This window comes from Loxodonta africana, chromosome 1 (genome assembly GCF_030014295.1).
Source record: "Loxodonta africana isolate mLoxAfr1 chromosome 1, mLoxAfr1.hap2, whole genome shotgun sequence".
Taxonomy (NCBI): Eukaryota; Metazoa; Chordata; class Mammalia; order Proboscidea; family Elephantidae; genus Loxodonta; species Loxodonta africana.
In genome coordinates, this window is record NC_087342.1 from 219,316,752 (window position 1) to 219,388,533 (window position 71,782).

Here is a 71,782-nt window from a genome sequence, read left to right on the forward strand (position 1 = left end):
CCCACCCAGGTGACTGGTGGTGCAGTGGTTAAGATTTCGGCTGCTAGCCAAAAGGTCGGCAGTTCAAATCCAACAGCCGCTTCTTGGAAACACTATGGGGCAGTTGTTCTCTGTCCTATAGAGTCTCTTATGAATTGGAATGAACTCGACAGTGATTTTTTTTTTACTTTTTTTATTTGTATCCCACCAAATGAATTGGTGGGTTATGCCCTCTTACTGGGCTTAAAATTAGCCAGCCGAGAGGCAGAAAATAGAGGATTCTACCACCACCACTAAGGAAGAACGGTCAGGAGTGTACAGTGCATCCTTTGGACCCAGGATCCCTGCACTGAGAAACTCCTGGAACCTGGAGGCTGAGAGAGAGCACAAGTCAGCTGTAACCTTGAAGAGGGTGAGAAGTAGTAGCAGGAGAGACCAGCAGGAACTGCGCAGTCAGCTTCCCAGCCCACAGGGTGTGAAAGCTGAGTGCCCAGGGTGCCTCTGGGGACTTAGGGAGGGGCTAAAGGAGCTTTGTAACACTTGCCTGAGTAGGGCAGAGCCCTAGGGCCAGAGAGGTGTGCTTGTGAGCATGTCTAGGGAGAGGCTGTCCTGATGGAAGAACTGTATCCTGAGTGTTCCTGAGCCTGAATTGTAACCTGTTACTTTCCTAATAGGAGCCCTGGTAGCGCAGTGATTAAAAGCCCAGCTGCTAACAAAAAGGTAGGCAGTTCGAATCCACCAGCCGCTCTGTGGAAATTTTATGGTGTAGTTCTACTCTGTCCTATAGGGTCGTTATCAGTTGGAATCAACTCCATGGCAATGGGTTAACAGGTTACGTCCGTAATAAACCCCATAACTGTGAGTATTGTCTGTGAGTTCTGTGTGGCCACTGCAATGAATTATCAAACCCAGCAGAGAAGTAGAGAGTGCTGTGGGAAGGATGGTTGGTGTTACAATTGGTAAAGGTGCAGAAGAAAGGAGGCATGTCTGACCTCCATCTCATAGGCATCAGCCTTGGGCTGTTGATCTTGATTCTCCTTCCCCCTGTAAAGTTAGAAGAGGTAAGACACCATCCCCATGTCATTGTTACACTTCTATTTTACTAGACATTGATAAATTGTATTTCAGAATGTTGACTCAATTTACACTCTTATCAACAATATAAGAGAGTTCCTGTTATTCCATTTCTATCCAGTGCTTATTGTTAATATGTTTTAATGTATTTTCAAATTTGACGGGTGCGTAAGGGTATCTTATTGTTCCGTTAATGTGTATTCCCTCCATAATTTGTGAGATTTTGAGTCTTTTCATTGGCTTCTTGGCCATCTATGAGACGACCATAGCCTTCGCCCAGTACCTTTGGAGAATTAGGCTTGTTCTTTTTTATTTGTAGGATTTCTTTATATATTTTGGATACTGATCCTTTGGCAGTGTGGGGAATAAAACAACTTTTAAAAATAAAGATTTTTCTGCTGTAAAGATGTACTTCTGACTGAAGTAGCTGAGGACTGATAAGAAAAGTCACAGCGGGGGACTGAGGGTGGGCTGTGCTGGGGGAAAACCAGAAAAATTCTCCTTCATTCAGGCCAAGAATATTTGCTTGCATCCAGGGTACCAAGATAATGTTCAACACTGAGAGGCAGATGGCTTGATTGTTCATTTAAGTAAGATCTTTATGTAATCTGCTTTAATTAGAAATCTAGCAGAATCACTGTTTTTTTTTTTTTTTTTTTCCTTTGTAGCGTGGAGGAAGAAGAAAGTGCCAATAATTCTCCACTGGGTTTTTTAAAGACAATATTTGTGAGTCGTTAAGTTTTTGAGAAAATAGAGATGTTTATTTAAATACTGTTACAGGGTAATCAATTACTAAAGGAATCAATGATAAAAATAATTTCCGTATTTTTTAAGAAAAGGGGAGTTTCTTCCTGCGGACATAGCATTCTGCACACGATGTTTTACTATTGATGGCATCATTCCGAGGACATGAACATGATTCAGAGAACTACCTGGTTTTCCACAACCAAAGTGAAGATGGAAGATGTTCTCTTGGTTGGGATTTCTTATTCACAGAGTTAGAAGGTCCAGTGCAGGATTCTGTCAGTAGTACCAAGAGAAAAAGGCACAATAAGACCATGAAAAGGGCACAGTGGGATAGTCACCGATGGAATGTTACATTTTCAGAATCATCAGGACCTGCTGGAGGCACTGGATCTGCTCTAAGGTTTGACCCTTCTGGTGGTTGGGAGGAGCCCTGGTAGGGCGGGGGTTAAAGTGCTGAACTGCTAACCAAAAGGTCGGCAGTTTGAACCCACCAGCCGCTCCATGGGAGAAAGATGTGGCAGCCTGCTTCTGTAAAGATTTACAGCCTCGGAAACCCTATGGGGCAGTTTTACTCTGTCCTTTATAGGGTCCTTATGAGTCTGAATCAACTGGGTGGCAGTGGGTTTTGGTGGTTGAGAGATGAAGAGCAGGTGGTAGAGAAACTTGCAGACTTCTTGGTAGCATCTTCAGCCTTTGAAAGGAAACAAGCGTTTCTCCATGACAAATTCTTCGTTCAGTTCTCCTTGTCTACCCGTCCCCAATCACTCCCTGTCTCAGGACCTGCCCCCATAAAGGCTGTGTACTTCCCTATGTCCCTCCTTTACCCTATGTCTTTCCTCCTTTGCCCCATCAAGAGAGTCAGCCCAGGCTCTGTGACAGACTGTTCAGGTCAGGGATAGAGGAAGGAGTGAATCCATGTGCTTCCTTTTCTCAAGTCCTGCTCTTTCCACCTATGGCAGGGCCTAGAGGCAGGGAAAGCCCTGTACAGGTAGAGCGGCCTGGATCTTAGTTCCTCTATTCTGGGCAGGGTTTCAGGTAAACATCCTTCTTTCCCCTCCTCCCTCAGCCTCTCCTCACCCTGGATGCAGTGCCTATCTCTGAGTGACTGTCCCTGTCCCCATGTCATTGAACCTGGTCTAGATTGGTCCCTGTTCAGACAGGTGGGCACTCAGCTGGTCTAGAGATCTGGAATCTGGCATGAGCCTGTCCTCTGAGACCTGGCCTCTTCTGAACCTTGTCCCGTCTTAGTCTCTACTGTTAGCATTTTGCTTCACTCGCTGTAACTCAAGCCATTTTCCGTGAAAAAGCAGCCATGACACCCAAGTGTTTGCAAAACCCTTTTTAGCTTCATTTTCTAGGGATAAGATCCGCCCTTCTCAGGTTAGCCTGGTGGATGGAATCCCCTTCCTTTTGCTCGTATCATCTAGAGCTAACTAGTTGTTGCTGCGCACATCTGAGTTCCTCCAATGCCTCGTGTTCCTGCTGTCCCACACCATCAACCAGGTGGATCTCTCCTAGAAGGAAACCCTGGTCTGCATCTGGCCTGACTTTGCTAAACCCCTTTAGCAGCAAAAGCTCCAAGTCTTGGTATGGGCATCTTCCCTTTGTCACTGGCCCTTGACAGTGAGGATTTATCAGTACTGAAGGCTGAGGGAGACCTAGCTATTCCTATGAAATGATTGGATGAGAAGGTTCAGTGGCTGGGGCAAGGGTAGGACCCTGGGATCCTCCTCTCCCCAGTCCTCATAGCAGGCCACCCGCCCCATGCTGCCCTCTCGATTCTGCTCGCAGTACCTGTCACTCTAAAGCACATGGCCTTGGATGCCAAGTAGGATTAAGCAGGTGAGGAAGATCCAAGGGCTCAATGTGATGGCTGTGGCTATGGCCATGGGTGGTGGTGCTGAAAAGGAACCAGAAGAGTGAAAACCCTAGTCTATATCCCAAACCTGAGAAGACACCTTCCTCAGCTCATGTCAGCACAGGAAAACCAAACAATGTACATATTTGCTTGCCCTCTATCATGTGGCAGCCACTGTGAGAGGTCCTGTTAGGATATGGGATGGACCTGTCTTCAAGGAGCTCACACACTCAGTGAGAGAAGCAAAAGCTTACAATTCCCACTCACTCTTGCTGTGGCTGAAGAGGAGGTGATGAATGAGGACAAGAATGAGGGACTCATAGGAGCTGACATTTGAGGTGGATATGAAGGATTTCCAGAAATTGACCAAAGGAGATGAGAAAGAAAAGTGATTCTAAGAAGAAGGAAAAGCAAGAAGAAAATTTCTGGAAACATCACGGTGCCCAAATGTTTGGGGCCAACAAGAAAAGCAGGGTGAATGGATCACAGGTGTGTGCAATGAGGAGGTATCAACAGGTAAGAAGGGAAAGGGAGGATGGGGTGAAAATTCCTATGTCCATTATTTTCCCATGACGGATTCATTGAGGAATGGATCAACACGCACACATGTATGCATGCATGCACACGCAGACACTCAGAAAAGGAAACTACTGCTTCTTCCCTCTTCTCAGTTACCTGTTGGCTCCAGCATTTTCTTCCAGTGCTCCCAAAACTCCGTAAGCCATCTGTTGCAGTCTCCTTCTGAGGTTTTTCTGAAGAACTCACTCAAATCTCTGTCCTTCTCCCACTCCTCTTGCATCAGTCTGGCTCCAGGATGCACCTTTGTCCACGTCTTTTTTTCCGAGTCAAAGAGGAGGAACATCTGTCCGTTAAAGCGGAACCGCCAGGATGCTCCGGTGTGTCTGCCTGCTTCACGCTGACAGCACATCTCTGCCTGCAGGGTGGGAGGAGCTGCCCCCCAAGGAGAGAGATCACCTTCTAGTCCTGACCAATTTTCTGCCCCCACTTGGCATCCATCTCCTCTGCTCCTCTCTTACTTCCTGCCCTAAGCTGTCCTCCAAGTCTGGCCCTTGCTGAGGGGTCTCTTGGGTGGGATCAACTCACACTTTTTTAAAATATAAAGAAAATAACAGCACCCAGTTCTTCGACATCTGCTCTTCTCCTGTCCTCCCCCAGGTGACATCTGCAAGCATGGGGTCTTCTCACACTTACCACTGGTTGTGTCATTCTCTGGTTTAATGCGAGCCAGCAGGTATTTGAGCTCATCCCCCACGTCTTTCAGAGTTTCAGTCTGTTTTTCCCACTCCTTTGTGGCATTTATCTTCATCCCCAGGGGACCCAAGGTTATGACTTTTCTGCTGCCACAGTCGTAAAGAACAAAAATCTTTTTATCCACGTGGCCTCGAACCTCACACCATCGCTGTCCAGGTGGGGGCTTAAACATGACGGTGAAGTTGTAGCAAATGCAGTGAGTGTCTGTGAGAGAAAATCTCAGGTGAGGTGAGGGTTGTGGTGTGGAGAAGAGGACCCATTAGATACCTTGTACCCAGTCTCCGTGACAATAGCACCCTCAATGGGGCTGGGTTGGCAGGGAAAGGCATGCCCTTTACTTTCACTCCCCCAGTCAGAAAGACCTGTGTTTTTTCTTAGCCTAGTCTTTCCTGTGACTTATGGTCATAAATGACACATGGTGAACTTTGATGTAACCACAGACACCATGGTGCTGTGATGGATTTTGCTGTGACTGGAGATTTGTGAACAAACAGATAGATAGTGGCTGTCCTCCAGGAGCTGACACTCCAGCAGAACAGAATGGAAATAGACACTGTGTTATAAGAAAAATGACAACGACAGGGACCCCCAGGATGGGCTTCACGCAGAAGCACCTGTGCTTTGGCCAAAGCAGAGGGGCCCCTTTGTGTCTGCACCTGCAGGGCCCAGTGCCCAAAGAGTGGATGAAGCCAAGGTGGAGTGGAAGAGAGGACCCCATTAGACATGGGGGGATGGGAATTCCAGAAACAAGTTTTCCAAACTATCTCAGGGACTTAGGAGAAGGGCCAGCTGGAAAGGATTCACACAGGGATTGGTGAGACCCAGGACTAGAAAGTCCCAGAGAATCTTGGCCCTGTAACAAAACACACCCCACATGAGCACCCAAAACTGTCACCCACACATCTGAAACCCTGAGACTCAAACCAGTAATAAACAAGAAAAGCTTGGAGAACTTAGGTAGCAGGTACAAAACCACACAAGAGGCCACTTCCGCCTCCCTGAACCAAGGCACACCCTTCCCCTCAGGTGAGGAACCCTAACAGCACAGGTAGAGTGGATGCAGGGAGAGAAGAGAAGGCATCGCTCCTCCAGAAAAGAACAAGGAAAGAAAATGTGTAAAGCTGTTAGTGGTAATGACTTTGGGCAAGTCCCTCAGGTGTTGGAAAAGAGTAGGAGAGGGGAGTTGGGGTGGGGGTGGAGGGTTGTTTCTCCAAACTTCCTGCAAATCCCATGTCTCCCTCCTCCCCAGGCATAAACGCCCCCCCCCCGCCCCCCCGCCGCCGCATTGCTTTTCATCGTCGTCGCCTCTTTTCCGGTTTTGTACTCCTTACCAGAAGGCGAGAGACAGCCCCGCGGCCAACTGTGAGGGAGGAGTTGAGGCGCTGGAGGCTCGAGAAGAACCCCATCCTCCCTTCCCAGGACTTACCAGCTGGTGCAGCGAAGGACCAGCCTGGCAGATGCAGCAGAATCAGGAGGCCAGGTAGGAACTTGGTGTCCGGAGCCAGCGCCATGGGGTCGTGTAGCGCAGAGTGGAATCCCAGTGGCTACTTCAGTGCAGGAATTCTGCAGGTTCCCTCGGGTTGCTGGTGTCGCCTGCAGTCTCTAGGCTGTAACAGCGGAGCCCTGCCCTGGCACTGACCTCTCTTGCGGAGAGCCACGCCGCTACTTTCTGGGGCCGCCCCATCGGTCGTCTTCTGAGTGCAAGCGGTGACACATTTCCTCCCTGCCTGGCACCGCCGCAACTGCCCCGGAGCCAGCAGCACGAGCTGCAACCTTACTCATTGCCACCACCCGACTGCGTGCAGGAATGTGGCTGGAGCCCCGCCCCGTCCCGCGCTGCTGCCCTCCTCCCCGTTTATTTCCCTCGCGGAGCGCCCTGCTCCTAAGGCTGCTTCCCCAGTAAGAAAAATGTAGAAATTCTAACACACACACAAAGACCAGACTGTGGCCTGACAGACGGAAAAACCTCCAGAGTATGGGCCCCACGACACCCTTTTAGCTCAATAATGAAGTCACTCCTGAGGTTCACCCTTCAGCCAATGATTAGGCAGGCCCATAAAGGGCAATGAGACTGAAGGGACACACCAACCCAGGGGAAAGGACTAGAAGGCAGAAGGGGACAGGAAAGCTGGTAATAAGGAACCCATAGTTAAGAAGGGGACAGTGTTGACATGTTATGGGGTTGGTAACCAATGTCATAAAGCAATGTGTGTACTAATTGCTTAATGAGAAAGTAGTTTGTTCTGTAAACTTTTATCTAATGTATAATAATTAAAAAAAAAAAAAAGTGGTTACCTTGAGGTCAGTGTCTGGAAGCTCAGTTCTTGGAAGAGGGGCCTTGTGAAGCCAAGTTTTTAGAAGAGGCCTTGTGAAGCCAGTTCTTCAGGAAGGCCTTAGCTAAGGTTTTGCACATATAGCAGTGCCCTGGGTGCCGCTTGGGAGGCACCACTGAGCAGTTTCTATTAACATGGCAGTTTCCATGGCTGGCTGTGAGAGATCACTCAGCAAGTTAAAACGAATACTTTTGTTATTTGAGAGCCTCGGTGGGTCAAGGTAGGCTGTGTGATCCTGCTCTGCTGGGTGTAGAAAGAGAAGAAACTGAAAAAACTGACTTAGAGTATATCATAGACCAATTTTCATCAGTGAAAGCAAGGAAGGTCCAGTCGTAATTTTCATGTAGTGCCATGATGTGTAAAGTAAAGGATTAATGAGCTTGACTTGTATTTTTGAGCTGATGTTATGATAACGCTATGTGTCGGAATCCATTCAGCAATGGGTTTGGTTTTATTTATTACGATAACATTATCTAAAAGATAGGTGTCAGATGTTTGAACAAGGACAGCAGTGTAGTGAAGGGGTACAGAGAGGGGCACTTGCCCCTGGGGAACAAGTCTAAGATGAGGGGCGGAATGACTTCCTGGGAGCCACAAACATGGAAGACGCCTGACTGAGACAGCCATATGAGGAGGGGAAGGTGTTTCTGCTGCAGGTCGGGGCTATCAGTCTATTCGTCCTGAAGTTGGGGGGGGGGAGGGGGAGAGAGACTGCAGTTTAGACATTGCCCTGGGGTACTCTTACCCTCCCTAGGCCTCTAAACCCGTTGCCGGCAAATCAGTTCCGACTCATAGTGACTCTCGACTCTGTAGGGGTGCATTTCAGTGCTTGCCATAGGCGCTATTTTGTCCCATGTGCCACATCTTTCTCACATGAAGCTCCTAGTGAGTTCAAACCACCAACCTTTAGCTTGACAGCCCAGCCCCTTAAGCACCGTGGCACCAGGGCTCCTTCCGCGGGCCAAAGTCCTGTAAAATCAGCCATCTTTCCTACCCCTGTTGTTGGATGCCATGATTCATAGCCAGCGAGCCTTTTCTCCTGGAGCAGCTGGTGGGTTCGGAACCACCCACCTTTTGATTAGATCTTAACCACTGACCCATGAAGGCTATTTCTACTTTCTTACCATCTATACAGCCTCGTTTCTGTCTGGGCCTCGGAATTGCTCCTGTAGCTTCCAACGTGCTTTTGGTATAGTTCCTGAAATATTTACATGTATTTTTATGCTGTGCTCACCCTTTTCTTCTCTACCCCCTTCTCCCTGACCACCATATCTTTGCCTGTCTCCATTCCCCCGTCAGGTGCTTTTCTTCTTTTTTTGCAGGACTTAAGATCTGGGTCTATTGATTCTCCAGTCTTACATCAAAATGGCTGAGGACAGCAGTTAAGTGTCCTCTCATCAATGATGCTTTCTAATAGATTCTATCCTAATGGAGACCGCGACCATCAGAAAACCTAAGTAACTACTCATTGGGAAAAGTATGGAGGCCCTGAGGCAGGAATGTCTATTTCCAAGTTTTGTCTTGTGAAAACTTCTGAACTCTAAGCTATATAGCCCCCTTGAGGCTTCTAATACCTATCACATCCTACAGCTCCACCCCAACTGGTTGTTGTTGTTAGGTGCCGTCGAGTCGGCTCCGACTCATAGAGACCCTATGCACAACAGAACGAAACGCTGCCCGGCCCTGCGCCATCCTTATAATTGTTATTATGCTTCAGCCCATTGTTGCAGCCACTGTGTCAATCCACCTTGTTGAGGGTCTTCCTCTTTTCCACTGATCCTGTACTTTGCCAAGCATGATGTCCTTCACCAGAGACTGATCCCTCCTGACAACATGTCCAAAGTATGCAAGACGCAGTCTCGCCATCCTTGCTTCTAAGGAGCATTCTGGTTGTACTTCTTCCAAGACAGATTTGTTCGTTCTTCTGGTAGTCCATGGTATATTCAATATTCTTTGCCAGCACCACAACTCAAAGGCATCCCCCACGTGTGTGTCAGTTTGTCATACTGTGGGGGCTTGCGTGTTGCTGTGAAGTTGGAAGTTATGCCACCGGTATTCAGATACCAGCAGGGTCACCCATGGAGCACAGGTTTCAGCTGAGCTTCCGGACTAAGACAGATGAGGAAGGAGGACCTGGCAGTCTACTTCTGAAAGGTATTAGCCAGTGAAAACCTTATGAATAACTGGCTTTTGTCAATTAAATAATGTTTTTAGCCCTTTTGTTGTTCATCCGCTTTCACAGTGGTCTCATTCAATCAGTACTCATCCATCCAACTAACATTTAACTTAAACTCACATGGCAGGCCAAACTGGTGATGAATAAAATTATTACCTGTTGAGTGTGAATGAGACTCCTGGTTTTTGGGGTTCCCCATCTCTGACCTTCATTCACACCCACTCACAGAGATCCCCAGTGACAGAGGAGGTAGCCATGGGCTGCATTGCAGGGCTTGGTCTCTCATCCACGGTGTCCCTGGTCTTAGCCCACCGCAGGGAAGGCAGGACTAAGAATTAAATTAGGAAACATGGGGAGGGCTTGGCATGTGCAAGCACAGGGTTACTTACATGATTTCATTCATTCTCCTTGCATTCCATAAGTAACATTTGTTATTTTACAGATGTGCACATTGATACACAGGAATGTTAAGAAACTCCCACACGGCTGAACAGCCAGAATTTCATGTGGACACCTGGCTACTGTATCTGAATGTATGATCTATACAGCACACCCGTTCAAAGTACCTCTGGAGCACAGTGCATCCCCACCTGGGATCTGGCGTGAACCTGGTGCCAGGAGCTTGCACTAGGGCTGAGCTGGGATTCCAAGGTGTCCACAGAGGCCCATTCTTCTCCTCACCAGGCTGACATGGCCTGGTTCTAATGTTAGCCCCCTCCCTCCTTTCCTGCTTACCTATCACCTTCCCCAAGTAACTCAGCCTCATGGATTGGGGCTGCTTGGTCCTTTCCAGTTGCCTCCTCCCAGAGGTCAACCCAGGCTCCTGTTCTCCAGCCCTACGCACAGGAATCTGTTTTTAACAAACATATTCTGGACCCAGCAGTTTGGAAGCTGTTGTCCGCAATGCCCACAGGCCTCATAATGACTGAGGCCAAGAGGCAGTTAGAGTTTCCAGTTGGCGGTGACTGGCGAGAGCCAAGTGATGAACTGAATGGAGGTTGGGTTCTTCCATGGCTTCAGGTTGTGCTTAACATGCGCTCACTGCACCCTAAGGTAATTCTGTTTATCACATAATTATTGAATAAAAGCCACATTATTGTTATTTTGCTTGCAAACTTTTTTACAACAATCTTAATAAAAAGAGAGACAATCTGTTTTCAAAGACCACATGAAGTAAGTGGGGAGACAGACAATTGTACAATCAACCAACACAAAGTGAGATACTCTTACTGTAGACCCCGGTATTAGGAATGGAAAATTTATTTAGCCTGCAGAGTGTGCAAAATACTTGACAGGAGGTTATTTTTACCCAGCTTTGACAGACAACTGTCTCTTGGCCAGAGGAAAAGGGAATCCAGGTAGATGAATGTGCAAGAGTGTCATGGGATAAACACAGATCTTGAAGTCTGAAGACCTGAGATCACATCCTTTGGGGCATATGGCAGGTGTCTTAATGGACCAGGACAGGTGTCTTAAACTCACAGGGTCCTGGGAGGGAACCTAAGAAACACAACAGGCCCTACTTCCCGGATTTTTACTTTGTTTTTGAGAAGCTTAACTGAGAAAATTCTAGTGACAGTTCTTTGTAAAAGGCACATTTTAAAACAAACCTTTGACTTTAGTGGTCCATTTGGTTGAGAACCACCACTCATCTGTCAGTTTGTGGTAATGTGGTGGATTGCATATTGCCGTGATGCTGGAAGCTATGCCACCATTATTTCAGATACCAGCAGGATCATCCATAGTGGAAGATGATCAACAAGATGGATTGACACAGTGGCTGCAACGATGGGCTCAAGCATAGCAAACAAAACAGGCAGCGTTTTGTTGTGTTGTACATAGGGTCACTATGAGTGGGAACTGACTCAATGGCACCTAACAACAACAACATCCATAGTAGAGAGGTTTCAGGGGAGCTTCCAGACCAAGACAGTCTAGGAAGAAGGACCCGGTGATCTACTTCTGAAAAAACTGGCCAGCGAAATCCTTATGGGTAGCAGCAGTGCATTGTCTAATGTAGTGCACCCATATGAATATGGGAAAACCTGGTGGCATAGTGGTTAAGTGCTATGGCTGCTAACCAAAAGGTCGGCAGTTTGAATCCACCAAGTGCTCCTTGGAAACAGAGTAGTTCTACTCTGTCTTATAGGGTCACTGTGAGTCAGAATTGACTTGATGGTGTCATGGATTGAATTGTGCCCCCCCAAAATATCTGTCAGCTTGGCTAGGTCATGATTCCCTTGTATGATTGTCTACCATTTTATCATCTGATGCGATTTCCCTATGTGTTATAAATCCTATTACTATGATGTTATATTGAAGAGCTCTACAAGATTAGTGTCTTAAGCCAATCTCTTTTGAGATATAAAAGAGAGAAGTGAGCAGAGAGACACGGGAACCTCATACCACCAAGAAAGCACTGCCGGGAGCAGGGTATGTCCTTTGGACCCAGGGTCTCTGCGTGGAAAAGCTCCCAGACCAAGGGAAAACTGATGCATCACAAGGACCTTCCTTCAGAGCCAACACAGAGAGAAAGCCTTCCCTTGGAGTTGGCGCCCTTGATTTGGACTTCTAGCCTACTGGACTGTGAGAGAATAAACTTCTCTTTGTTGAAGCCATCCACTTGTGGTGTTACTTTCTAGCAGCTCTAGATAACCAACACAGACAGCAACGATTTATATGAATATAATTACCTCAGGTTTGGAGGGCTGTCAAAATATGCTGGGGAAGAGCTGCCTCCTCAAAGTAGAGTCAACCTTAATGACATGTACGGAGAAGGCATTCGGGACCTTCATTTGCAGATGTGGCACGACGCAAAATGAGAAGAAACAGCTGCAAACATCCATTAATAATCGGAATGTGGAATGTGTGAAGTATGGATCAAGGAAAATTGGAAGTTGTCAAAAATGAAATGGAACACTTAGAAATCATTATCCTAGGCATTAGTGAACTGAAATGGATTGGTATGGGCCATTCTGAATGGGACAATCATATGTTCTACCATGCTGGGAATGAAAAATTGAAGAGGAATGGCATCACATTCATCATCAAAAAACATTTGAAGATCTATCCTGAAATACTATGCTCTCAGTGATAGGAAAATATCCGTAAACCTACAAGGAAGACCAGTCAATACGACTATTTTTAAAATTTACACACCAACGACTAAGGCGAAGATGAAGAAATTGAAGATTTTTACCAACTTCTGCAGTCTGATATTGATCAAATGTGCAATCATGATGTATTGATAATTACTGGTGAAAAATGTGGAAGTTGGAAACAAAGAAAAGCGATCAGTAGTTAGAAAATATGGCCTTGGTGACAGAAAGGATGCCAGAGATCACATGATACAATTTTGCAAGACCAACAACTTATTCATTCGAAATACATTTTTTCAACAACATAAACGGTGACTATACACATGAACCTTGCTGGATGGGATACACAGGAATCCAGTCGAGTACATTTGTACAAAGAGATGGTGGAGAAACTCAATATCATCAGTTAGAACAAGGCCAGGGCTGACTGTGGAAGAGATATCAATTGCTCATACGCAAGTTCAAGCTGAAGCTGAAGAAAACTAAAATAAGACCACAAGAGCCCCAAAGTATTTCTGACCCGAATTTAGATATCATCTCAGGAATAGATTTGACACACTGACACTAATGACCAAAGACCAGATGACTTGTGGGATGACATCAAGGCCATCATACACGAAGAAAGCAAAAGGTCACTAAAAAGCCAGAAATGAAAGAAAAGACCAAAATAGATGTCAGAAGAGATTCCAAAATTTGCTCTGAAACATAGAGAAGCTAAACCAAAAGGAAGAAATGATGAAGTAAAAGAGCTGAACAGAAAATTTCAAAAGGTGGCTCAAGAAGACAAAGCAAAGTATTATGATGAAATGTGCAAAGACCTGGAGACAGACAACCAAAGGGGAAGAACATGCTCGGCATTTCTCAAACTAAAAGAATTGAAGAAAAAAATTCAAGCCTGGAGTTGCAATATTGAAGGATTCCATGGGGAGAATACTAAACGATGCAGGAAGCAACAACAACAAAAACAATGACAAAAAGGAAGGAATAGAGAGTCACTGTACCCAAAAGAATTGGTTGACATTCAACCATTTCAGAAGGTAGCATGTAATCAAGAACCTATGGTACCAAAGTAAGAGGTCTGTCTTGGTCATCTATTGGTGCTATAACAGAAATACCACAAGTGGATTTTAGCAAAGAGAAATTTATTCTCTCACAGTCTAGCAGGCTAAAAGTCTGAATTCAGAGTGCCAGCTCTAGGGGGAAGGCTTTTTCTCTCTTTAGGCTCTTGAGGAAAGTCCTTATTATCAATCTTCCCCCAGTTGAGGAGCTTCTCATTGCAGGGACCCTGGGTCCAAAGGGTGCACTATGCTTCTGGCTCCCAGAGCTTCCTTCTTGGTGGTATTCTATCTCAAAAGAGATTGTCCCAAGACACAATCCAATCTTTTAGATTGAGTCCTGCCTCATTAACATAACTGCCGCTAATCCCACCTCATCAACATCATAGAGATAGGATTTACAATACACTGGAAAATGACATCAGATGGCAAAATGATAGACAATCATACAACACTGAGAATCATGACCTAGCCAAGTTGACAGATATTTTTGAGGGACACAATTCAACCCACGACAAGGTCCAGGCTGCACTGAAGGCATTGGCGAAAAGCAATGCTCCAGGAATTGACGAAATACCAGTTGATATATTTCAACAAACAGATGCAGCACTGGAAGCGCTCACTAGTCTATGCCAAGAGATTTGGAAGACAGTTACCTGGCTTTCTGACTGGAAGAGATCCGTATTTGTACCCATTCCAGAGAAAGGTGATCCAACAGAATGCAGAAATTATCAAGCAATATCATTAATATCACACAAGTAAAGTTTTGCTAAAGGTCATTCATAAGCAATTACAGCGGTACATCAACAGGCAGGTACCAGAGGTTCAAGCCAGATTCAGAAGAGGATGTGGAACCGGGGATATCATTGTTGGTGTCAGATGGATCCCGGCTGAAAGCAGAGAATACCAGAAAGATGTTTACCTGTATTTTATTGACTATGCAAAGGCATTTGACTTTGTTGCTCATAAATTATGGATAACATTTCGAAGAATGGGAATTCCAGAGCACTTAATTGTGCTCATGAGGAACCTGTACTAAGACCAAGAGGCAGTCATTAGAACAGAACAAGAGGATAGTGCGTGGTTTAAAGTCATGAAGGATGTGTGTCAGGGTTGTATCCATTTACCATACTGAATCAATATGTATGCTGAACAAATAATCTGAGAGTCTTGACTATATGAAGAAGAACCAGGCATCAGGATTGGAGGAAGACTCATTAACAACCTGGGATATGCAGATGTCACAACCCTAGTTGCTGAATGTAAAGAGGACTTGAAGCACTTACTGAAAAAGATCAAAGACCACAGCCTTCAGTATGAATTACACCTCAACGTAAAGAAAACAAAAATTCTCACAACTGGACCAATAAGGAACATCATTATAAACAGAGAAAAGATTGAAGCTGTCAAGGATTTCATTTTGCTTGGATCCACATCAACACCCACAGAAGCAGCCATTCAAGAAATCAAAGGACACATTGCATTGATCAAATCTGCTGCAAAATATCTCTAAAAAGTGTTAAAAAGCAAAGATGTGACTTTAGGAACTAAGGTGCGCCTGACCCAAGGCATGGTATTTTCATTCACTTCATATGTACATGAAAGCTTGACAAGGAATAAGGAAGACTGAAGAAGAATTGATGCCTTTCAATTATGGTGTTGAAGAATACTGAATATACCATGGACTGCCAGAAGAACGAACAAATCTGTCTTGGAAGAAGTACAACCAGAATGCTCCTTAGAAGCAAGGATGGCGAGACTGCGATTTACATACTTTGGACATGTTATCAGGAGGGACCATGTCATAGACTGAATTGTGTCCCCCAAAATACCTATCAACTTAGCTGGGCCATGATTATCAGTGTTGTATGATTGTTCTATTTCTAGCTTTTTAAGGAAGCCCAAAATCGATTTCCAAAGTGGTTGTACCATTTTACATTCCCACCAACAGTGTATAAGTGTTCCAGTCTCTCCACAACCTCTCCAACATTTATTATTTTGTTTTTTGGATTAACGCCAGCCTTGTTGGAGTGAGATGTTATCTCATTGTAGTTTTGATTTGCATTTCTTTAATGGCTAAAGATCATGTGTATTTCCTCATTATCTGTTAGCCACCTCAATGTCTTATTTGGTGAAGTGCCTGTTCATATTGTTTAATTAGGTTATTTGTCTTTTTGTTGCTGAATTTTTGCAGTATCATGTAGATTTTAGAGATCAGACACTGATGGGATTTGTCATAGCTAAAAACTTTTTCCCAGTCTGTAGGTAGTCTTTTTATTCTTTTGGTGAAGTGTTTGGATGAGCACAAGTGTTTGATTTTTTAGGAGCTCCCAGTTATCTAGTTTCTCTTCTGGAGTTTGTACATTGTTAGTAATGTTTTGTATACTGTTTATGCCACGTATTAGGGGTCCTAGAATTTTCTCTGTTTTTTCTTCCATGATCTTTATCATTTTAGATTTTATATTTAGGTCTTTGATCCATTTTGAGTTTGTTTTTGTGCATGGTGTGAGGTATGGGTCTTGTTTCATTTTTTTTGCAGATGGTTATCTTTTTTATCCAGTTATGCCAGCACCATTTGTTAGAGTGTCTCTTCCGCATTTAACAGACTTTGGGCCTTTGTCAAATATCAACTGCTCATAGGTGGATGAATTTATGTCCGGATTCTCAATTGTGTTCCATCATTCTGGTATCGTTGTACCAGCATTGGGCTGTTTTGACTACTGTGGCAGTGTAACAGCTTGTAAAATGAGATAACGTGAGGCCTCCTATTTTCTTCTTCTTCAGTAATGCTTTACTTATCCAGGGCCTCTTCCATTTCCATATGAAGTTGGTGATTTGTTTCTCCATCTCATTAAAAAATGCCACTGGAATTTGAATCGGGATTGCATTGTATCCGTAGATTGGGCTGGGTAAAATAGACGTTTTTACAATATTGAGCCTTCCCATCCATGAACAGATGTAGTCAGTTTGATTTCTGTGTGTTCCATCTGGCAAGGTCCATGTGTACAGTCACCGTTGATGTTGGTGAAAGAAGGTGTTTGCAATGAAGAAGTCACTGGTCTTGCAAAATTCTATTATTCGACTCTGGCATTGTTTCTATCACCAAAACCATATTTTCCAACTACTGATCCTTCTTCTTTGTTTCCAACTTTTGCATGCCAATCGCCAGTAATTATCAATTCATCTTGATTGCATGTGCGATCAATTTCAGACTGCAGCAGCTGATAAAAATCTATTTCTTCATCTTTGGCCCTAGTGGTTGGTGAGTAAATTTGAATAATAGTCGTATTAATTGGTTTTCTTTGCAGGCGTATGGATACTATCCTATCACTGACAGCATTGTACTTCAGGATAGATCTCGAAATATTCTTTTTGACGATGAATGCAACACCATCCCTCTTCAAGCTGTCATTCCCAGCATAGTAGACTATATGATTGTCTAATTCAAAATGGCCAATACCAGTCCATTTCAGCTCACTAATGCCTAGGATATCAATGTTTATGCATTCCATTTCATTTTTGACAACTTCCAATTTTCCTAGATTCATACTTCGTACATTCCAGGTTTCAATTATTAATGAATATTTGCAGCTGTCTCTTCCTCACAACTGGACCAATGAGCAACATCATGATAAACGGAGAAAAGATTGAAGTTGTCAAGGATTTCATTTTACTTGGATCCACAATCAACAGCCATGGAAGCTTGTTGTTGTTGTTGTTAGGTGCCGTTGAGTCAGCTCCCACTCATAGCAACCCTATGCACAACAGAACAAAATGCCGCCTGGTCCTGCGCCATACTTACAATCATTGTTATGCTTGAGCCCATTGTTGCAGCCACTGTGTCAATCCACCTCGTTGAGGGTCTTCCTCTTTTCCGCTGACCCTGTACTTTGCCAAGCACGATGTCCTTCTCCAGATAATGATCCCTCCTGACAACATGTCCAAAGTATGTAAGACACAGCCTTGCCATCCTTGCTTCTAAGTAGCATTCTGGTTGTACTGCTGCCATGGAAGCAGCAGTCAAGGAATCTAAAGATGCATTGCATTGGGTAAATCTGCCGCAAAGGACCTCTTTAAAGTGTTGAAGAGCAAAGATGTCACCTTGAAGACTAAGGTGCTCCTGACCCAAGCCATGGCATTTTCAATAGCATCATATACATGTGAAAGCTGGACAGTGAATAAGGAAGACCGAAGAAGAATTGGCGCCTTTGAGTTGTGGTGTTGGCAAAGAGTATTGAATATACCATGGACTGCCAAAAGAACAAAGAAACCTGTCTTAGAAGAAGTACAACCAGAAAACTCCTTAGAAGCAAGGATGGCCAGACTGCGTCTTACATACTTTGGACTCGCTGTCAGGAGGGATCAGTCCCTGGAGAAGGACATCATGCTTGGGAGAGTACAGGGTCAGCGGAAAAGAGGAAAACCCTCGATGAGGTGGATTGACACAGTGGCTGCAACAATGAGCTCAAGCATAGCAGAGATTGTGAGGATGGCTCAGGACTGGGCAGTGTTTCGTTCTGTTGTGCATAGGGTTGCTGTGAGTCAGAACCGACTCGATGGCACCTAACAACAACAACAACATCTATGAGCAAGGTATAGTTTTCCACTTATGTAGATCTTTTTTGGTTTCTTTTAGTAGTGTATTGTAGTTTTCTTTGTATAGGTCTTTTACGTCTCTTGTTAGATTTATTCCTGAGTATTGTATGTTCTTTGGGGCTATTGTAAATGGTATTGATTTGGTGATTTCCTCTTTGAAGTTCTCTTTGTTGGTATAGAGGAATCCAACTGATTTTTGTGTGTTTATCTTGTATCCTGATACTTTGCTGAAATCTTCTATTAGTTCCAGTATTTTTCCTGTGCATTTTTTGGAGTTTTCTCTATATAAGATCATATCATGTGCACATAGAGATACTTTTACTTCTTCTTTACCAATTTGGGTGCACTTTATTTATTTTCTTGCTTTATTGCTCTGGCTAGGACCTTCAGCACAATGTTGAATAAGAGGGGTGATAAAGGGCAGCTTTGTCGAATTCCTGTTCTCATGGGGAATGCTTTCAGACTGTCTTCATTCAGGACGGTTTTGGCTATTGGCTTTGTATAAATGTCCTTTATCATGCTGAGGAGTTTCCCTTCTGTTCCTGTTTTGCTGAGAGTTTTTATCATGAATGGGTTTTGAACTTGGTCAAATGCCTTTTCGGCATCAATTGATAAGATCATGTGGTTCTTGTCTTTTGTTTTACTTATGTGATGGATTACAAAGATTGTTTTTTTAATGTCAAACCATCCCTGCATACCTGGTATGAATCCCACTTGGTCAAGGTGAATTTTTTTTGATATGTTATTGAATTCTATTAGCTAGAATTTTGTTAAGGATTTTTGCATCTAAGTTCATGAGGGATATACATCTGTAATTTTCCTTTTTTGTGATGTCTTTACCTGGTTTTAGGATTATGCTGGTTTCATAGAATGAGTTTGGGAGTATATTCCATCCTTTTCTATACTCTGAAATACCTTTGGTAGTAGCAGTGTTAACTCTTCTCTGAATATTTGGTGGAATTCTCCAGTGAAACAGTCAGGGAGAGGGCTTTATTTTTATTGGGAGTTTTTAAATTACCTTTTTCAATCTCTTCTTTTGTTATAGGTTGATTTAGTTGTTCTACCTCCGTTTGTGTTAGTTTAGGTAGGTAGTGTGTTTCTAGAAGTTTGTTCATTTCCTCTAGGTTTTCCAATTTGTTAGAGAACAATTTTTCTTAATATTCTGTTATGATTCTTTTAATGTCAGTTGTGTCTGTTGTGATATCGCCCATCTCATTTCTTATTTCAGTTATTTGTTTCCTCTCCTGTTTTTCTTTTGTCAGTTTGGCCAGTGGTTTATCGATTTTGTTGACCTTTTCAAAGAACTAGTTTTTGGTTTTGTTAACTGTTTCAATTGTTTTTCTATTTCATTTAATTCTGCTCTAATTTTTATTATTTCCTTTCTTCTGGTGACTGAGGGCTCCTTTTGCTGCTCTCTTCCTATTTGTTCGAATTGTAGTGTTAATATTTTGATTTTGGCCCTTTCTTCTTTTTGGATGTGTGCTTTTATTGCTATAAATTGACCTCTGAGCACTGCTTTTGCTGTGTCCCAAAGCTTCTGGTAGGATGTGTTTTCATCATTGTTTGTTGCTGTGAATTTCTTCATTTCATCCTTAGTTTGTTCTATATCCTGGTAGTTTTTGAGCAAGGTGTTGTTCAGTTTCCATGTGTTTGATTTTTTTTCCTTACTTTTTCTGTTATTGATTTCTACTTTTATGGATTTATGGTCAGAAAAGATGCTTTGTAAAATTTCAATGGTTTGGATTCTGTTAAGGCTTGCTTTACGGCCTAATATGTGGTCTATTCTGGAGAATGTTCTATGTGTATTGGAAAAGAAAGTATACTTGACTGCTGTTGGGTGGAGTGTTCTGTATATGTCTATGAGATCAAGTTAGTCGATTATGGCGTTTAGATCTTCTGTGTCTTTACTGAGCTTCTTTCTGGATGTTGTGTCCCTCACTGAAAGTGGCGTCTTGAAGTCTCCTACTGTTATTGTGGAGCTGTCTATCTGTCTTTTCAATGCTATTTGAGTTTGTTTTATGTATTTTGGAGTCCTGTCCTTGGGTGCCTAAATATTTATCATGGTTATGTCCTCCTCGTGTATTGATCCTTTAATCATTATATAGTGTCCTTCCTTATCCTTTGTGGTGGATTTTACTTTAAAGTCTATTTTGTCAGAGATTAATATGGCCACTTCTGCTCTTCTATGATTGTTTGCTTGATTTTTTTCCTGTCCTTTGAGTTTTGGTTTGTTTGTGTTTTCGAGTCTAAGGTGTGTCTCTTGTAGGCAGTATATAGACGGATAGTGTTTTTTTTTAATCCATTCTGCCACTTTCTGTCTCTTTATTGGTGCATTTAGTCTATTTACATTCAGTGTAATTTTTGATAGGTATAAGTTTTTTATAAGTTTAGTACTGTCATTTTGATGGTTTTTTGTGTGTGTGTTTGTGCATTGTTGACAATTTCTTTGTTCCACTTAATTTTCTGTGCTGAGTTGTTTTTCTTTATGTATTTTCTTTTCATCTTTTTCACTGTTGTTGATTTTGTATTTGCTAAGCCTTTATGTTTTTCTTGTTTTTTTATTTAGATGTGTAGGTTTGTTATTTTCCTTTGTAGTTACCTTAATATTTACCCCTATTTTTTAAGTTTAAACCAGTCTTTAATTTCGTTATATCACCTTGACTTCCTCTCCTTATGAAAGGTCTGTGACTACAGTTCTTAGTCCCTCTTTTTTTGTTTTAATGTTGCCTTCTTTTGCATACTGATGTCTCTGTTTCCCTATTTTCAGTGTTTTAGCTTTCATGTAATTTTTGTGACCACTCTATCTGAGTCTATATCTGGTTGTTCTGTCCTGTGTTCTAGTCTTGGGTTGTTGTCTGATGTTACTGATTTTCTAAACAGAGGACTCCCTTTCTTATTTCTTATAATTTTGGTTGGCTTTTGCAAGTTCCCTAAACTTCTATTTATCTGGAAATGCCCTAATATTGCCCTTATATTTGAGAGACATTTTTGCTGGATATATAATTCTTGGCTGGTGGCTTTCTTTCAAGGTTTCATACATGTCATCCCATTGCCTTCTTAGCTGCATGGTTTCTGCTGAGTAGTCCGAGTTTAGTCTTATTGATTCTCCCTCGTAGATGACTTTTCATTTATCCCCAGCCACTCGTAAAATTCTCTCTCTGTCTTTGGTTTTGGCAAGTTTAATTATAATACGTTTTGGTGAGTTTTTGGGGGATCTACTTTGTGTGGGGTTTGATGAGCATCTGGGATAGATATCTTCTGATCTGTCAAGATATCAGAGAAGTTTTCTGCCAACAAATCTTCAACAATTCTCTCAGTATTTTTTGTTATCCCCCCCTGCTCTGGCACTCCAATCAAGGTTATTCCTCTTGATAGAGTCCTGCATAATTGTTAGGATTTCTTCATTTCTTTTAATTCTTTTATCTGATTTTTCCTTAAATAAGTTGATGTCAAGTGCTTTATCTTCAGTGTCACTAATTCTGACTTCCATTGCCTCAACTCTGCTCCTATGACTTCCTATTGAGTTGTCTGAACTTTTACTGTTGATCTTCTGGGTTTCTGTTCGCTGTCGCTCTATGGATTCTTGAAACCTGTTTAATTTGTCATTATGTTCTTCTATAATCTTCTCAAGTTCCTCTATTGCTTTGTTCCTTGGCTTGTTCTGCACTTTGCCTGATCTCCTTTCTGATCTCTTGAAGAGTTACATATGTTAATGTTTTGTATTTTACCTCCAGTAATTCCAAGACATTAACTTCCTCTGGAGAGTTTCTTGATTCTTTGTTTTGGGAGCTTGCTGAAGTCATCATGATCTGTCTTTTTCTGTGATTTGATATTGACTGTCATCTCCAAGTCATCAATAAGTTACTGTATTTGTTTATTTTATGTTTCCTTACTGTGTCCCAGCTTCTTATTTTGTTTTGTTTTGATATGCCCAAATAGGCTGCTCCTGTGAGCTAGTTTGATTATTGGTGCCTCTGAAGCTCTAATGTCCTGTCACCAGTTGTTTAGATCTGTTACTAGGTACGTGAGCCCGGGAACCCTTTTACTATGCTTGTATGGATTCAGCTCAGATGTCCAGGTGGTTGGTTACCAAGTATGTGGTGCATGCTGTCACTTACAGTTCTAGAGGGGCTGGGGTGCTTGGAGTAGGCACAGGTACCTGGCTGCAGCGGGAGGTTACGCACTGAGCAAGGCAGGGGACTGATGGCTACCCCTGAGTGTCTGGGAGGAAAGCGTGTCCCTGTTCCCTAGAGGGTGTAGGTGGGTGGGTTTTGCAGCCAGACTATGGACACCCAATGCTGTTGGTTGTAAGGAGTGGGAGGTACCACTTATTCTTGGAACCCTGTCACAGGTGGCTGGGTTGCATGGGTGGAGCCACCAGTCCTCAGGCCCCTAATGTGGGTATGTGAGGACCCTGCTTGATGGGCAGAACAGTATCAAATGTCATGAACCTGCCACTGCACCATATAGCTGATACAGTTGAAGTTAGTCTTCAGGTATGTAGCCTGTTGTACTGTGCTAATGAGAGCTTACACTGTTGAAAGGGGACCCCACAGGTCTATGCATGGGTGAAAGGCATTCAATGTCTGTGGACCCCTTATGCCTGTGCCTAGGGAAAGAAGCTGTGCCTGCCCCAGCTTAGGGGGACTGGCAGATTACTTTTCCCTGCTTATTAATTTGTTTCCTCTCCAAGGCCAGGAGAATGGCTCAGGGCACATGATGGGTCCTAATTCCATCCCAGGGGACTCAGGCTTCCTGTCGGTGGTGACGCAAAGAAAGGATGAGTAGGGGCGGTTTGCCAGCCAAGGCAGCAGGTGTATCCTGAGCCCCACGGTAGCGGACAATCGCCCCATGTTAGGCGTACTTAATATAAAAAAATAAGTTTCTGCTGATATTGCACAAAAATTTTATAGACAGTTAATTGTTGTCACCCAGTCTGACAGCGTCACCCGGTGTGGTTCGATCCCCGTCGTGTACTACCCTAGTGAGGCCAGAAACAAGCACTTAACCACTGCCCCACCAGGTCTACTTGAGGACCTGCAGGATATGTTACAAAATCTGAAGGAAATGCCATGCCATCTGGTGGACAGAACAAGAAGTACTAGTTGAAGGTATTGTACTCCTGCAATGTCAGACTGAATGACTTGCATTTCTTTTGATGATGTCATATTTTTCTGAATCTGGGGTTTCAGCAGTTGCTGTGATAAATCGCAAGACCAAAGCAAAAATATATGAGGAACAAGAAATGATGCTGGCCTGTCCAATCTCATCCCAAGGTTTGAGAAGTTGTGTAGTGCCTAAAAACCACCCAGTGCCGTCGAGTCAGTTCCGACTCATAGTGACTCTATAGGACAGACAGGTACACATATCCCATTGGTAAGAAGGTGTGGTTATGTAAGAATGAAATAAATATATTATTTTTCTTTCACAACATCTTGACCTGCAAAGTGGAAGGACCTTGTTTTATTTTTTCAAATGTGTGTTTCTGGCTAGTGCATTGCTTGTATGCAAAAGCTGGACAATGAATAAGGAAGACTAAAGAAGAATAGATGCCTTGGAATTACAGTGCTTGAGAAAAATATTGAATATACCATGGACTGCCAGAAGAACAAACAAATCTGTGTTGGAAGAAGTACAGCCAGAATGCTCCTTAGAAGCAAGGATGTAAGACTTTGTCTCATATACTTTGGACATGTTATAAGGAGGAACAAGTTCCTGCAGAAGGGCATCATGCTTGGTGAAGTAGAGGGTCAGAGATAAAGAGGGAGACCCCTAAGGAGATGGATTGACACAGTAGCTGCAACAATGGACCCAAGCATAACAATTGTGAGGTTGGCACAGGACTGGGCAGTGTTTCATTCTCTTGTACACAGGGTCACTATGAGTGGGAACCAACCTGACCGCACCTAACAATAACAACAGTATGTTGCTAGGACATACGCACTTACCGTTTGGCCCTAAATACTTAAACAGAATTTTTAGGCATACCTTTTGGCTTGGGGTTACTGTGAAAAGTTACTGAGGCACTGAGGATGCCATGAAAATAGAAAGTATGGAAACTCTGTCCTAAGGACCATATAGGGCTCCAGGTTTGTTCTCAAAGTCCTGCCCTTGCTTCGGGTTGGACCATACCCTCAGTTGTTTTACACAAATGCAGCTAAACCTGGCCCTTCCCCATCTACTCTCCTCACCTCTGCCAATGAATGTCCTGCCCTGAACCTTCCCACACCTAACTAGGGTTTTCAGATTCTCAACATCATCCCGAGCTCAGATCCCATTTCTCCGTAGTATGGGTCTGCTCTGCCGATGCCTTGGTGTTATTACCTTCTCTCCCAGGGACTCAAGGACATGGCCTGTGTCTGTCACTTTCATAGTGAAGGACAGGCTTTCATCCAGCTACCCTTGGGCCTCTCTCCAGGGCATCCAGGTCTGGGCTGTGTCATGAGAGTAAAGTCACAGCATAAACAGTGAGCAAGAGTTCTGTGGGAACAGGAGCTCAAAGCCAGAAAGGACCAGGACACCATCAGTCCAGTGTTTCTCAGAAATCAGGCACGGGAAGGCCATGGGGCTTCCTGTCAGATATGAGACAGAGAATTCTGTTGTGGCCAGATGATGACCTTAAGACATCTAACACTAAAAAACAGCATGGGGGCAGGGCATACATTATTAAAGAAAAATATATGTCATTAAAGCCAGCTCTTCCATCGCTGCTGAAATTAAATGAGCTCCTTTCTAGAATTTCTGGTGCCGGGTGTGAACCCATTCTTATCTGAGCACTGGCCATCAAGGCAGGGCTGGAGTGAAAACAATTTTATGTAAATCACCTGGAACAGGAAAATCACAGTGATTTTCTGGTTAGATGTGGAATGTCCTAGAGTGGAAGAGGCAAAGGCACAGCTCCTTGGTCCACCATTGCTCTCTCCCTTGCACACCTCTGATGCCTTGTTCCTGCAGTGCACTGGGGAGCTTGTGAGGCTCACATTCTAGCTGGAGAATGACAAGACCAGGGCAAGGGTGGAGGCAGCCAGCAGGGGAGGGGAGAAGAGAGGGCAGATAAAAAAACAGTATTAGAAGGGTATTTTCTTGTGTTTATATCAAAGAGGCAAAAGGTCTAGTTCACTCCCTGGGGAGGGGCCATCAAGCTGAGAGACTATATCAAGTGAGAGAGAGAGAGAAAGAGAGAGATTCTCTGTGAACTCAGTGACTGCAGTAGGATTACTCATACACCCTTCCCACTCCATCTCACATCCTGACCTCACTTCCTCACTGTAGGAGTCCCTCCACTGACCTCCTGTTGGTCAGGGGTCCTGGACTCCTCAATGGTCTACAGAATTGTGCCTCCACCCAGATCCCTGTTCTTGGAGTTCCCTTTACTCCCTGGCCAACAGCCAGTTACCCTTCAAAGGTGAGCATATCATGTTCTAGCAATCCTTTACCACCTCTCTAGGCAGAATAAACCCTCCCCTTCTGGGTGTCCTCATCCCTGAGTCCACAGTTAGAGTATTACTCTTTGTGGTAGTCATTAGTGTATTTGTACGTCTCCCCTCATCCCAGAGCTGTGAGGTCTTTGAGGATGACTCCATCACTAATCACCTATATAAACTAAGGTCTTAACACAGTGGCTGGCATATAGCAGGTGATCAGTTAGTTGGTAAATAGAATTGACTGAGGAAGCAGTACCTGAAGGAGGGGTCACATGATTAAGAGTTCCCTTTCAGCACCACTCTCATTGGCCCAAACCACACCCTAGTCCGTGGGGCCACCCCTTTTCCGTCTGGCTTAGCATGTAAATCATTCCGGACATCCCCACTGGGCAGTCCTCATTGCATCCACCCCACAGTCCTTCAGTGGGCACAGGTAGTATGGAGAGAAGTAAGTGGGAAGTGAGGGGCACAATGGTCTCTGGCTGCTGGGCAGGTCTTAGCCTGGTATGAGGATTGCATCCTGCCCCCAGAGATGAGAAAACTTGAATAAGGCCTCCTGCTCCACACTTGAGTGTGATCAGCTCTGAGTTACATGAGTCTTGGGTTGGTGGAAGGTGGGAGGTCTGTATCAAGGCACACAGCCAATTTTGATTTAGTCCTGAGAAAGCCCAAGTTATTGCTCTCAAGCAATGAGAAGTCATATTCACCATGTCTCATTTCCAGGATGAGAAGTTTCAGTGGCTGGGGCAGGGGTGGGACTCTGGGGTCACCTCTCCCCAGTCTTCACACTGGGCTGTCTGCCCTGAGCTGTCCTGTCATTTCTGTCCATAGCACCTGTCACTCTAAAGGGTTTGGTCTTGGATGCTAAGTATGATTGAGCAGGTAAGGGTCACGGGGAAGATCCAGGGGGTCAGCGTGATGGCTGTGGCAGTGGGTTAGGCTGACATGGGGTCGTGGTAGGTAAGGCTGAAAAGAAACATGAAGAGTAAAAGCCCTTGTCCAGACCCCAAACCTGAGGAGATGCCTTCCTCAGCTCCTGCCTCCCCAGGTAATACAACAATGCACACATTTGCTAACCCTCTACTCTGTGGCACCTACTCTCACAGGTCCTGAGGCTTGAAGGAGGATATCGGATGGATCAGCTCTCAAGGAATCCATATACCTAGTAGGGAAACAGTACTCCAAATCACTCTTGCTGTGGCAGAGCAGTGACTAATAAATGAGGACGGTAGGGAAGGCTCCAAACCAAACCCAGTGCCAATGAGTCGATTCCGACTCATAGCAACCCTATAGGACAGAGTAGAACTACCCCATGGAGTTTCCAAGGAGTGCCTGGTGTATTCGAACTACCGACCCTTTGGTTAGCAGCTGTAGCTCTTAACCACTACACCACCAGGGTTTCCAGGGAAGGCTCAGGGACCTGAAATTTGACATGGTTTTAAATACACCAGCTGACTTGAATAACTGAAGTGATTTCAGGTAGAACACCCACAAAGAATAAAAGGTTTGGAGGCATAATGATGCCCACATGTTTGCGGCCAGTGAGAAATCCAGGGTGAATGGGCCACAGCTGTGTGCAGGGACCAAGTGACGTTGGGAGGTGAGAAGGGGAATGGAGGACAGGGAGAAAATCCCTATGGCCATTATTCTTGGAAGAACTCCCCATGGGATGGATCTCTTTGTCACAAGCACATGCACACACACATGCAGAGAAAAGGGTCCTTCTCACACTTACTCTGGCTGTTTAATTCTCCAGTTTAATGCCAGGCAGCAGCTGTTTCAGCTTAGCCCCTACGTCTCTCAGAGTTTGGGTCTGTTCGTTCCACTCCTCTATGGCATTTACCTTCATCCCCTGCAGACCTATGTTTGACCACGTTTCTGCCACAGTCATAGTGAAGAAAAGTCCTTCCGTCCATCTGGCCGTGACACCGACACCATTGTGGTCCAGGTGGGGACCAAAAAATGACGGTAAAGTTGTAGCAAAGACAGTGAGCATCTCTGAGAGAAAATCTCAGGTGAGGATTGGGGTGGGGAAAACAGAAGCCACTAGCCACCCTCTACCCACTCTCTGTGACACGAAGAGAATCCCTCTGCAGGGCTGAGCTGGCAGAGAAAGGAGGGCCCCTTCTTGCCACTGCCCCTAAACCACCTACACAACCAAGGGGAATTCCTCCTTACTCCTTTCTTCGTCCAACTCTGAGAAATGTCACAGGGTGAACTCTGATGCAACCCCGAAGCCTTACGGTGTTGGTGATGGGAGGTTTGTGAACGGTGTCTGTCCTCCAAGAGCTCACATTCCAGCTGAACAGAATGGACAGAGTCCCTCAAGTTTTTGAAAAAAGTGTCACTTTATAAGGAAAGTGACAACTACTAGGATCTTCAGGAATGTCTTCATGCAGAAGACATCGGGACTTTGCAGCAGCACAGGGAACATTATGTGTCTGCGACTTCCAGGCCAAGTGCCTGGGTTGTATCTCCTGGGGCTGAATCCAAAGTGGAAGGGAATGGTGGAGCCCATTGAAGGTGGGGAGGGGAGGTGAGCTGAGCAGCCAGCTATACAGGAGTCTTATAGCAAAATGATGAGACTCAGGATTAGAGTTTTCCAGAGTTTGTTTGCCCTGGAAAAACAAACATACACCTCCAAGTGACCACTAAAGAGTGCCACACACACCTGAAACCAAGAGCGACTCACACCAAACACAAGCAAGAAACACTTGAGAACCTAGTTAACAGGTACAAAACTACACCAAAGGACCCCCACTTCCTCTGTAACCAAGGAAAACACACCCCCTGCAGGAGAGGAACCAAACAGCACAGATGAACTGGACTCAGGGAGAGAAGACATCATTACTGCACAAACGAACAAGGCAAAGAAAATGTGCAAAGTTGTGAATATTAATGACGCTGACCACGCCCCTCCAGTTTTAGACAAGAGTGGGTAAACAATGCACACAAGTTCATTGACAATGACCACAAAAATGAACTGAACACATACTGTATGTGAGTATAGCGGACAGGGTGTGGTGGGATAACACAAGACTTCATGTCAGAAGCCCTGGTATCATGCTTGTCCTGTTGGACATGAGAAAGGTGTCTGAATCTTGTTTTAAGCTAGGAGCTAGGAAAACAATAATACCTACCTCACATGATTTTTATTTTGTTTTTAAGAGCCTTCACTGAGACACTGCTATGGAAACTTCCTTGAGTAAGGAACATTGTTAAAAACAAAAACAACCTTGGAGTTTACTAGTTTATAAGGTTCACAACAAAATTCAGGATGAGGGGAAGGGCATTTGAGGTGGGTTTTGGACATGAGCTGTCCATATCTAGGGTGGTCTGAGTAACAAGGGGACTCAAAGTATATAGACTTGGAAGGCTACCAAGTTTTGAGAGAATCCTATTGCCCAAGAAACCATAGTACAGCCTAAAGAGATTTCTAGTGGATATTGTGGGTATCATTGAGTTCTCCCATCACAAACAAGACTCCCATCCACGGCGGCTGGGAACATGGCAGCTGACGGCCCTCAGCTCTCTCTCTCACTGGTGACTTCCAGCCGCCCCCATGATTAGTTGCAGATTGGACTGTTGTGATCCATAGGGTTTTCACTGACTGATTTTTGGAAGTGGGTCACTAGCACTTTCCTTCTAATCCATCTTAGTTTGGAAGCCCCACTGAAACCTGTTCAGCGTCATAGCAACATTCAAGCCTCCACTGACAGACAGGTGGTGGCTGCACATGAGGTGCATTAATTGGGAGTCGAGCCCAGGTCTCGTGCATGGGAAGGGAAAATTCTATCACTGAATCACCACTGTCCTCAATAACCACAATACTGTACCAAATCAAAACCCAAACCCACTTCCAGTCTAGTCAATTCCAACTCATAGCGACCCTAGAGGACAGAATAGAACTGCCACACAGGGTTTCTAAGGCTGTAAGTCTTTACAGAAGCATACTGTCACATCTTTCTTCCGTGGAATGGCTGGTGGGTATGAACTGCAGTTGAGCGCTTTAACCACTTTGTCACCAGGACTTCTATAATCACAACGTTGTTGTTATTATGTGCTGTTGAATAGATTCCGACTCATAACGCCCCTGTATACAACAGAAGGAAACACTGCTGGGTCCTGCACCATCCTCACAATCATTGTTATGCTTGAGCCCATTGTTGCAGCCACAGTGTCAGTCCATCTCTTTGAGGGTCTTCCCGTTTTTCACTGATCCTCTACTTTACCAAGCATGATGTCCTTCTCCAGGGACTGCTGCCTTCTGATAACATGTCCAAAGTATGTGAGACAAAGTCTGGCCAGCCTTGCTTCTAAGGAGCACTCTGGCTGTACTTCTTCCAAGAGAGATTTGTTCCTTCTTCTGGCAGTCCACGGTGTATTCAGTATTCTTTGCCAACACCATAATTCAAAGGTATCAATTCTTCTTTGGTCTTCCGTATTCATTGTCCAGCTTTCACATGCATACGAGGTTTTGAAAGCACCTAGGCTTGGATCAGGTGCACCTTAGTCCTTAAAGTGACACCTTTGCTTTTTAACACTTTTAAGAGGCCTTTTGCAGCAGATTTATCCAATGCAATGAGTCATTTGATATCTCCACTGCTGCTTCCATGGGCATTGATTGTGAATTTAAAAAATGAAATCCTTGGCAAGGTCAATCTTTTCTCTGTTTATCATGATGTTATTTATTGGCCCACTTGGGAGGATTTTTGTTTTCTTGATGGTGAGATGTAATTCATACTGAAGGCTGTGGTCTTTGATCTTCATCAGTAAGTGCTTCAAGTCCTCTTTGCTCTCAGCTAGCAAGGTTGTCTTATCTGCATAATACAGGTTGTTAGTGAGTCTTCCTCCAGTCTGATGCTGTGTTCTTCGTATAGTCCAGTTTCTCAGATTATTTGCTCAGCATACAGATTGAATAAGTATCATGAAAGGATACAACCCGTACACACACCTTTCTTGACTTTAAACCACACAGTATCCACTTGTTCTGTTTGAATGACTGCCTCTTGGTCTAAGTACAGGTTCCTCATGGGCACAATTAAGTGTTCTGGCATTCCCGTTCTTCACAATGTTATTCATGATTTGTTATGATCCACACAATCGAATGCCTTTGTGTAGTCAATAAAACACAAGTAAACATGTTTCTGGTATTCTCTGCCTTCAGCTATGATCCATCTGACATCAGCAATGATATACCTTGTTCCACGCCCTCTTCTAAATCCAGCTTGAATTTCTGGCACTTCCCTACTGATGTACTACCCCAACCTCTTTTGAATGATCTTCAGCAAAATTTTATTTGTGTGTGATATTACTGATATTGTTCAATAATTTCTTCATTCTGTTAGATCACTCTCCTTTGGAATGGCTACAGATATGCATCTCTTCCATTCAGTTAGCCAGGTAGCTGTCTTCCAAGTTTCTTAGCATAGAAAGTGAGTGCTTCCAGCGCTGCATCCATTTCTTTAGACATCTCAGTTGGTATTCCATCAATTCCCGGAGCCTTGTTTTTCGCCAATATTTTCAGTGCAGCTTGGACTTCTTCCTTCAGTACCATTGTTTCTTGATCATATGCTACTTGGTTGATTGTTGACTATTTCTTTTTGGCATAGTGACTTTCTGTATTCCTTCCATCTTCTCTTAATGCTTCCTGCAGCATTTATTATTTTTCCTGTAGAAATCTTCAATATTCCTACTTACTGAATTTTTTCTTCATTTCTTTCAGTTGAGAAATGCTGAGCATATTCTCTTTTGGTTTTCTATCTCCAGGTCTTTGCCTATTTCATTACAATACTTTGCCTTCTCAAGCTGCCCTTTGAAATCTTCTGTTCAGCTCTTTTACGTCCTCATTTCTTCCTTTTGCTTTAGCTACTCAGCGTTCGAGAGCAACTTCCAGAGTCTCTTCTGACATCCATTTAGGTCTTTTCTTTCTCTCCTGTCTTTTTAATGACCTCTTGCTTTCTTCATGTATGCTGTCCCTGATGTCATTCCACAACTCATCTGGTCCTTGGCCATTAGTATTCAATGCATCAAAACTATTCTTGAGCTGGTCTCTAAATTCAGGTGGGATATACTCAAGGTCATCCTTTGGCTCTTGTGCACTTGTTCTAATTTTCTTCAATACAGCCTTCATAATAGATTTAATGTAGATACATTCCTACCATTGAATCCTCAGAACTCATTCAAGTTGCACCAGTGGTCCCAATAGCAAAAGGATCTGATGAATTTAGGTATTTTCAGTCTTCTTTTTTGCTGTATGTGTGATTTGTGGGTGTTTTATTTGCCTTCTTTGGTGATTTGTATCAATTTTAAAGAAGTGGAGAGATTTAGATTTCAGAGGACACTGAACTGGTGTGTGAAATGGAAGTCATTATTAATGTATTTGAAAGATTTTAAAAGTTTTCAACCAGCATTTTGGTGGTTTAATTTTTTTGACAATGGTTCAGATTATCTAGCTGGCCAAGTGGCCTGAAACAGAAATCTTTTTTTTTCTTTTTAAATTTTTATTGTGCTTTAAGTGAAAGTTTACAAATCAAGTCAGACTCTCATACAAAAAATTTTAAACATCTTGCTATATACTCCTAAATGCTCTCCCTTTAATGAGGCAGCACACTCCTTCCCTCCACTCTCTCTTTTCCTGCCCATTCAGCTAGCTTCTGACCCTCTGTTTCCTCTGATCTCCCCTTCAGACAGGAGATGCCAACATAGTCTCATGAGTCTATTTGATCCAAGAAGCTCATTCTTCACCAGTATCATTGTCTATCCCATAGTCCAGTCCAATCCCTGTCTGAAGAGTTGGCTTTGGGGATGATTCCTGTCTTAGGCTTACAGAAGGTCTGGGGGCCATGACCTCTGGAGTTCTTCTAGTCTCAGTCAGACCATTAAGCCGGGTCTGTTTTATGAGAATTTAGAGTCTGCATCCTGCTGCTCTCCTGCTCCCTCAGGGGTTCTCTGTTGTGTTCCCTGTTAGGGCAGTCATCAGTTGTAGCCGGACACTATCTAGTTCTTCTGGTCTCAGGCTAGTGTAGTCTCTGGTTTATGTGGCCCTTTCTGTCTCTTGGGCTCATAATTACCTTGTGTTCTTCATTCTCCTTTGATCCAGGTGGGTTGAGACCAATTCATGCATCTTAGATGGCCACTTGCTAGTGTTTAAGACCCCAGATGCCACTCTTCAAAGTGGGATGCAGAATGTTATCTTAATAGATTTTATTATGCCAATTGACTTAGATGTCCCCTGAAACCATGATCTCCAAACCTCCGCCCCTGCTATGCTGGCTTTCAAAGCATTCAGTTCATTCAGGAAACTTATTTGCTTTTGGTTTAGTCCAGTTGTGCTGACCTCTCCTGAATATTGTGTGTTGTCTTTCCCTTCACCTGAAATATTTCTTATCTACTATCTAATTAGTGAAAACCCCTCTCCCTCCCTCCCTCCTTCTTCCCCCTGATAACCATCAAAGAATATTTTCTTCTCTGTTTAAAGTATTTCTTGAGTTCTTATAATACTGGTCTAATACAATATTTGTCCTTTTACAACTGACTAATTTCACTCAGCATAATACCTTCCAGATTCCTCCATGTTATGAAATGTTTCATGGATCCATCATTGTTCTTTATTGATGTGTAGTATTCCATTGTGTGAATATACCATAATTTATTTATTCATTCATCTATTGATAGGCACTTTGGCTGCTTCCATCTTTTTGCTGTTGTAAACAGTGCTGCAATGAACATGGGTGTACATACGTCTGTTTGTGTAAAGGCTCTTATTTCTCTAGGATATATTCCAAGGAGTGGGATTGCTGGATCATATGGTAGATCTATTTCTAGCTTTTTAAGGAAGTACCAAATCGATTTTCAAAGTGGTTGTACCATTTTACATTCCCACCAGCAGTGTATAAGTGTTCCAGTCTCTCTACAACCTCTCCAACATTTATGATTTTGTGAAACGAAATCTTTTGACATCCTTTTCAACATATACTTCCTATTGACTAACGAGGATCCCTAGTGGCACAGTAGTTAAGCACATAGCTGCTAACCGAAAGGTGAGAGGTTTTAATCCACCACCTGCTCTGTGGGAGAAATATGTGGCAGTCTGCTTCTGTAAAGATTTACAGCCTTGGAAGCCCTGTGGGGCAGTTCTGCTCTGTCCTGTAGGGTCACTATGGGTTGAAATTGACTGGATGGCATGGTTTTTAAATTTTTTTTTCATTTTATTGATTAATATTTACATTGTTGCTAATTTTTTTTTTGGTATGACAGACAACATTACCATAATCAATCAAATATCTAAATGCTTTTGGTAAATATTTACAGAATTGTATCTAATGCGGAATTGCTATCAGTAGGATAATTTATATCTTCCTGTCGTGCGATGAATCACTTTTGTGTGACCTTTCTTGCCATAGTTTTGTAACTGCCACCCAGGTGATTGGTGGCACAGTGTTTTAAGAGCTCTGTTGCTGACCAAAAGGTCGGCAGTTTGAATCCACCAGCCGCTCCTTGGAAACAATATGGGGTGATTCTACTTTCCTATAGGGTCTCTATGAGTTGGGATCAACTTGACTGCAATGTTTTTTTTTTTTTCTTTTCATTTTTAGTGCATATAGGGTAATTTTAGTCCACCAAATGGACTGGTGGGTTTTGCCATCCTACTGGGCTTGAAATGTGCCACCCCAGAGGCAGGAAATAGAGGATCCTGCCCCCCCCAAGTAAGGAAGAATAGCCCAGGAGTGGACAATGTGTCCTCTGGCCCCGGGATCCCTGCACTGAGAAGCTCCTGCTACCAGGAGACCGATAGAGAGAGAGAGAGCTGTAACCCTCAAGAGGGTGAGAGACAAGTAGGACACCCTGCAGTAGGCTCCCTGGAAACTGAGTGCCCGGGGTGCCTCTGGGGACTTAAGGAGGGGCTAAAAGAACTTTGTAACACTTGCCTGAGCAGGACAGAGCCCAAGGCCCAGAGAGCGGTGTTCCTTCGAGCATGACTGGGAAGAGGTTGTCCTGAAGGAAGAACTGTATCCTGAGTGTTTCTGAGCCTGAATTGTAACCTGTTACTTCCCTAATAGGAGTCCTGGTGGTGCAGTGATTAAAAGCTCAACTACTAACCAAAAGGTTGGCAGTTTGAATCCACCAGCTGCTCCTTGGAAACCTCGTGGGGTAGTTCTACCCTGTAATCAACTTGACGGCAACCGGTTAATGGGTTACTTCCTTAATAAGCCCCACAATCATGAGTATTGTTGGTGAGTTCTGTGTGGCCATTGCCATGAGTTATCGAACCCAGCAGAGAAGTAGAGAGTGCCATGTGGGGGATGGTTGGTGTCAGAATTGGTAAAGATGGTACAGAGAGAAGGCATGTCTGACCTCCATCTCATAGGAATCAGCCCTGGGCTGTTCATACTGATTTTTCTTTTCCCTCATGACATTAGAGAAGGTCAGACACCACCCACATGCCATCGTTACACTTCCAGTTTACTAGACATGGATAAATTATATTTCAAATGGTGATTCAATTCACACTGTTAAAAACGATGTAAGAGAATTCCTGTTATTCCATTTCTATCCAGTGATTATCGTTGAAATATTTTTAAATGTTTGCAAATTTGATAGGTGTGTAAAGGTATGTCCGTGTTCCATTAAAGTGTATCCCCTCCATAATTTGTGAAATTTTGAGTCTTTTCATAGGCTTATTGACCATCTATGAGATGTCCAAGCCCTTGCCCAGTACCTTTGGAGAATTAGACTTGTTCTTTTTTATTGTAGGAATTATATATTTTGGATACTGATCCTTTGTCAGTGTGGGGAATAAAACACTTTTAAAAATAAAGATTTTTCGGCCTTGAAGACGTACTTCTCACTGAGGAAGATGAGGACTGAGGGGAAAAGTCACTACTTGGGATTGAGAGTGGGTTGTGCTTGGGAAAACCAGAAAAATTCTCTTCATTCATGCCAAGAATATTTGCTCATATCCAGGGTACCAAGATAATGTTCAACACTGAGAACCAGGTGGCTTGATTGCTCATTTAAGTGAGATCTTTACATTCTCTGTTTTCATTAGCAATCTAGCAGAATCACTGTTTTTTTCCCTTCATAGTGTGGAAGAAGTGGCAATAGTTCTTTGTTTTAAGACAAAATTTGTGAGTCATTAAGTTTTTGAGAAAGTAGAGATGTTTATTTAAACAGTTTTTACAGGGTAATGAATTACTAAAGAAACCAATGATAAAATGATTTTGATCTTTTTTTAAGAAAAGGGGAGTTTCTTCCTGTGGACATAGACACAATCCATGAGGTTCTGAGGTGCAATGTTTTATTATTGACAGCGTCATTTCAAGGATATGAACATGATTCAGAGAACTACCTGATTTTCCACAACCAAAGAGAAGGTGACAAATGTTCTCTTGGTTCAGATTTTTTATTCACACAGTTAGAAGGTCCAGTGCAGGATTCTGTCAGTAGCACCAAGAGAAAAAGGCACGATAAGACCCGGAAAAGGGCACAGTGGGATAGTCACCCATGGAATGTTACATCTTCAGGATCATCTGGATCTGCTCTAAGGTTTGACCCTTCCAGTGGTTGAGGGAAGCCCTGGTGGGGCAGTGGCTAAAGTGCTCAGTTGCCAACTGAAAGGTTGGCATTTTGAACCCACCAGCTGCTCCATGGGAGAAAGGTATGACAGTCTGTTTCCGTAAAGATCTACAACCTTGGAGACCTTCTCGGGCAGTTCTACTCTGTCTTATACTGAGTCAGTATGAGTCAGAATGGACTCAACGGCAGTGAATTTGGTGGGTTTTGGTGGTTGAGTGATAAAGAGAAGGTGATGGAGAAACTTTCAGATTTCTTGGTGGCATCTTCAGCCTTCAAAAGGAAACACGTTTCTCCATGGCAAAATCTTGGTTCAGTTCTCCTTGGCTACCCTTCCCCAATCACTCCCCATCTCATATCCTCCCCCACTAAGGGCCATGTACCTCCCTGTGTTTCCTCCTCACCCTGGGTCCTCCCTCTTTTGCCCCATCAGCAGAGTCAGCCCAGGCTCTGCAACAGTCTGTTGAGGCCAGGAGTAGAGCAAGGAGTGAATACATGTGCTTTCTTTACTTGAGTCCTGCTTGTCCCTTCTATGGCAGGGCTTATAGGACCAAGGAAAGCCCTGTTCAAAGAAAGAGGCCTGGATTCTAGTTCCTCTACCTGGGCAGGGTTTCAGGCAAACATTCTTCTTTCCCCTCCTCTCTCAGTCTCTCTTCACCTTGGATGCAGCACACATCTCTGACTGTTTCTGCCCCCATGTCATTGAACCTGGTCTAGATTGGTCCCACCTATGTCCGGAGTCCACTATGCTCAGACAGGTGGGCCCTCAGCTGGCTCAGAGATCTGGAGTGTGGCATGAGGCTGCCCACCGAGACCTGGCCTCTTCTGAACCTGGTCCTGTCTCAGGCTCTACTGTTAGCGTTCTGCCTTACTTGCTGAAACCTAAGCCACTTTCTGTGGGAATGCAGTCACGAACTCAAAGTATTTGCAAAACCCTTTTCAGCTTCATTTTCTAGGTGTAGGACCCACCCTTCTCAGGTTAGCCTGGTGAATGGAATCCCCTTCCTCTTGATCTTACCTTCTAGAGCTAACAAGGTGTTGCTGCACACATTTGAGTTCCTCTAATGCCTCTTGTTCCTGCTGTCCCACACCACCCAGTACTTCAACTCTTTCCAGAAGGAAACCCTGGTCTGCATCAGGCCTGACTTTGCTAATTCTCTTTAGCAACAAGAGCACTAAGCCTTGGTATGGTCTTCTTCCCTTTTCCACTGACCCTTGAGAGTAAGAATTTATCAGTATTCAGGGCTGAGGGAGATCTAGTTATTCCTATGAAAGGATTACAGATTGTATTCATTATATTTCATATGCAGGATGAGAAAGTTCAGTGGCTGGGGCAAAAGATAGGACTCTGGGGTCCCCCTCTCCTCAGTCCTCACACCAGGCCATCTGCCCCATGCCACCCTCTAAATTCTGCCCACAGTACCTGTCACTCTAAAGGACTTGGCTTTGGATGTCAAGTAGGATTGAGCAGGTGAGTCACGGGGAAGATCCAAGGGCCCAGTGTAATGGCTGTTGCCTTGGATTTGGCTGTGCCTGAGGCCATGGGTTGTGGTGCTGAAAAGAAAACTGAAGAGTGAAAGCCCTTGCCCATTTCCCAAACCTGAGGAGACGCCTTCCTCAGCTCCTGTCAACACAGGTGATCCAAACAATGCACACTTTTGCTAGCCCTGTACTATGTAGCAGTCACTGTGAGAGGTCCTGGTGAATGTGGGATGGACCTGTCTTCAAGGAGCCCACATAGTGAGAGAAGCAAAAGCTTACAATTCACAGTCACTCTTGCTATGGCTGATGACGAAGTGATGAATGAGGACAATACTGAAGGATTCATAGGTGCTGACATTTGAGGTGGATATGAACGATTTCCAGAAATTGACCAAGGGAGATGAGAAAGAAAAGTGATTCTAAGAAGAAAGAATAGTAAGAAGAAAAGTTCTGGAAACATCATGATGCCCAAATGTGTGGAGCGTATAAGAAAAGCAAGGTGAACCGAGCACAGGTGTGTGTAGTGAGGAGATGTCAGCAGGTAAGAAGGGAAAGTGAGGATGGGGTGAAAATTCCTGTGTCCATTATTCTCCCATGAAGAATTCACTGCAGAATGGATTCACACACACACACAAGCAAGTACACGCAGACACTCAGAAAAGGAGTCTACTGCTTCCTTTCCCCTTTCTCAGTTACTTGTTGGCTCCAGCATTTTCTCCCAGTGCCCCCAAAATTCCTTAAGCCGTCTGTTGCAATCTCCCTGTGAGGTTCTCCTGAAGAACTTGCTCACATCCCTGCCCTTCTCCCACTCCTCTTTCTTCAACCTGCCTCCAGGATGCACCTTTGTTCACGTCTTTTTTTCCAAGTCAAAGAGGAGGAACATCTGTCTGTCAAAGCAGAAGTGCCAGGATGCTCTGGTGTGCCTGCCTGCTTCACACTGACAACCCATCTTGGCCTGCAGGGTGAGAGGAGCTGCCTCCTAAGGAGAGAGAGATCACTTCTCGTCCTGACCAATTCTTTTCCCCTGCTTGACATCCATTTCCTCTGCTCCACTCTTACTTCCTGCCTTGAGTTGTCCTTACCCTTGCTGAGGGTCCTCTTGAGTGGGATCAACTTACAGTTTTTTAAAACATGAAGACAATAATAGCACCCAGTTATTCAACATCTGCGCTTCTCTTGCCCTCCCCCATGTGACCATCTGCAAGCATGGGGCCTTCTCACACTTACTCCTGTAGTTTAATGTCAGGCAGTAGCTTTTTGAGCTCAGCTCCCATATCTTTCAGAGTTTCGGTCTGTTTTTCCCATTTCTTTGTGGCATCTTCATCCTCAGGGAACCCAAGGTTATGACTTTGTTGCTGCCACAGTCATAATGAAGAAAAATCTTTTCATCTACCTGGCCTTGAACCTCACAGCATCGCTGTCCAGGTAGGGACTTAAACATGATGGTGAAGTTGTAGCAAAGACAGTGAGTGTCTGTGAGAGAACATCTCAGGTGATGTTGTGGTGTGGAGAAGAGGACCCATTAGATACCCTGTCACTGTCTCCATGACAACAATAGCACCCACAATAGGGCTGGGCTGGCAGAGAAAGGAATGCCCTTTCCTGGCACTCCCTGTTCCATCAACACCTGAATTTTTCCTGAGCACAGCCCTCCCTGTGTCTCATGGTGATAAATGACACACGGTGAACTCTGATGCAACCCTGAAGACTTTTCATGGGACATTTGTGAACATATCATTAATGTTTGTCCTCTAGGAGCTCACCCTCCAGCAGAAAAGACTGGAAACAGACAGTGTTATAAGAAAAATGACAATGACAGGGACCCCCAGAATGTGCTTCCTGTAGAAGAACCTGGCAACAGCAGCGAGGTCCTTGTGTGTCTGTACCTGTTGGGCCCAGTGCCCAGGGAAGGTCTACTGGACATGAAGCCAAGGTGGAAGGGAAGAGAGGATTTCATTACTTAGGGGTGGTAGGGTGGAGAATTCCAAAAGCAAGGTTTCCACACTATTCCAGGGACTTAGGAGAGCAGCCAACTGGAAAGGACACATACAGTGATTGGTGAGACCCAGGACTAGAGTGTCTCAGAGAACCTTGGCCCTGTAACAACATATGCGTCATGTGAGCACCCAAGACTGTCTCACACATCTGAAACCCAGAGACTCACACCAAAAATAAAGAAGAAAAGCTTCAACAACCTAGGTCACAGGTAGAAAACCGCAAAACAGTCCACCTCCCTCCCCCCTTGAACCAAGGGACACCCTCCCCCTACAGGTGAGGAACCCCAACAGCACAGATGAGTTTGATTCAGGGAGAGAAGAGATCATTCCTCCAGAAAAGAACAAGACAATGTGCAAAGCTGTTAGTGGTAATGACTTTGCTGTGACAAACAACATTGCAGTGGACAATCACGTTTTTTGAGGTATTTCCCTTCTGAGGTTGCATACAACATGCAACTGGTGATATCATTCACAAGGACATGGTCATGATTCAGAAAGTACTTGGTTTTCCACAATAAAGGAGAAGATGGAAAATGTTCTCTTTGCTGAGATTTCCTGTTCCAGCCATGAGAAGGTCCAGTGCAAGAGTTGTATCAGTAGCACCAAGGGAACAAGGCACAATATGATCAGGGAAAGAGTAGAAGAGGATTGTCATCCATGGACACGGGGACTATGATGTTGCATCTGCAGGATCAGCAGAACCTGCTGGAGGCTCAGGATCTGCTCTAAGATTTGACCCTCCTAATGGTTGAGAGATGAAGAGCTGGCGATAGAAGAGCTACCGGCCCAGTAGGGAGAGGAAGTGATTGGACTAGACCACAGTCCTTGGGGCTTCTTGGTACCATTTTCAGAAAGGAAACACATGTTTGTGCAAGTCACTGAGGAAAAGCTGGGTCAGTTCTCTTGGGGTTCCCTTCCTCATTACTCCCCATCTCATAGCCTGCCTTCACTGAGGCCATGTACTTCCCTTCTGTTCCCCTTTACTCTGTGTCCTGCAGCCTGTACCCATCCATCTTCCCTCCTTTTCTGCATCAACAGTGTCAGCCCAGACCTGGCTACAGATGGCTAGGGCTCAGGCCTAGAGTGAGGACTGAATGCATCTTCTCCCTTACTCAGGTCCTAGTTTCCTTTTGAGATATTCTTCAAGAATAGTCACATCCTTACTCTTCTTCCACTTCTCTTTCATTGATCTGAAGCCAGCATGAACCTCTGTCCACTTTATTTTCTCCCTGTCCATGTGGAGGAACATATTTCTGTCAAAGTCTTACTGCCAGGATGCACTGATGCACCTGCCTGCCCCTTGCTGATGAATACATCTTGTCCTGCATGGTGAGAGGAGTTGCCCTTCTTGGAGACGGATCACCCTCTAGTCTTATCCAATCCATTGCCCCCACCTGTCATTCACTTCCTCTGGTCTCTTTTTTCCTGCCCTACTCTGTCTTCCAAGGCTCACCCTTATTGCAGGCCTCTTGGTTGAGGCCAACTTCTACTTTTTTGTAACACAAGCACAATAGCAAACCATCCCTTTAATAGCTGTTCTTCTCTTGTCTTCACCCTCTTGACCATCTCCATGCACTGGGTCATCTCAAACTTACCTCTGGTTATGTAATTCTCCAGATTAATGTCAGGTAGTTGCTTTTTCAGTCCTTTTGCCATGGCTCTCAGAATCTCGGTTGTTCAACCCACCTTCATGACATGCACAATCATCTCCAGGGGCCTCAAGGTTATGGCCTGTTGCTACCACTGTCATAGTGAAGAAACAAACTTTTATGTCCCTGGCCTTGGACCTCACACCAAGGCTGTCCAAATGAGGACTTAGAAATGATGGTGAAGTTGTAGAAAAGAGAATGAATGTCTGTGAGGGTTAATCTCAGGTGAGGGCTAAGGTGGGGCAAAGAGGATTTATATGCCACCCTCGACTGAACCTCTGGAAACCTTGGTGGCGTAGTGGTTAAGAGGTACAGCTGCTAACCAAAATGTCAGTAGTTCAAATCCACCAGGCACTCCTTGGAAACCCTAGGGGCAGTTCTACTCTCTCCTATAGGGTTGCTAATAGTTGGAATTGATTCGACAGCAAAGGGTTTGGGTTTTCTTGGAACTAATCTCTGTGACATCAAGAGAATCCTGCTTCAGGGCTAGTGGCAGAGAAAGAAGGGCCCCTTCCTGTCACAGCCCCTATATAACCAGCTGTGGAATTCTTCCTTAGTTCTGTCTTCCATGTGACTTTCTTTGAGGTTCTGTGAGAGATGCCACATGGTGAACTCTGATGCACCTCTGGACTCTTAACAGTGCTGATGATAGGAGATTCATGAACATACAAGACAGTGTCTGTCCTTCTGGCCCTCACAGTCCAGTGTAGAGGAATGGAAGCAGACACTGTGTATCAATGGAAGTCACAACAACAGGGACACCCAGGATGTGATTCATGCACAGTCACTGGGCCTTGATAACAACAGAAGGGTCATGGTGTGTCTGCACCTGCCTAGTTTCCGGGAAGTGTGTTCTTGGGCTGAATCCAATGTGGAGGGGAAAGGGCGAGCTCTTTAACCAAGTGGGATCTGAAGGGAGGAGAACAGCTGTGGGAGGAGGATTCATATAGGAAATTGACAAAACACATGAATAGAGATTCCCAGAGATATTACCTTGGAGTAACATACACCCCCCACAAGTGAACGCACCAAGACTGACACACACACCTGAATTCAAGAGAGACTAACATCAAAGAAAAGAAAGAAAAACTGACTAATCTAGTTAACACGTTCAAATCCGCACAAGGCGGACCCCACCCCTCCCTGAACCAAACACACCCTCTTCCTGAAGATGAGGGACACCAACAGCACAGATGAAGTGAACTCAGGGAGAGAAGAGGTCGTTTCCTCCACAAAAGAACAAGGCAAAGAAAATGTGTAAAGCTGTAGATATTAATGACTTTGGGCAAGTTGCTTAGGTTTTGTAAAAGAGTGGAGAGTTGGGGCAACAATACCAACAAGTTCATTAACAATGACCACAAACATGAACAGAGCACATACTTTATGTGAGCATAAAGGACGGAGTGTCATGGGATGAACGCAGGACTTGATGTCTGAAGACCTAGGATCATGTCCTTTGGGGCATGAGGCAAGTATCTTAATGGCTCAGGACAGGTGTCTTAACCTCACAGTGTCCTGGACTGGGACCTAAGAAACACAGTGGGTCCTCCTTCCCATATTTTTTATTTTGTTTTTGATGAGCTTAACTGAGAAACTTCTAGTGACATGTCTTTGTAAAAGGCATAGTTTAAAACAAACTTTTGACTTTAGTGGTCTATATGGTTGAGAACCACCACTCTTCTGTCAGTTTGTCATGCTGTGGTAGCCTGTGTGTTGCTTTTATGCTGGAAGCTATGCCACCCTTAGTTCAAATAGCAGCTGAGTCACCCATAGTGGAAGACTCTTAACAAGAGGGATTGACACAGTGGCTGCAATGATGGGCTTATGCGCAGCAGTGATTGTGAGGATGGCTCAGGACCAGCACTGTTTTGTTCTGTTTTACATAGGGTCAGTATGAGTCGGAGTTGACTCAACGGCACCTAACAACAACAACAAAACTCACAGTTGACAGATTTCAGCAGAGCTTCCAGACTAAGACAGAGTGGGAAGAAGGACCTGGAGATCTACTTCTGAAAAAATTGACCAGTGAAATCCTTATGGATAACTGTGGAACATCATCTGATATAATGCTGGAATATGAGCCCTTCAGGTTGGAGGGCACTCAAAATACACTGGGGAAGAGCTGCTTCCTGAAAGTAGTGTTCATCTTAATGACTTGGATGGAGTAAATCTTTTGGAACCTTCATTTGCTGATGTGGCATGACTAAAAATGAGAAGAAACAGATGAAAATATCCATTAATAATTGGAATGTGGAATGTAGGAAGTTATGAATCAAGGAAAATTGGAAGTTGTCAAAAATGAAATGGAATGCTTGAATATCAATATCCTAGGCATTAATGAGCTGAAATGGACTGGTATTGGCCATTTTGAATCAGATAATCATATGGGCATGTAGGGAATGACAAATTGAAGAGGTACAGTGTCCCATTCATTATCAAAAAGAGCATTTCAGGAACTGTGCTGAAAAACAACACTGTCAGATAAAGGATAATATCAATATGCCTACAAAGAAGACCAGTTAATACAAGTATGATTCAAATTTACATACCAACCACTAGGACTAAAGATGAAGAAACAGAAGGTTTTACCAACTTCTGCAGTCTGAAATTGATCAAACGTGCAATCAAGATGCATTGATAACTATTGATTAATGGACTGTGAAAGCTGGAACAAAGAAGAAGGATTGTAGCTGGAATATATGGCCGTGGTGATAGAAATGATTCCAGAATTCACATGATAAAATGTGCTAGATCAACGATGTATTCATTGGAAAAACCTTTCTTTAAGAACATAAACAGTGAGCACATACATGCATCTCTCTGGATAGAATACAAAGGCATAAAATTGACTACATCAGTGGAAAGAGATGATGGAGAAGCTCAAGATCATCAGTCAGAGCAAGGCAAGGGACTAGGTGCAGAAAGACCATCAATTACTCATACGCAAATTCAGGTTGAAGCTGAAGAAAATTAAAACAAGTCCATTAGACCCAAAGTATGTCCTTGAGTATATCCCACCTGAGTTTAGCGATCATCTCAAGATTGGATTTGTGGCGTTGAACACTAATGACTGAAGACCAGAAGAGTTGTGGGATGACGTCCAGGACATCATACATGAAGAAAGGAAAAGGTCATTGAAAAGACAGGAAAGAAAGAAAAGACCAAAATGGATGTCAGAAGATACTCTAAAACTTACCCCAGAACTTACAGTAGCTAAAGTGAGCAGAAGAAATGATGAAGTAAAAGACCTGAAGAGAGGATTTCAAAGAGTGTCTTGAGAATGCAAATAAAGTATTATAATGAAATGTCCAAAGATCTGGAGTTAGAAATCCCAAAAGGAAGAACATGCTTGGCATTTCTGAAGTGAATAGAACTGAAGAAAAAAATTCAAGCCTTGAGTTGCAATACTGAAGGAGTCTATGAGCAAAAAATCGAAAGATGCAGGAAGCATCAAAAGAAGATGGAAGGAATACACAGAATCACTGTACCAAAGGAATTGGTCGACATTCAACCATTTCAGGAGGTAGTGTTTGATCAAGAACTGATGGTACTGAAAGAAGTCCAAGCTGTACTGAAGGCATTGGCAAAAAAAAAAAAAAAAAAAAAAAAGGCTCCAGGAATTGATGGAATACCAATTGAGATCTTTTAACAAACACATGCAACTCTGGAAGCACTGATTCCTCTATGCCAAGACATTTTGGGAGACAGCGACCTGGCCAACTGACTGGAAGAGATTCATATATGTGCCCATTCCAGAGAGAGGTGATTCAACAGAATGCAGAAATTATCGAAAAATGTCATTAATATCACACACAAGTAAAAAATTCTAAAGCAGTTGCAGCTATACATTGACAAAGAACTGCCAGAAATTCAAGCCGAATTCAGAAGAGGATGTGGAAGGAGGGATACCATTGCTGACATGAGAGGGATCTTGGCTAAAAGCAGAGAATACCAGAAAGATGTTTATCTGTGTTTTATTGACTATGCAAAGGCAGTAGACTGTGTGGATCATAAAAAATTATGGATAACATGGTGTCTTAATCATCTAGTGCTGCTGTAACAGAAATACCACAGGTGGATGGCTTGAACAAAGAGATGTCTGTTCTCTCACAGTCCAGTAGGCTAGAAGTCCATCCAAATTCAGGGCACAGGCTCTAGGGAAAGGCTTTCTCTCTCTGTCAGCTCTGGAGGAAGGTCCTTGTCATCAGTCTTCTCTTGGTCTGGGAGCATCTCAGTGCAGGAATCTCAGGTCCAAAGGACGTACTCTGCTCCTGGCACTGCTTTCTTGGTGGTATGAGGTCCCCCATGTCTCTCTGCTTGCCTTTCTCTTTTATATTTCAAAAGATTTTGGTTTAAGACACTACCTAATCTTGTAGACCTCATCAGTATAACTGCTGATAATCTATCTTGTTACATCATAGTGATAGCATTTACAACATATAGGAAAATCACATAAAATGGTGGACAATCACATAAAATGATGGACACTCACAGAGTGCTGAGAATCATGGCTCCGCTGAAGTGACAGATATTTTGGGGGACACAATTCAATCCATGACACATGGTGAAGATTGGGAATTCCAGAACATTTAATTATGCTCCTGCAGGACCTGTACATAGATCAAAAGGCAGTCGTTTCAACAGAATAAGAGAATACTGCTTGGTTTAAAATCAGGAAAGGTGTACGTCAGGGTTGTATCCTTTCACCATACTTATTCAATCTGTACGCTTAGCTGATAATCGAGAAACTGGACTACATGAAGAAGAATGCCTCATCAGGACTGGAGGAAGACTCAATGACCTATGTTATGCAGATGACACAACCTTGCTTGCTGAAAGTGAAGGGGACTTGAAGCACTTACTGTTGAGTATCAAAGACTACAGCCTTTGTTATGGATTACACTTAAACATAGAGAGAACAAAATCCTCACAATTGAACCAGTAAGCAATATCATGATAATCGGAGAAAAGATTGAAGTTATCAAGGATATCATTATGCCAGTCGACCTAGATGTCCCCTGAAACAATGGTCCCCAGACCCCTGCCCCTGCTACTCTGGTCTGCGAAGTGTTTTGTTGTATTTAGGAAACTTCTTAGCTTTTGGTTTAGTCCAGTTGTGCTGTGTGTTGTCTTTCCCTTCAACCAAAATAGTTTTTGTTTACTATCTAATTAGCGAATACCCTGTCCCTCCCTCCCCACCCTCCTAACCATCAAAGAATATTTTCTCCTGTGTTTAAACTTTTTCTTGAGTTCTTATAATAGTGGTCTCATACAATATTTATCCTTTGGCAACTGACTAATTTCACTCAGCATAATGCCTATTAGATTCCTCCATGTTATGAGATGTTTCACGGATTCATTGTTGTTCTTCATTGTTGCATAGCATTCCATTATGTCAATATACCATAATTTGTTTATCCATTCATCCATTAATGGGCCCTTTGGTTGCTTCCATCTCTTTGCTATTGTAAACAGTGCTGCAGTAAACATGGGTGTGCATATATCTGTTTGTGTGAGGGCTCTTACTGCTCTAGGTTATATTCTAAGGTGCAGGATTGCTGGATCATATGGTAGTTCAATTTTAGCTTTTAAAAGAAGTGCCAAACTGATTTCCAGCAGAACCACTGGTAGTCTTTTCCCCACATTGTGGAGGAAGAAGGAAGTACTAACAATTGTCTAGTAAGACTTAAGACGAAATTTGCAAGTAATTCAATTTTTCAGAAAATAGAGACATTTATTTAAATATTGTTTAATCAGTTAGTAAAGGAATTAAATGATGGATAAAATTTTGATCTTTTTAACAGAAGGGAGATTCTTTCTCAGGACATGGAAACAATCTCTGAGATGATGAGCTTGCACACGGTACTTTAACTGGTGTTGCCCATCCCAAGGATACAGAGGGGATTCTGAGAACTCCATTTTCCACAACCAGAGTGAAGATGGAAAATGTTCTCTTGGTTGGGATTTCTTATTCACAGAGTTAGAAAGTCCAGTGCATTCTTTCAGTAGCACCAAGAGAAAAAGGCACAATAAGACTGGGAAAAGGGCATGGTGGGATAGTCACCGATGGAATGTTACATCTTCAGGATCATCAGGACCTGCTGTAGCTCTGGATCTGCCCTAAGGTCTGACCCTCCTAATGGTTGAGAGACGAAGAGCAGGTGATGCAGAAGCTGCCAGGCCAGTAGGGAGAGTGGTCGAACTAGACCACAGATCACAGGGCTTCTTAGCAGCATCTTCTTCCTTTAGAAGGGAAACACGTGTTTGTGTAAGTGGCTGAGGAGATTCTGGGTCAGTTCTCTGTGGCTACTCCTCCCTGATCTCTCCCCATCTCAGAGCCTACCCCATTAAGGGCCATGTACTTCCCTTCTGTCCCCCCTTGCCTTGTGTCTTGCACCCTCTATCAGGCTCCTGCCTCTTTTTCTGCATCAACAGAATCAGCCAGGCCTAGCTACAGGTGGTTAGGGCTCAGGACTGGAGCAAAGGGTGAATCCATCTGCTCCCTTACTCAGGTCCTGGTCTCTCCTTCCACGGCAGGGCCTGCAGGACCAGGAGGAAGCCCTGTACTAAAAGAGGGGCCTGCATCCTGGGTCCTCCAACCTGGGTAGATTGGCAGGCAAATAACTTTCTTTCCCCTTCTCTCTCAGCCTCTCTTTGCCCTGGTGGCAGCACACAGATATGAATGTGAATGTTCCTGCCTCCACCCCATCCATTCCTGGTGTAGCTCTGCCCCACCATTCTCCTGAGTCCACTCTATTCACATGGGTAGGCACTCAGCTGGCTCAAAATCTGGAGTCTGGCATGAGACCAGCTGCCATATGCTTTGCACCAAGGCTGAGGCAGGATTCCCTCCTTCAGAACCTAGTTCTGAACCAGGTTCTGCCTTGATTTCTGCTACCAACCCACAACATTCTCTGTGAGAATACAAAATTGACTCAAGTCTATTGGATTGGGCTTGCCAAGCCCTTTCCAGTAAGTCCCCTTTTTCTTGGGTAATTCCAGGCCCTTCTTTTGTTGATTGATGGATACCATCCACTCATTCTTGATTCCATCATGTAGAGGAAACAGGTTGTGGCCTCACTGAACTTTCAGTACTGCCCATGCCTTGTGTTCCTGCTGTCTCCACAACTCCCAGCAGGTGGGCTGCTCCTAAACAGAGACCTTGGTCTGCATCAAGCCTGACTTTGCTAAGCTGCGTTAGTAGCAACAGCTCCCAGGCCTAGGTCTGGGCCTTTCCCATTCCACTGACCTTTGGCAGTAATGATTCATCAAAACTCAGGGCTGAGTAAGCCCATGTCTTTGCTATCAAGTGGTAAGAGGTGGTATTTACCATGTGTCATATGTATGCTGAGAAGGTTCAGTGGCTGGGGGAGGGGTAGCACTCTAGCATCCACCTACCCCAAGTGTTCACACCAGGCTCCCTGCCCTGTGCCACCCTCTCAGTTCTGCCCGCAGAACCCATCACGCTAAAGGACTCAGCCTTCATTTGCAAGCAGGATTGAGCAGCCGACGGTCACGAGGAGGATCCCAGGGCTTGGCGTGATGGCTACGTTGGGTTGGGTTATGGCTGAGGCCATGGTGACTTGTGCTGAAATGGAAACAGAGGAGTGAAAGCCCTTGGCCAGACACACATTTTTTATCCCTCCTCTATGTGGCAGCCGCTGTGACAGGTCCTGTCATTGAAGATCGTTATGAGATGGGCCTGTCCTCACAGAGCTGACACTTAGTGATGGAGGCAAAAGCTTACAATACAAGCAAGTACTCTGGCTGAGCCCAAAGAGGAGGTGATGAACAAAGATGCCGTGAAGGCTTAGCAGGAGCTGAAATATGAAGTGGTTGTGAAGGGGTCCAGAAATACAACCACTGGAATAAAAAGCGACTCTAAGAAGAGGGAACAAAAAAAAGAAAAGATCTGGAAACAATGATGCCCCCATGTTTGAGGCCAGCAAGAGATCCACAGTGAAGGGACCACAGGTGTCTGCAGGGACGAACAGATATCACGAGGTGAGAAGGGAAAGGGAGGATGGGGTGAAAATCCCTATGTCCATTATTCTCCCAAGAAGAACTCATTGAGGACTGGATCTGTTTCTCAAAGACACACACACAAACACAGAAAAGGAAGCTACCATTTCCTTCTCTACTTCTTACTTACCTTTTGGCTCTAACATATCTTCCCAGTGCCCCAAAAACTTCTCAAGCCATCTCTGGCAGTCTCCTTTTGAAGTATTCTCGAAAAACTTGTTCAAATCCCTGATCTTCTCCCATATCTCTCTCATTATTCTGGATCCTGGATGCCCCTCTGTCCAATTCTTGTTCACGGGGTCGAAGACGAGGAATACATATCCGTCAAAGCCAAACTTCCAGAATGCTGTGGTATTTCCATCTCCTTCACGGTAACAACACATCTGGGCCTGCAGGGTGAGAGGAGCTGCCCCCCCCCCCCCCCATGGACAGAGATCACCTTCTAGTCCTAACCAATCCTTTGCCTACATCCACCTCCTTTGTTTCCCTTTTATGTCCTGGCCCTGCTCTGTCCTCCAAGTCCTGCCCGTGCTGAGTGACCTCTTGTTTGGACCAACTTTCAATGTCTTTTTTTTGTACAATTTCAATAATGGCCACACACTCCTTCTACACCTGTTCTTCTGCCTTCACCCAGCTGACCCCTCCAAGCAGAGGGCATTCTCAGACTTACCCCTGATCTTCTCCCGGTTAATGTTGGGCAGAAACTGTTTGAGGTTATCTGCCACATCTGTCAGAGTTTCCATCTGATCCTTCCACTCCTCTGTCCTGCTTATTTTCAATCCCAGGTGACCCACGACTGTGACATTTTTGCTCTCATAGTGAAGAAAAGTCCTCCCATCCACCTGGCCTTGAATCTTATATGATCGCTGTCCAGATGAGAAGTTGTAGCAAAGAAAGTGTGCATCTACGAGAGAAAATCTCAGATGAGGGTTGGGACGGGGCGAAGAGGACCCATTAGACAGCCTCCCCCAATCTACATGGCATCAAGAGCATCCCTGTGCAGGGCTTGGCTGGCAGAGAAAGGCGTTCCCCTTCTTGGCACTTACCCTGCACCACAAACTCCTTAATACTTCCTCAGCCCCGTCGTCCCTGTGACTCATTGAGGTTCTGTGAGAAATGCTACTGGGTAAACCCTGATGCCACCCTCTTAGGTGGTGATGGCAGATTTGTGAAAACAAAAGACAATGTCTGTCTTCCAGGAGCTGACACTTCCGCAGAAGAGAATGGAAACAGACGCCATGTTATAAGGAAAACGACAACAACAGGGAACTCCAGGATGAGCTTCAAGCAGAAGAGCCTGAGCCTTGGCAGCACAGGGGCCCCCGTGTGTCTGGACCTGTTGGGCCCAGTGCCCGGGGAGTGCTGCTGGGGCTGAAGCCAAGGTGGAAGGGAAGAGTGGACCCCATAGACATCAGTGAATGTAATGGCAATAGTAGTGACACAAACAACTAGCAAAATGAAAATGGTACCTTTAAATTACAAATCATACACACTGCCTAAATGTATTTACAGTCCATAGCTTCATGTTTAACGGAGCCAAAGGAAACAATTTCTCAATTCTAGATCTTAGGTCTGAGAAACTGAGAGGTCTCCTGGAGAAAATAAAAGAAGCCATTCTCTCTGCATTCTACTCCTGTTCCTCTGCTGTGTCTTCAAGATTGAAGGTGTTAACTCCATCCCCACTCCCACCCCAGCCTCTCCGGGGCAGCTCCTTTTCAGGAAAGGCTGCCAAAGTCATTTAATGTCTTATCAGTGAAGGAAATGGGAGGAGGATCTTTGAAAACAGGGGAGGTGTGGGGGTGGGGGAGTTGGGGGCCATCCTTGCACATAACTTCTCCAGTGTCCAGACTACATAAGGCCCTGTGTCTGAAGCTCAAAGCGTGCTCACCACCGCCAAGCTTCGGGGCCTAGCTGGGCCCTGGGAGAGGCAGACTCGCCTGCCCCATCCTCCTTTAGCGGGCACCCAGTCAGGGTGAGCGAGGAGGGACTCTCACGTCTCGCCCACGCGGAGAATCCTCAACAAATGGCCTGAGCGCTAAAGGGCTCTGCGGGCTCCGCGGCACCTAGCAGGAGCGCGAGGCCGCCGCCCGTGTTCTCCCCGGAGCCCTGCCTGTCTCCTCGCCCCTTGTTCCTGCAGTGAACGCTCAGAGGCGCCTGGGCGCCGACTCGGCCAAGCTAAATAGGCAGCTTCCTTTCCTCTCCAACTTCAGGTTCTAACTTCGGAGAGCTTTGCCAGAAGCTTCTTCCCGGTCCATCCCCCTGAAGTCAGCACCCTTGTCGCTCTGGGACGCAAGATGCATTGCCATCCCCTCTGACAGAGTTACCCGATGCGTCCGCACTCGTCGCGCCCCTCTAGGGACGCCCCTGGGCAACATTCCCGCAGAGCCCATCTCTCCCTCTAGCCGCCTCTCTCCCTTCCATCTCTCCGTATTGCTTTTCACCGACGTCGCCTATTTTCTTGTCCCTGCTCCCAGGAGACGAGAAACGCCCCCCCCGCCCCCCGCGCCCCGAAACTGTCGTGTCCGGACAGGCCAGGAAGAGCACTTGCTGCAGCAGCGGAGAGATATCCACCTTCCCCGCTCTGCCCCAGGGACTCACCGGTCGGCGCCGCCCCGGTCCAGCTGGGCAGCTGGAGCAGAAGCAGGAGGTACGGAATGAACTGAGTGCAGGGAGCCAGAGCCATGAGGTCCTACCTCCTGAGCCGCAAGCCAACTTTTGGGAAAGAGCGTTGCAAGCTATACAACACCTGGTCCTTTAAAACTCAGATCGCTGCGCGGACCCGCCCCGGCCTGGAGACTGCCGCTTTGATTGGGCCTTGGGAGTGCTCCTCCTCAGGAGGTGCCGTCATTTTCCTTTTAAGGTGTTAAGGGGGTGACCCTGGTCCCACCTGTTGGGTGCTGCGCTGTGTATTCGAGTCACCCCATCACCCCACTTCCTGTCCCCCAACAAGCCAATAGCCTCCAGCGTCCAGAGCAACGTGCAGACAGCTACAGGCAGGGACAGGAAGGCGCGGCTGGAGGCAGTCTGGTCCTGGGCCAGGATGAGCAGCCACAGGGCCTGGGCGTCCACCAGGACGCACCAGCCCGGGGGCATCGGAGGCAGCTCTGAGCCGCGAGTGTACGTGGCTCAGGACCACCACCAGCATCTTCTGCAGCATCTGGCTCAGGTCCAGCGTCTCCTCAGGTTCGGGCTTCAGAGTGGGGAGCCCTGGAAGCCGAGGTGCCCAAGATCCGCGCCCCCCCCCCCCCCCCCCGCTAGGCCGGCGGAGGCTCTTCCTTACTGTTTTTAAAGCCTTGTTTCTGTTTGGACCTCGGAATTGCTCTGTGGCAGTTCCCAACGCGCTTTAAGCAGTTCCAGAAACATTTACTTATTTTTCCCCTAGCGCCCTTCGCCCCCCTTCTTTTTCCCTCACACCTATCTCCCTGACTGCATTATTTTTTCCTGTTTCCATTTCCCTATCAGGCTCTTTCCTTTTTTTTTTTTTGTTTTTAACAAGACTTAAGATTCAGTCCCCAATGACATTCCGGTCTTAGATCAAACTGGCTGAACAGCAGTTAATTGGCCGCTTAACCCAGTCTCATGGGTTGGGGCTGCTAAGTCCTTCTGGTTGCTTCCTCACAGAGGTTAAGTCAGGCTCCTGTCACCCAGCCCTATGCAGGGCAGTTTCTTTTCAACAAACGTCATCAGGACCCAGCAGCTTGGAAGCTGTTGTCCACAATGCCCACAGCCCTCATAATGACTGAGGCCAAGATGCAATTAGGGTTTCCAGTTGGGATGTCTGGGGAGAGCCCAGCCATGAACTGAATGGAGCGGAGCTCCTCCATGGCTTCGGGTTGTGCTAAACCTAAGCCCCTGCTTCCTAAGGTAGTTCTATTAATCTAGTTATTGAACAACAGCAACGTTATTATAATTATTTGCAAAATTCTTTTTTAAACAACATTTTCTTTAAGACAGAGATACGATCTATTCTCAGGTACCACGTGAATGAAGGTGGAGACAGGCAACTGACAACCAACTGGCACCAAGTGAGATACTCTTACTGGGGACTCAAGTACTAGCAGTAGATGATTTATTTAACCCGTGGAGCATGCAAGATACTTGACAGGAGGGTATTTTGGGCCAGCTTTGATGGATGACTTTCCCTTGGCCAGTGGGAAAGGGAATTCAGGCAGGTGACACCCAAAAATAACGTAAAGAGGCTAGAATGCTTAGGCCACAGGGTACTGGAGAGGGAGCGATGTCAGGAGGTGAGAGGGGACAGGGAGGAAGTGTGGGGAATGCCTATGTCAGTTGCTGAGTTCCCAGGCTGAAAATCCACCGGGAAAAACATCCTTTCTCTTTTCTACTTGTGAGTGGGCCCACCCACACCCTAACCCACCTGAGTACGTGAAGAGTAGAGGGTTAACCTAACCTCAGAGGTGCTGCCAAGTTACTGCTCTGAGTCAGGGGCAGAGCTATCAGCTTCTGCATAGCAGAGATGAGTATAGATAAAAAAGCTCCTACTTAAGGCCTGAGCTGCTTTCTCTCCAGAAGGGCCTGGGGCTGCCTCCCCTGATGAGGACGGGGAGGGAGAAGCTGACAAAGCTGGAGGACAGACTTCCAGAAGGTAACATAGTGGGCACCTGTGTGTGTAGCAGGAACAGGATATGGGGTCTGGAGAGCCTGGGGTGTTTTTTTATTTTTAGCATCTGTGTTGTATTTTTTGAAGTATTGCCCTTCTTATATCACATTCTGGAAATTACAATTTCCTTAAATTTCCATTTTTAATAACAACAATTTTGTTTTGAAGCAAGCATAAACGTACAGAAAATTTACAAGTGTGGTGGAAAGGCCTCCTGAATCCCCAAGAGGGGCTGTCAGCTGAGGCCCGTCACTGCCCTGTGGTTCATATGTATTTCTGACAACCAGGACACGTTCCTGTGGAGCCACAACACACCATCACAGCAGATTTCACACAGATACCTTCCCCCACCGAATCCTCAGGCCCCATTCAAGCTTCACTGAAGGTCCCAATAATGTTTTGTATAGCAAAAGAGTCTGACGAATTTAGGTATTTTCAGTCTCCTCACAGCCCTGAAGTGTGGTTTAGGGGTGTTTTATTTGACCTCATTGCTGATCTCTGTCCATCGTAAAGCTGTGTGGAGAGACTGGCTTTAGGTGATCTCCGTGTAGCTGGGAAAGTCCAGCATATGCTCCATGATTATTCCCACTGATGTGTGGCTTGGGTCATAAATGTGAAGATGTTATCAGATGCAATCTGTTGAGGAAACCCAAACAGGAAAAAATGTGGTCTTGTAGGGCCTAAATAGTGTGGTCTGAGTCAGTGGAATGCACGGAATGACTAGGTCAAACTCAGAAGAAGTTCCTACAGCTGTTAGAATATAGGAAACCCTTCGGATGGGATGAGAGGCCCCGTGTGATTCTATCTGCCGAGAACATCCTGGCCTGCTGGGTTGGGAATCTGCCCCAGAGCAGTGTTTTTAGCCTTGGCAGGATCTGGCAGACTTGACTATTTTCCTCTGTGCTCGGGTGTCTTCTCACATCAGTGACAGTCCATGTGTGTAGTCCCCGTCTCAACAGGTGTCTGAATCCTGGAGATTGTTGGTCCGGGTCTGATTATCTAGAGCCAAGAATGCTTCAGTCTCCGTGTTTAGTTGAAAAATATCTTCTACTCGTTCGTTGGTTAGGTTCCCCCTCATCAGCACAGGGGTCTTTCTAGTGAGCAGTCACATGAGTAACAAAAAGCTTCCTAGGGGCAGAACTTTTTTCTATCCAAAAGTCTGGTCCATGGGGGTAGTTGGGGGTTGGTTTATATGTCAGTCTGAGACTTGCCAGTGGTCTAATCAAAGGGCTAGGCCATTAGTGATGGGCACACAAGTCAGGTAGGTTCACAGTCTTCTGTATGCCCCACTAAGATGGCCCTAACTGCAGCAATTCCTGTCAGGGTTTGGGGGTGAAGGCTACCAGGGGTGCCCAGAGACAATGCATCACTATTAAATAACACATTCAAGAAGGGGGTCATAACAATAGAGGATGCCAAATAGGAGGCCAAAGGCTTCTACCCATAGCTGGACTTGGGCAAGTGTTCCGGTGGCCGTGGCCTCGGACCCAAAACCAGAGAGCCTTACCAGATTCCTCCATGTTATGAGATGTTTCACGGATTCATCATTGTTCTTTATCAATGCATAGTATTCCATTGTTTGAATATACCATAATTTATCCATTCACCCATTGATGGGCACCTTAGTTGCTTCCACTTTTTGCTATTGTAAACAGTGCTGCAGTGAACATGGGAGTGCATATATTGGTTTGTGTAAAGGCTCTTATTTCTCTAGGATGTATTCCAAGGAGTGGGATTGCTGGATCATATGGTAGTTCTAATTCTACCTTTTTTTTTTTTTTTTTTAATAATTTTTATTGTGCTTTAAGTGAAAGTTTACAAATCAAGTCAGTCTCTCACACAAAAACCCGTATACACCTTGCTACACACTCCCAGTTACTCTCTCCCTAATGAGACAGCCCGCTTTCTCCCTCCACTCCCTCTTTTCGTGTCTATTTCTCCACCTTCTAACCCCCTCTACCCTCTCATCTCCCCTCCAGGCAGGAGATGCCAACATAGTCTCAAGTGTCCACCTGATCCAAGAAGCTCACTTCTCACCAGCATCCCTCTCCAACCCATTGTCCAGTCCAATCCATGTCTGAAGAGTTGGCTTTGGGAATGGTTCCTGTCCTGGGCCAACAGAAGGTCTGGGGGCCATGACCTCTGGGGCCATGACCCCAGTCTGGTCTTATGAGAATTTGGGGTCTGCATCCCACTGCTCTCCTGCTCCCTCAGGAGTTCTCTGTTCTGTTCCCTGTCAGGGCAGTCATCAGCTGTAGCTGGGCATCATATAGTTCTTCTGGTCTCAGGCTGATGTTGTCTCTGGTTCATGTGGCCCTTTCTGTCTCTTGGGCTTGTAATCACCTTGTCCTCGGTGTTCTTCATTCTCCTTTGATCCAGGTGGGTTGAGACCAATTGATGTATCTTAGATGGCTGCTTGCTAGCGTTTAAAACCCCAGACTCCACTCTTCAAAGTGGGATGCAGAATTTTTCTTAATAGATTTTATTATGCCAGTTGACTTAGATGTCCCCTGAAACCATGGTCCCCAGACCCCTGCCCCTGCTATTCTGGCCTTCGAAGCATTCAGTTTATTCAGGAAACTTCTTTGCTTTTGGTTTAGTCCAATTGTGCTGACCTCCCCTGTATTGTGTGTTGTCTTTCCCTTCACCTAAAGTAGTTCTTATCGACAATCTAATTAGTGAATGCCCCTCTCCCACCCTCCCTCCCTCCCCCCTTTTGTAACCACAAAAGAATGTTTTCTTCTCAGTTTTAACTATTTCTCAAGTTCTTATAATAGTGGTCTTATATAATAATATTTGTCCTTTTGCAACTGACTAATTTCACTTAGCATAATGGCTTCCAGGTTCCTCCATGTTATGAAATGTTTCACAGATTCCTCACTGTTCTTTATCGATGTGTAGTATTCCATTGTGTGAATATACCATAATTTATTTATCCATTCATCCATTGATGGGCACCTTGGTTGCTTCCATCTTTTTGCTATTGTAAACAGTGCTGCAGTAAACATGGGTGTGCATATATCTGTTTGTGTAAAAGCTCTTATTTCTCTAGGATATATTCCAAGGAGGGTTTGCTGGATCGTATGGTAGTTCTATTTCTAGCTTTTTATGGAAGCGCCAAATCGATTTCCAAAGTGGTTGTACCATTTGACATTCCCACCAGCAGTGTAGAAGTGTTCCAATCTCTCCACAGCCTCTCCAACATTTATTATTTTGTGTTTTTTGGATTAATGCCAGCCTTGTTGGAGTGAGATGAAATCTCATTCTAGTTTTGATCCTCATGTCTCTAATGGCTAATGATCGTGAACATTTCCGCATACGTCTGTTAGCTACCTGAATGCCTTCTTTGGTGAAGTGTCTATTCATATCTTTTGCCCATTTTTTAAATTGGGTTATTTGTGTTTTTGCAGTTGAGTTTTTGCAGTATCATGTAGATTTTAGAGATCAGGCACTGATTGGAAATGTCATAGCTAAAAACTTTTTCCCAGTCTGTAGGTAGTCTTTTTACTCTTTTGGTGAAGTCTTTGGATGAGCATAGGTGTATGATTTTTAGGCGCTCCCAGTTGTCTAGTTTTTCTTCTACATTCTTTATAATGTTTTGTATACTGTTTATGCCATGTATTAGGGCTCCTAACGTTGTCCCTATTTTTTCTTCCATAATCTTTATCGTTTTAGATTTTATATTTAGGTCTTTGACCCATTTTGAGTTAGTTTTTGTGCATGGCGTGAGGTATGGGTCTTGTTTCATTTTTTTGCAGGTAGCTATCCAGTTATTTTTTTTTTTTTTTTTTTTTATCCAGTTATGCCAGCACCATTTGTTAAAAAGACTGTCTTTTCCCCATTGAACTGTTTTGGGGCCTTTGTCAAATATCAACTGCTCGTATGTGGATGGATTTATGTCTGGATTCTCAATTCTGTTCCATTGGTCTATGTATCTCTGTTATTGTACCAGTACCAGGCTGTTTTGACTACTGTGGTGGTATAATAGGTTCTAAAATCAGGTAAAGTAAGGCCTCCCACTTTGTTCTTTTTTTTCAGTAATGCCTTATTTATCCGAGGCCTCTTTCCCTTCCATATGAAGTTGGTGATTTGTTTCTCCATCTCATTAAAGAATGTCATTGGGATTTGGATCGGAATTGCATTAAATGTATAGATCGCTTTTGGTAGAACTAACATTTTTGTCATGTTAAGTCTTCCTATCCACGAGCAAGGTATGTTCTTCCACTTATGTAAGTCTCTTTTGGTTTTTTGCAGAAGTGTACTGCAGTTTTCTTTGTATAAGCCTTTTACAGGTCTGGTAAGATTTATTCCTATGTATTTTATCTTCTTGGGGGCTACTGTAAATGGCATTGATTTGGTGATTTCCTCTTCGATGTTCTTTTTGTTGGTGTAGAGGAATCCAACTGATTTTATTTCTAGCTTTTTAAGGAAGCGCCAGATCAATTTCCAAAGTATTTGTACCATTTTACATTCCCACCAGCAGTGTATAAGTATTCCAGTGTCTCTACAACCTCTCCAACATTTATTGTTGTGTGTTTTTGGATTAATGCCAGTCTTGTTGGGATGAGATGGAATCTCATTGTAGTTTTGATTTGTATTTCTGTAATGGCTAATGACCGCAGGCATTTCCTCATATACCTGTTAGCTACCTGAATGTCATCTTTAGTGAAGTGTCTGTTCATATCCTTTGCCCATTTTTTATTGGGTTATTTGTCTTTTTGTTGTTGAGCTTTTGCAGTATCATGTAGATTTTAGAGATCAGATGCTGATTGTAAATGTCATAGCTAAAGACTTTCTCCCAGTCTATAGGTGACCTTATTGCTCTTTTGGTGAAGTCTTTGGCTGAGCATAGGTGTTTGATTTTTAGGAGCTCCCAGTTATCTAGTTTCTCTTCTGGTACTTGTGCATTGTTAGTAATGTTTTGTATACTGTTTATTTGCCATGTATTAGGTCACCTAGTGTTGTCCCTATTTTTTCTTCCATGATCTTTATCATTTTAGGTTATATATTTAGGTCTTTGATCCATTTTGAGTTAGTTTTTGTTCATGGTGTGACGTGTGGGTCTTGTTTCCTTTTTTTTTTTTTTTTTTGCAGATGTGTATCCAGTTATGCCAAGACCATTTGGTAAAGAGACTGTCTTTTCCCCATATAACTGACTTTGGGCCTTTGTCAAATATCAAGTGCTCATATGTGGATAGATTTATGTCTGGATTCTCGATTCTGTCCCATTGGTCGACGTATCTGCTGTACTAGTACCAGGCTGTTTTGACTACTGTGGTGGTATAATTGGTTCTAAAATGAGGTAGCGTGTGGCCTCCTTTGTTATTGTTTTTCAGTAATGCTTTACTTATCTGTATGATGTTGGCGATTTGTTTCTCCATGTCATTAAAAATATCTCTGGAATTTGGATCGGAATTGCAATAGACATTTTTACAATGTTGAGTCTTCCTATGCATGAGCAAGATATGTTTTTCCACTTGTGTAGGTCTCTTTTGGCTTCTTGCAGTAGTGTCTTACAGTTTTCCTTGTATACATCTTTTATGTCCCTGGTAAGATTTATTCCTAAGTGTTTTGTCTTCTTGGGGGCTACTGCAAATGGTATTGATTTGGTGATTTCCTCTTCGATGTTATTTTTGTTGGTGTAGAGGAATCCAACTGATTTTGGGGTGTTTATCTTGTATCCTGATAATCTGCTGAACTCTTCTGTTAGTTTCAGTAGTTCTCTGTGTATAAAATCATGTCATTTGCAAATAGAGATACTTCTTTCTTACCAATCTGGTTACCCTTTATTTCTTTATCTAGACTAATTGCTGTGGCTTGGACCTCCAGCACAGTGTTGAATAAGAGTGGTGACAAAGGGCATCCTTGTCTGGTTCCCGTTCTCAAGGGGAACGCTTTCAGACTCTCTCCATTTAGGATGATGTTGGCTGTTGGCTTTGTATAAATATCCTTTATTACGTTGAGGAATTTCCCTTCTATTCCTATTTTGGTGAGAGTTTTTATCATGAATGGGTGTCAGACTTTGTCAAATGCCGTTTCTGCATCAATTGAGAAGATCATGTGGTTCTTGTCTTTTGTTTTATTTATATGATGGATTACATTGTTTTTCTAATGTTGAACCATCCCTGGATACCTGGTATGAATCCCGCTTGGTCAAGGTGAATTATTTTTTTGATACGTTGTTGAGTTCTATTGGCTAGAATTTTGTTGAGAATTTTTGTATCTAAGTTCGTGAGGAATATAGGTCTGTAATTTTCTTTTTTTGTGGTGTCTTTGCCTGGTTTTGGTATCAGGGATATGCTGGCTTCATAGAATGAGTTTGGGAGTATTCCATCCTTTTCTATGCTCTGAAATACCTTTGGTAGTAGTGGTGGTAACTCTTCTGTGACAGGTTGGTAGAACTCTCCAGTGAAGCCATCCGGGCCAGGACTTTTTTGGGGGGGAAGTTTTTTAAATTACCTTTTCAATCTCATCTTTTGTTACGGGCTTATTTAGTAGTTCTGTCTCTATTTGTGTTGGTTTAAGTAGATAGTGTGTTTCTAGAAATTCATCCATTTCTTCTAGGTTTTCAAATTTGTTAAATTACAGTTTTTCATAGTAATCTGACATGATTCTTTTAATTTCAGTTGGGTCTGTTGTAATATTGCCCATCTCATTTCTTATTCAGGTTATTTGCTTCCTCCTCTGTTTTTCTTTTGTCAGTTTGGCCAATGGTTTATCAATTTCGTTAATTTTTTCAAGGGACCAGCTTTTGGTCTTGTTAACTCTTTTAATTGTTTTCCTGTCCTCTATTTCATTTAATTCTGTTCTAATTTTTATTCTTTGCTTTCTTTTGGTGCCTGAAGGTTTCTTTTGTTGTTCTCTTTCTATTTGTTCAATTTGTAGGGATAATTCTTTGATTTTGGCCCCTCCTTCTTTTTGTATGTGTGCACTTATTGATGTAAGTTTATCTCTGAACACTGCTTTAGCTGTGTCCCAAAGGCTCTGATAGGAACTGTTTTCACTGTCATTGGGCTTTATGAATTTCTTTATTCCTTCCTTGATGTCTTCAATAACCCAGTCATTTTTGAGCTGGGTATTGTTCAGCTCCCAAGTGTTTGATTTCTTTTCCCTGCTTTTTCTGTTATTGATTTCTACTTTCATGGCCTTCTGGTCAGAGAAGATGCTTTGTAATATTTTCCATGTTTTGGATTCTATTAAGGCTTGCTTTATGACCTAATATGTGGTCAATTCTAGAGAATGTTCCATATGCGCTGGAAAAGAAAGTATACTTGGCTGCTGTTGGGTGGAGTATTCTATATATGTCCATGAGGTCAGATTGGTTGATCGTGGCATTTAGATCTTCTATGTCTTTATTGGGCTTCTTTCTGGATGTTCTGTCCTTCAAAAGTGGTGTGTTGAAGTCTCCTACTATTATTGTGGAGCTATCTCACTTTTCAGTGCTGATACAGTTTGTTTTATGTATCTTGAAACCATGTCACTGGGTGCATAAGTATTTAATATGGTTATATCCTCCTAGTATATACTATCCCTTTAATCATTATATAGTGTCCTTCCTTATCCTTTGTGGTAGATTGAACTTCAAAGTCTATTGTGTCAGAAATAAATATTGCCACTCCTGTTCTTTGATTGTTGTTTGCTTGATATATATTTTTCCATCCTTTGAGTTTTAGTTTGTGTCTCTAAGTCTAAGGTGTGTCTCTTGTAGGCAGTATATAGACGGATCGTGTTTTTTTAATCCATTCTGCCACTCTCTGTTTGTTGGTGCATTTAGTCCATTTACATTCAGTGTAATCATGGATTGGTATGAGTTTAGTGCTTTCGTTTTGGTGTCTTTTTTTGTGTGTTGTTGACAGTTTCTTTTTCCCACTTAATTTTTTGTGCTGAATAGTTCACATATTGTCTTTTCCTCTTATTCACTGTATTTGATTTTGTTTTTGCTGAGTGCCTATTTTTTTCTTGTATTTTATTTTGATGAGTAGGATTGTTAGTCTCCTTTGTGGTTACCTTAATATTTACCCCTATTTTTCTAAGTTTAAACCTAACTTTTATTTCTTTATATCGCCTTGTCTTCCTCTCCATATGAAAGATCTATGACTACATTTCTTAGTCCTTCTTTATTGTTTTAATGTTGTCTTCTTTTACATAATGACATCGGTGTTTCCCTGTTTTGAGCATTTTTTTATCTTGATTTATTTTTGTGATTCCCCTATCTGGGTTGCCATCTGGTTGCTCTGTTCTGTGTTCTAGTCTTGGGTGGATATCTGATATTGATTTTCTAACCAGAGAACTCCCTTTAGTATTTCTTGTAGTTTTGGTTTGGCCTTTACGAATTCCCTAAACTTCTCTTTATCTGGAAATGTCCTAATTTTGCCTTCATATTTGAGAGACTGTTTTGCTGGATATATGATTCTTGATTGGCAATTTTTTTTTCCTTCAATGCTTTGTATAAGTCATCCCATTGCCTTCTTACCTGCATGGTTTCTGCTGAGTAGTCTGAGCTTATTCTTATTGACTCTCCTTTGTAGGTGACTTTTTGCTTATCTCTAGCCGCTCTTAAAATTCTCTATCTTTGGTTTTGGCAAGTATGATTATAATATGTCTTGGTGCCTTTCTTTTGAGATCTACCTTATGTGGAGTTTGACGAGCATCTTGAATAGATATCTTCTCATCTTTCGTGATATCAGGGATGTTTTCCGCCAACAATTCTGTCTGTATTTTCTGTTATCCCTCTCTGTTATTATACTCCAATCACTCACAGGTTATTTCTCTTGATAGAGTCCCACATGATTTTTATGGTTTCTTCATTTTTTTAAAAATTCTTTTATCTGATTTTTCTTCAAACATGTTAGTACCAATGTTTTATCTTTAATCGCAGTAATTCTACCTTCCACTTCCTCAATTCTGCTCCTCTGAATTTCTACTGAGTTGTCTAATTCTTTGATTTTATTGTTAATCTTCAGTCTTTCCAATTGCAGTCTCTCTGTGGATTCTTCCAGCTTATTGAATTTTTCATTATGTTCTTAGATAATCGTTTTAATTTCTTGAACTGCTTTATCTGCGTGTTCCTTGGCTTATTCTGCATTTTGTCTGATCTCGTTCCTGATATCTTGAAGAGTTCTGTATACTAAACTTTTGTATTCTGCATCTGGTAATTCCAGGAAGACACCTTCATTCAGAAGATTCCTTGATTCTTTGTTTTGAGAGCTTATCGAAGCGATAATGGTCTGCTTCTTTATGTGGTTTGATATTGACTGTTGTCTCCGAGCCATCTATAAGCTTTTGTGTTAGTTTATTTTATGTTTGCTTACTGTATCCTACCTTCTTGCTTTGTTTCATTTTGATATGCTCAGATAGGCTGCTTGAGTGAGCTAGCTTGATTATTTTCACCTTTGAAGCATCCTGTCACCAGACGGCTAGAGCTGTTATTAGGTATATGAGCCTAGGAGTCCATTCACTTTCCTTGTGTGGATTCAGCTCAGGTGTCCAGGTGGTTTGTCATCAAGTGTGTGGTACGGGATCTGTCCTAAAGTCTTAGAGGGGCAGGGGTGATTAGTACAGGTACTGGTATCTGATTGCAGCAGGAGATCACGCTCTGAACAAGGCAGGGCCTGAGAACCGTCCCCCAGGTGCCTGTGAGGAAAGTGCATCCCTGTTCCCTAGAGTGCACAGATGGGTGGGTTCTGCAGCTGGACCCTGGCACCCAGTGCTTTTGTTTGTAAGGACTGGGAGGTGCCACTTGTCCTTGGCCCCTGTCATGGGTGGCTAGGTGGTGTGTGTGGAGCCACAAGTCCTTAGGCCCCTGGTGTGGGTAGATGAGTACCCGGTTTAATAGGCAAAGTGGTGTCAAACATCAAACACCCACCTCTCCACCACACAGCCGAAACAGTTGCACTCTGCCAACCAGGGCCTATTCTTCCGAAATGGGCCCACACAGGTCCACGCAGGGGTGAAAGTTATTCAAAGTCCATGATTGTTTGTGCCTGGTCAGGAACCACTTCTGTCCTGAGCTCCTCAGCTTAGTGGAGCTGGCAGGTTATCTTTTCCCCTAATAGTGAATTTATTCCTTCTCCAAGGCCTTTTTTACCAAGGCCAGGAGAATGGCTCAGGGCACGCAGCAGGACCTATCTCAGGTCCAGGGAAATCAACAGCCACTGAAGCCAGCTTGGGACCTGGGGGTGCAGTAAAATAAATGCAAGTACTTAACTTTTGCCCAGCGCAAGTCCTTCTCTGGTTCCGGAGGTGTGAGTAGGCTGTGTGGCTCACTGTCTCTCCCTGAGGAAACTGCATCTGGAACGCTACTATCAGCCCTGGCATGGTCGTTCCAGGGAATGGTGCCTGAGGGTTCCTGGCGATTCAGATCTGGCAGCTCCTCACTGCTTCTGAACCATCACTCCCTTCCCCTGCTACTCAGTCTGTTTTCTAACTTTGATGTTGGTGTTCAGGGCTCCTTGCTTGTCATGTACATGACCACTTCACTTTTCTTTTTGGTCTTTGTTGTAAGAGGGATCACGGGAAGTGTCTAACTACTCTGCTGTCTTGGCCCTGCCTCCCTTGATCCATTTCTTTTAAAGCAAAAGCTTTGACTACACTTAGCCATAGAACATACAAAATGCACATCTTAAAAAAACCACCTACTAGATTGAAGATAAAAAATAGGTGTCTACATGAGATAAACATGAATATTCCAAGTAAATATGAACTTTAAGTGATATGGAACAGTGAATAACACAAAAGTTATAGGATATCATGAAATCTGGAATTACTGGCTACTTCTATTTTATTCTGAATCCAAATTTTATACTCATCCTTAGAGATTAGTAAATGATGATGTTACAATGAAATTTCAGAGTAAATTCTCACTGTAAATTTTTTCATCAAGTTGTATTTATTCTGGAAATGCATACAGATGTTATCATTTCAAAGAAATAAATCAATTTCCCAAAACAATTGTTTTAAATTCTGTCAGTCCTCCTATTTGCTCTATGAAATAGACATCTTTCCTTGCCAAGCACTATGCTAGGTATTTGAAATGCACATTTCACCAACTGTGAGTCTGAAAGGACAACTCAGCGGACCTCTTGAAGTTGGCTGAGGCATCTGCAGTGCTGGTCTTTCTTCAAGTTGGTCAAACAGACATCAAAGATGTTATGAACTACCTTCAGTGCTTTTTTCGCTTGGCAGTGGTGGAGGTGAGGGTTTGCCCCATAGATTTGGTTCTAGGGGCCTGGGAGACCCAGGAATGAACATTTCTCACACGATGTCCAGTGATGTTCTGACTATCGGTGTAAGAGAGCCTCAATTTAAGAACATACCTGTACCTCTGGGCCTAGAGACCTGGCCCTTAGTCTGCCCGGGGCGGGGCCATCTTTGGTCTGGTTCCACCTTTGAGTCATGGGAAGTTGGAAGGGAGTGACTGCCCTTTGATGCTGCTGGGAGAAAGGAAGAGGGGAGTGCTTGGGCAGGGTGGGCCCATGAGGATTCCAGGATCGCTCTTGCTCATCAGTGAGGGTAGCATTTTCTTCAAGTCTGATCAGTGTCACAGAAAGGTAACACTTTTCACCTTTCTGTGACACTTTTCCTGGTGTCATGGTTTTGGGCTAAAGTCCCAAAGCAGAAGAAAATGAGCAGTGTTTGCTCCCACTTAAGGAGGAGCTGCCAGGGAGGCCTTGAAGGATGTATGAAAGGGGCCAGGGGTCCTTTCACCCTCACTCCTCGGTGGTCTGCCCTGTGCTCTCCTCAGATCAGAGGGAAGACTGAGATTTTACATTGAATTAGACTGGATGCTTCAACTGTGGCAGAAAAAGCCCCCCTCCTGCTCCCTTTTCTTTCACTTCCCCTCAGCCTTCTGCTTCCCCCTGTGCTTGTTTCTTCAGGACTTTTTCCAGATGGCCATCAAAGCCTTCCCCAGGGCGGGTGCCTCACAGGTCACATGTGTGGTCCCTTACACTGCCTGAATGTGATGACAAACACATACAACTTCCATGGAGGTTAGGGGCTATAGGAGGAACCTGGGACAAATTGAAAGTCAGGATTGGTGGGCGGGGATTAGGGTGAGGTGAGTCGGTGCAGGGCTGGATCTTGTCTTTATTTAAAATGTTACTTAGTTCATCATGGTTTCTTTTGCATCAATTTTCATTGTTAAAATGTTGTGCTGAAATAGTGATCTTGGTGACTGACTCTTTTGTCCTCCCTTATATTTTGCACCCAAGGCAAGTGCCTCACTCACCTCACCCTAGTCCTTGCCCTTGTTCCCCCAGGGAGTTGAGCCTCATGAATGTCACTATTGCTCTCTATGTTCTAATGTGAAAAAAGTTTTGGGACACTGTACTGAGGGCGAGTGTACTCAGGGGCTGATCTGTGGAAGCTGAGCTTCTTGAGGAGGAGAGTGGTGCAGTGGGCATAAACAACATCAGCCTCACTGGGCAGGTTGGCCAATGTGGCCTGAGGGTCGTGCTGAACAGGGCTGGGCACCGGGTGGCGTGCAGAGGTGGTAGCTGTTGCTCTTATTTTCGCGTTTGTCTAGATGGGGAAAGCAATGGGATTGATGCCAGCCATGGTGTTTTCTTTTTTTAAATTTTTTAAAAATTGTACTTTAGGTGAAGGTTTACAGAGCAAACTAGTTTCTCATTAAACAATTAATATGCATATTATTTTGTGTCATTGGTTGCCAACCCTGTGGCATATCAACCCTCTCCCCATCTCCACCTTGGCTTCCACATTACCATCTTTCCTATCCCCTCCTGCCTTCTCATTCCTGCCCCTGGGCTGGTGTGTCCATTTAGTCTCATTTTGTTTTTTGGGCCTGTCTAATCTTTGGATGAAGGGTGAACCTCAGGAGCAACTTTCTTACTGAGTTGTAAGCGTGTCCAGGGGCCATACTTTCCGGGTTTCTCCAGTCTCTGTAAGACCAGTAAGTCTGGTCTTTTTGTGAGTTAGAATTTTGTTCTGCATTTTTCTCCAGCTCTGTCCGGGACCCTCTATTGTGATCCCTGTCAGAACAGTTGTTGGTGGTAGACAGGCACCATCTAGTTGTACTGGGCTCAGTCTGGTGGAGGCTGTCGTAGTTGTGGTCCCTTAGTCCTTTGGACTAATCGTTACCTTGTATCTTTGGTTTTCTTCATTCTTCTTTGCTCCAGATGCAGTGAGACCAGTAGTATATCTTAGTTGCCACTCACAGGCTTTTAAGACTACAGATGCTACTCACCAAAGTAGAATGTAGAACATTTTCTTTATAACTATGGCACACCAATTGAGTTAGATGTTCCCCATAGCCCTCAGCCCAGTTATTTTGTCCCTCAGGGAGTTTGGATGTGTCTATGCAGCTTCTATTTCCTTGCCTTGAACAAGCTATGCTGGCTTCCCCAGTATTGTGTACTGTCTTACCCTTCACTAAAGTTATCTCTTATCTGTTATCTGTTTCGTGTTTTTCCCTCCCACCCTTCCCATTCCTCGAACCCGTCAAAGATTGTTTCTTTTTGTGTGTAAACCTTCCATCTGTATTCATGAGAAACATTGGTCTGTAATTTTCTTTTTTTGTGGTGTCTTTGCCTGGCTTTAGTATTAGGGTTATGCTGACTTCATAGAATGAGTTGAGGAGTATTCCTTTCTTTTATGCTCTGAAATAGCTTGAGTAGTACTGGTACGAGCTCTTCTCTGAATATTTGGTAGAATTCGCCAGTGAATCTTTCCATTCCAGGGCTTTTTTGGTTGGGAGTTTTTTTTTTTTTTTAAGTAGGTAACTTTTTTTTTTTTTTTTAAGAGGTAACTCTTCAATCTCTTCTCTTGTTATGGGGCTATTCAGAATTTCCACCTGAGATTATGTTAGTTTAGGTATGTGGTGTGTTTCTAGAAACTTGTCGATTTCCTCCTGGTTCTCAAATTTGTTGGGATATATATTTTTTAGTGTTCTATTATGATCCTCATTATTTCAGTTGGTTCTGTTACAATGTTCTGTCTCACTTCTTAGGTGGGTTATTTGCTTCATCTCCTGTTCTTCCTTTGTCAGTTTGGCCAACGGTTTGTTGATTTCATTTAGGCTATAATCTTTATGGAAGCAGATCACCAGGTCTTTTCTCCTGAGGAGCTGCTGGGTGTGTGCAAACCACCAACATTTCAGTTAACAGCCAAGAGCTTAACCATTGCACCACCAGGGCTCCTTTCTTATATAAGACTAAATATAAAATATAAGGAAACTCTATATTATACCCTAGGATTGAGGGAGAGTACCCAAGGAAGGACAAACTTGGAAGGGGTTCCCTCTCCAAGGCTGAGGTTCAGACCTGTTGAAGAAGGTGTAGTTCAGCCCATTGGATAGCAGAGAAGGTTGATGGTGTGCCCAGCCCAGCCTGGAGATGATCTTGCTAAAACTGGACAAGGAGTAAACAACTTTCTGGAGTGCAGAAGGCTGAATGCAGCTTATCAACAACAGATGGTGTGGGCATGCAGAGGGAGGGAATGGTGGTGGGTGCTGGTGAGTGCAGTGGGAACCCTTGAGGTGGTGAATGAGCCTGGCACTCAGGTTTGCAAAGGCGGTTGGGGCACTGGTGGGGGCAGCTGGCCTTTGGGGCACTGGTTTCCATGTAGAGAGAGCAAGAGGAAGATTATTACCAGGCCAGGCCAAGGCTGCATGACTGTAGAGAGGCCACGGGTTTTGGGTGCATGTCTGGGGCAGAGCTCCCTAAATGTCCCCTGACTCACACAGTTGACTTGCAGCAGTGGGAAACTGCAGGAACACCCCTTCCTGCTGCAGTGCCCTCCAGCACCCTGTACGAGGGTGCTTAACATCGGGTTCACTGTCAAGGAGAAATGCTGAAAGGAGTTTCATCCATTATTGTACAGTGTATATTAATGGGTGAACATAAAGGAATAAATTGATAACTGACACAGTGGAACTCCCCAACAACCAGGGCCACTCTGCCCCTCATTTCCCACTCACTTCTGTCCACAATACCTGTTGAACACTTAATGATTCTGACGTGGGTGGAAGCAGAGCTGCCCAGTGCGGGTGACTGGAGTGATCTAAGTGATAGGCCAGATGGAGATTGGGTGGCTGCCACGGACTAGTGTGTAATTAACGCCATGGATCCAGTTGCCATCAAGTTTACTCTAGCTCCTGGCGATCCCATGGGCGCCACAGAAGAACTGCGCTCCGTTGCGTTTTCAATGGATGATTTTTGGGAAGTAGATCACCAGGCCTTTCCTCTGAGGCACCGCTGGGTGGGCTTGACCCTCCAACCTTGTGGTTAGCAGCCTAGTGTGTTAACCATTTACACCACCCAGGGACATTGAGTGAGGCAGGATAGGCTAGAAATCAGTGAAGCCTGGATTTGAACCCAGAGTGACTGACTTCAGGGCCCCTGCTCTTACTACAGCCTTCTGTTTCCTGTCTACCTTTTAGGCCTGTGTGGGAAGGCTCTAGGCACTAAGTGGAGGGGAGAGACTTCCTCCTCATAAATCCCTGGAAAACAATGGTGTCCATTGCTAAGCAAATAGGACCCGGAGAGATCCTGAAGGGAAATTTTCCTCCTTGGTCTTGATTGTGAAGAACCTTGATGTGCAGAGAGGACCCACTGAGGGCTAAGTATGAGAGATGGGCACGTGGATTGGGGAAGCGAGGGCACCAGGCAGGTGTCCTTTTTATGTGGTGGCCCTGATGGAACAGAACAGCCTCCAGAGCTCAGACAGAAAGCTGGATAGGGCACCAGAGGTTTTCCTGGTTTGAACAATTGTTGTAGGCCAGGCTGGTTCTCCTATCTCTGAATTGATTCTCTTCTATCAATTCCTTGGTGTGTGGTAAATTCTTATGAAAATGAGAATTGTGAATTCTGCTGAATAGAGTAAGGTAGGTCCATGTATGCATGGGTGCATAGGCCCAGCTGGGAGTGTTAAAGGGGACACCACCCACTGTTACATTCATTTAGGCCAATACAGTGTTGAGCATATTATTTAGAATGTGAAAAGCATGAGGGGAATGTGGGTCTCAGCAATGAGGACGGGGTGTCAGCACCACTTGATCTTGGCTCAGAACCTGATTTAGTTAGAGGCTTTCTTTGAGACTTGTGTACTTCTCTTTGAGTCAAATTTTTTTTTTTTAGTTTACCTTATGTCTGTTGTTCACACTGGGTAAATTCTACTAGTGTGTCTTCAACTTCACTGATTCTATTCTCCATTATTTCCACTCTACTATTGAGCTCATTAATGAGATTTTTCATTTTGGTCATTGTATTTTATTAGTTCTAAACTTCCATTTGATTTTTTATTAATAACTTCTGTGTTTTTTGCTTAGAATTTGTGTTTTTTCACTTGTTTTAAGGGAATTCATAATTGACTGTTGAAATATTTTTAGATGGCCACATTAAAAGTATTTTTATGATGACTGTTGAAGTATTTTTATAATGGCTGATTTTTTTTTTTCTCTTTTGTGTGTCCTAGGGAAAAAAGACCCCAGGCTCAAATTTAATCAAAAGAGATTTTTATTAAGACAAGACAAAGACAAGGGCAGTCATTCAAATGAGGGACCTGCCAGCGTGTACTGTGCACAAGGCACTAGCAGAACCCACTGAATCGCAATCCGAGAGTCTCTATACTGTTGCAGAAGGAAATGAAGTTAAAAACATTCTGATTGGTTATTCATTAATACATCATTGTCAAAGGTGGGACACAGCACATGGGGATCTATGATTAGTTTAAAGAGCTGTATTGGCTAGATGGAAACCCTGGTGGCGTAGTGGTTAAATGCTATGGCTGCTAACCAAAGGGTCAGCAGTTCGAATCCGCCAGGCGCTCCTTGGAAGCCCTATGGGGCAGTTCTACTCTGTCCTATAGGGTCGCTTTGAGTTGTAATTGACTGGACGGCAGTGGGTTTGGTTTGGTTTTGAAACTGGCTAGATACCATTTATTTACTTTGGGGAGGTAGTGACTTGCAGTGGGTTCTCAGGTCAGTCAAAAGGAAATTGCAATACACTCCTTTGTGAGAACAGGACTTCCCTGTAGCATAAGCTCTTTGTTGGTTAAGATAAAGTACCCTTCATGGAACATTCCTCTCCTAGGTAGGGGAAACAATGATTTTCAGCTTGTACTCTTGTTTCTTCCTGAAACTTTTCATAATGAACTATAACTTTTTTTTTAATTAATTTTTATTGTGCTTTAAGTGAAAGTTTACCAATCAAGTCAGTCTCTCATACAAACATTTATATACACCTTTCTATCTACTCCTAATTGCTTTCTCCCTAATGAGACGGCACACTCCTTCCCTCCACTCTTATTTTCGTATCCATTTGACCAGCTTCTGGCCCCCCTGTCCTCTCATCTCCCATCCAGACAGGAGATGCTAACATAGTCTCATGTGTCTACCTGATCTAAGAAGCTCGTTCTTCACCAGTATCATTTTCTATCCCATAGTCCAGTCCAGTCCCTGTCTGAAGAGTTGGCTTTGGGAATGGTTCCTGTCTTGGGCTAATAGAAGGTCTGGGGACCATGACTTCTGGGGTCCTTCTAGTCTCAGTCAGATCATTTAAGTCTACTCTTTTTACTAGAATATAGGGTCTGTATCTCACTGCTCTCCTGCTCCCTCAGGGGTTCTCCGTTGTTCCCTATCAGGGCAGTCATAAGTTGTGGCTGGGTACCATCTAGTTCTTCTGGCCTCAGGCTGATGTAGTCTCTGGTTTGTGTGGTCTTTTCTGTCTCTTGGGCTCGTAATTACCTTGTGTCTTTGGTGATGAACTATAACTTTTAACAAACGTTACACAAAATAGATTTTTTAGCTTTTCTTACTCTGGTCGAGACCTCATATAATTTTAGGGTCTCTATATCATCAGTGAAG

General features: G+C 44.0%; 1 protein-coding gene and 1 pseudogene across 2 annotated transcripts; both read right to left on the reverse strand.

Annotated features, from left to right (window-relative positions):
- Positions 1–38,160: 38,160 nt before the first annotated feature.
- Positions 38,161–41,322, reverse strand: LOC111750193 (UL16-binding protein 1-like; annotated as a pseudogene).
- A 5,199-nt stretch (positions 41,323–46,521) lies between these two features.
- On the reverse strand, positions 46,522–52,107 carry LOC135232583 (UL16-binding protein 1-like). Of its 2 annotated transcripts, XR_010323105.1 has the most exons (5): positions 51,936–52,107; positions 50,008–50,241; positions 49,468–49,743; positions 48,714–48,903; positions 46,522–47,558 (listed from the first exon to the last, which is right to left on the reverse strand). XR_010323105.1 is itself a non-coding variant. In XM_064292104.1 (4 exons), exons 1-4 carry the CDS (start codon positions 52,018–52,020, stop codon positions 48,791–48,793), a joined length of 708 nt encoding a protein of 235 aa, XP_064148174.1. In that variant the 5' UTR covers positions 52,021–52,107; the 3' UTR covers positions 46,522–48,790. The 2 variants fall into 2 exon arrangements, 1 of the variants encoding a protein (XP_064148174.1); XM_064292104.1 differs by having other exon boundaries at positions 46,522–48,903.
- Positions 52,108–71,782: the final 19,675 nt, after the last annotated feature.

Coding starts and splice junctions, on each gene's coding strand:
- LOC135232583 (XM_064292104.1), bottom strand. CDS start 52,020: ATGGCTCTGGCTCCCTGCACTCAGTTCATTCCGTACCTCCTGCTTCTG. Junction 50,242..51,935: donor GACCGGGGCGGCGCCGACCG/GTGAGTCCCTGG, acceptor TTTCTCTCGTAG/ATGCACACTTTCTTTGCTAC. Junction 48,904..49,467: donor AGATATGTTAGAGCCAAAAG/GTAAGTAAGAAG, acceptor TTTCCATTTCAG/CACAAGTCACCATGGCCTCA.